The sequence below is a fragment of the Onychostoma macrolepis genome, chromosome 07 (genome assembly GCF_012432095.1).
Source record: "Onychostoma macrolepis isolate SWU-2019 chromosome 07, ASM1243209v1, whole genome shotgun sequence".
Lineage (NCBI taxonomy): Eukaryota > Metazoa > Chordata > Actinopteri > Cypriniformes > Cyprinidae > Onychostoma > Onychostoma macrolepis.
In genome coordinates this window covers 2926520-2998608 of record NC_081161.1, presented here as the reverse complement: position 1 = coordinate 2998608, position 72089 = coordinate 2926520, and the positions used below count along the sequence as shown (strand labels likewise).

The window sequence follows — 72089 nt, the reverse complement described above, 5'->3', positions numbered from 1 at the left end:
TGATGATGGATTGACCCTCTCTAGAGAGAGGAAGTGTCACGATGGCAATAATTAGGCTCTCAGCACTTAACCCAGACGTGTGTGTGTGTGTGTGTGTGTGTGTGAGAGACGCTTCATCACTCATGCTGCTCAGAGCGGACAGACGTATTAACCAGAGACACAAAGCCCAACTCAGAGGAGGAGTGTGTGAGAGACATACAGAGAAATCACAAGACTCATCAAGACACACACACACGTTTACTGAGTCACCCGCCTGTCACAGGACGGATTACACTCTGAGAGACACAAAACCATCAAAGAATTACAATAACTACAGAAAACATTCTGTAGTCAAAAAAACATTTTAAAACTTATTTTAGGACTGCCAGTTAGTGTAAATATATAAATAATAACTACAGTTTATTATTGAATTATTTTAATTATTTAATCACACTTTTGTTTTGTTTTTTGTTAAACCAATCAGTCATTATGAATGGGTCATAGTGAGATAGACTTTTTATTTGTTAATTATAATTATGTCACATAATTTCAACCTTTGTCATAATTTAGACTTTATCTCATAATTATGAAATATTATCTCATAATTTTGACTTTTAATTTTGACCTTTGTCATAATTTAGACTATCTCATAATTATAACTTAGCATCTCATAAAGTTTAACTTTTGACCATTTTTCTCATAATTATGACAGTATCTCATATTTTTGACTTGTCAATTTAGGTTTTTTTTCATGTATTACCTATGACTATAGCTGAGAGTAAAGTTGTATTATATAAACTTAAATTACTAAGCATGTGTATGTAGTTATCTACAGTGGGGCAAAAAAGTATTTAGTCAGCCACCAATTGTGCAAGTTCTCCCACTTAAAAAGATGAGAGAGGCCTGTAATTTTCATCACAGGTATACCTCAACTATGAGAGACAAAATGAGAAAAAAAAAAAAATCCAGAAAATCACATTGTAGGATTTTTAAAGAATTAATTGGTAAATTCCTCTGTAAAATAAGTATTTGGTCACCTACAAACAAGCACGATTTCTGGCTCTCACAGACCTGTAACTTCTTTAAAAGGCTCCTCTGTCCTCCACTCGTTACCTGTATTAATGGCATCTGTTTGAACTCGTTAACAGTATAAAAGACACCTGTCCACAACCTCAAACAGTCCAACTCCAAACTCCACCATGGCCAAGACCAAAGAGCTGTCAAAGGACACCAGAAACAAAATTGTAGACCTGCACCAGGCTGGGAAGACTGAATCTGCAATAGGTAAGCAGCTTGGTGTGAAGAAATCAACTGTGAGAGCAATTATTAGAAAATGGAAGACATAAAAGACCACTGATAATCTCCCTCGATCTGGGGCTCCACGCATGATCTCACCCCGTGGGGTCAAAATGATCACAAGAACTGTGAGCAAAAATCCCAGAACCACACGGGGGGACCTAGTGAATGACCTGCAGAGAGCTGGGACCGAAGTAACAAAGGCTACCATCAGTAACACACTGCGCCGCCAGGGACTCAAATCCTGCAGTGCCAGATGTGTCCCCCTGCTTAAACCAGTACATGTCCGGGCCCGTCTGAAGTTTGCTAGAGAATATTTGGATGATCCAGAAGAGGATTGGGAGAATGTCATATGGTCAGATGAAACCAAAATAGAACTTTTTGGTAAAAACTCAAAGAATGCTGAGTTGCATCCAAAGAACACCATACCTACTGTGAAGCATGGGGGTGGAAACATCATGCTTTGGGGCTGTTTTTCTGCAAAGGGACCAGGACGACTGATCCGTGTAAACGAAAGAATGAATGGGGCCATGTATCGTGAGATTTTGAGTGAAAACCTCCTTCCATCAGCAAGGGCATTGAAGATGAAATGTGGCTGGGTCTTTCAGCATGACAATGACCCCAAACACACCGCCTGGCAACGAAGGAGTGGCTTCAGAAGAAGCATTTCAAGGTCCTGGAGTGGCCTAGCCAGTCTCCAGATCTCAACCCCATCGAAAATCTTTGGAGGGAGTTGAAAGTCCGTGTTGCCCAGCGACAGCCCCAAAACATTACTGCTCTAGAGGAGATCTGCATGGAGGAATGGGCCAAAATACCAGCAACAGTGTGTGAAGACTTACAGAAAACATTTGACCTCTGTCATTGCCAACAAAGGGTATATAATAAAGTATTGAGATGAAATTTTGTTATTGACCAAATGCTTATTTTCCACCATAATTTGCAAATAAATTCTTTAAAAATGCTACAATTTGATTTTCTGGATTTTCTTTCTCATTTTGTCTCTCATAGTTGAGGTATACCTATGATGAAAATTACAGGCCTCTCTCATCTTTTTAAGTGGGAGAACTTGCACAATTGGTGGCTGACTAAATACTTGTTTGCCCCACTGTATATATACTATATAACTGTGTATATATAGAAAGCACTAAGTATGTTTATATAATATAGTAGTAAATACATAGTGCTACTACTGCTACCCTAATACTTTATGGTTTTAGTCTTAGTCATCTTGAGACGTCTTCTGCTAAATTATAGTGTTTAGCTTATAAAACTTGGCAAATGGGTTAACTGCACAAATTTTAATAATTAGACATTACACATTTTTAGTCATGTTAATGTGTTAGTTCTGACAGCCATAATTTGTTTATGAATCATTTTTACCTCTTCAAAGGGATGTTGTTGCCATGGAGGTTTAGCTCACTTTTGGAGAGATTTTTTCAGAGGTCAGGACCTTCTGTGCAAACACCGTGGAGGTCAAAGGTCAATCTGTGTAATAATTTCCTCTGCATTTAAAGCTCAACCTCAGAGAACCTCCCTGTCTGTCTTGCTTTCTGTGTCGTATCACTGAAGGTGCTTATCTCAGTGTTCAGCGTATGATTTTCAGAGGTGTATAATTAGCCGACAGCATGATAAACGTGCCTATGCTGATACTCACGATCAAAATTCTGTAGAATAAATGAGCTCATATTGGACACAGTCTTCATTGGAGAATCTAACACATTATACAATGACTTTTTTTTTTTTTTTTTTGTAGGTCGTCTGAATGACTCATGTTAGGATCACATCCAGTATGGTTTATTTGTGTTAAATGGGCAGATATATAACAACAACAAAAATAGGCTATAACAAGTCTTGTTTTTGCAAAGTCAAAAAACGAGAACTGAGCTGAAAGCATTAACATTCTTATCGATAACTAAAAGCATAATTAAATTAGCTAAAATATGTCATAAACAAACACAAGGGGCGGGATATGTAGAGCTTTGTGACAATCCAATTTTGTGGAAATGGGTGTGCACAGATTCTGTGTGCGCCTGCCGAGAGATTATGCACAATAATAGAAACACTGCTCACAGCAGGCAATTTCAATCCAGCAGTAATTGTCCCAAAAGTGAAGAAGATGGAGGAGAATTTGTTACAAAAGAGGTGCTTTAAAGGGGATGAATTTTCAAGACACAACATCTTAGAGAGATAGAACTGTCAGAATGTTAAAGCACGCTTGCATGTTAACAACCTTTCAGAGAAGTTCTGTCTGTAAATGCATCCCTATTTATCACCACTGCTGCGAATATTAAACACTCTATGGAATGGTTTGATGGGCAGAGTTTTCTTTCCTGCTTTAAGGGAAGTTTGAGCAGAACATAAAGGTTTTGTCCCTTTTTAAATAACCACTAGCCTTTTGTTTACATCGCAGATGTGAAACATGATTTGCTTCATGCTATCGCTAGTCAGATGTACAGTAGGTGATTAGGGGGAGGAAGATTCTCATTTGTATGGAAGACTTTTTCTGCCACACAAAAAAAAAAAAATGTTTTGATAAATCATTATTATGATATAAAAAGTCATAATTATGTGATTGAGATACTCATAATTATGTGATTATGAGACTGACAGAACATGGAAATTGTGAGATAAAAACAGTCATTACATAAAGACGAAATTGACGAGTCAAAATTATGAGATAAGACATAATTAAGAGATAAACTTAATATTATGAGAAAAGGTTGAAATTATGAGAAGTTATAATTATGCAATAAAAGAGTTATATGATTATGACAGAACATATAAATTGTGAGATAAAAGGTCAGTTATTACGTAAAAATCAAAACTGACAGTGTCCAAATTATGAGATACTGTCATTATTATGAGATAGTCTAAAGTATGAGAATTCATATTTATGAGATACGTCATTATGTGATAAAAACCTTTATGAGATTATGACAGAAAATAGAAATTGTGAGATGAAATACTTTTATCTCATCATGACTTAGTATCTCATCATTGCATCCTGGTCTCATGGCATAAACGTACCTGGGAGCACTTTTTAGCATATGTGTGATGCTAACGTTCAAAAGCATCAGTTTTCAAATCTCCCAGGATATTAATATTGTTTAGAAGTCATAACATGGTATTCTTCAAGTAATTGTGTTCATTTCTTTTGGAAACTGCAGTGACATGTACTTATTGGTACGGATTTTGCGTCTCACTAAAAAGTGCCCCCAGGTACGTTTATGCCATGAGACCAGGTAGCATCATTGTGATTCATGTCATAATTATGATTTAATACAGCATTATTTTTCTTTCTTATTTAGTGGAAATGGGCTTCCATATATTCTAGAAAGCATTTGATTGGGGGAAAAATTATATGCTCTAGGTGCAAAATGAGTCATCAATATTTTTGGCCTTTGTAAAAGAGATAATGTGTTTCCAAAATGCACTGCATCACTCACTCACATAGACCGTCAGAGTCTCTGATGAGATTAGAATGCTAACATTGGTTGAATGCTCATGCTTTTTTTTCTGTGGCTGCTGATGAGACGTCTGTATGATAACGATGCTAACATTGTTGCTGCATTTGTTTGATCTTCTCTGTGTGTTCTTCTCTCCATCTGTGCGGCTGTATCAGGTGCCATGGCCAATCACCTCATCCCAAACACTCTGCTGCGTGCTCACGCCTCTAACAACCCCTATAACACCTTACTGGGCGAATCAGCCGTCTATAACAACCCCACCCTCAGCATGTACAACGCTCAAGGTGTGCTGCATTCTTCCGTTGCTTTGACTTCCAGTGCACTAACTGTGTGTGTGTGTGTGTGTGTGTGTGCGTGAGTTGGGGAAAAGGGCTCCGCTATGTTGCTTCAAGCTGAACGTGTCTGCGGTCATCTTTGTCTTTTGTCTGGTACAGTCTGGTCCAAACAAACACGTAATTCCCAATGAAAAATGAGTTCATAGATCTGAAATAATTATAATAACTGATGGCTACATTTAGCGGCATGACAGAAATGCGACTCAATCTTTATATGCATTAGTGCCTAATTGCAGAGTAAAATCAAATCACCCGCTCCTCTGAAGACACGTCACACTAATGTGTCTGGTGCAGATGAGTTTGGACAGTCACACTAGACTTGGTGCAACTCAAAGCAATTAACTTGCCTCTTGCATGCGAAACACTCAGTAAGATTTCATTACAGTACATCTGCAGACCAAAAATCTGCTGCAATGACCTCGAGACCCTGTACAAGCATGGGATAAGGACATTTTCATCTAGCCAGAAATGCGACTGCAAACTTTATAAATGCATCAGTGCCGAATCATAACACAAAATAGTCTACTCTTCTGAATATAATGCCAGTCTAATGCGACAGCGATGCTACACGGTTTTTGTGGCATGTTGCAGCATTCATGCAGTTGATTGTTCCTTCAGGCCAGACATCTACCATGCACTCATGCTGCAATGCTTGCAAAAGGCCTGGCATTTAAGGAGGTGCAAGGGAAAACCATTTTTTCCTCTAGACCGAAATGCGACTACAAATTTATGCATGCATTAGTGCTGAATCACAAGACAAAATTGTCCACTCTGGACTGAAGACATATCAGTCATATGCCTCATGCATAAGGATTTGGACAGCGGCTCTAGACATTTATGTGGCGTCACAACACTGATGCACCTGAAAAGAATGAATGCGCCTCCTGTATGCGAAACACTCAGTAAGACTTCACATGTTTTGAGTGTTCCTTGAGACTAGAAATCCACCATGCACTCATGCTTTAGAAGATCTGACATTTCAGGACGAGCAAGGGATAACTATTTTTTCATCTATACAGAAATGCAACTGCAAACTTTATACATGCATTAGTGCTAAATGATAAGATGAAATATTCCACTCTTCTGAAGATATGTCGGTCTAATGTGTCTCATGCAGAAGGGTTTGGACTGCGATGCAAGACAGTTTTTGTGGTATGTTGCAGCACTGATGCAGCTGAAAACAATGAATGCATTCCCTGTATGCAAACACTTTGGCCAGAAATCCACCATGCACTCATGCCGCAGTGCTTGCAGTAGTCCTGGCATTTCAGGACAAGCAAGTGATAACAATTTTTTCATCTAGAGAGAAATGTGACTGCAATTTTGTGCTTGCATTAGTGCTTAATAACAAGACAAAACTGTCCACACTGGACTGAAGACATACCGGTCTAATGTGCCTCGTGCATTAGGGTTTGGACAGTGACGCTACACAGTTTTAGTGGCATGTCAAAGCATTGTTGCAGCTGAAAACAATAAATGCATTCCTTTCATGCAAATATTCAGTAAGACTTCACACATCTTGAGTGCTCCTTCAGACCAGAAATCTACTATGCCCTCATGCTGCAATTTTGGCCATGGCATTTCAGTACCAGCATGTGATGATAAATGTGACTGCAAACTTCATACATGCATTAATGCCTGGCATTTCAGGAGGAGCATGGTATGACACTGTTTTTTAACTAAACAGAAATGCGACTGTAACTTGAATCACAATACCAAATCATCTGGTCTTTAGGCGCTAGGTATTTCTGTGGTGTGTCACGACACTGACGCAACTAAAAACAATAAATGGGCTCCTTGCATGCAAAACACGCATTAAGGCTTCACACAAGTGTTTAGACTTGAAATCTACCATGCGCTCATGCTGCAATGCTTGCAGGAGCCATGGCATTTTAGGATGAGCATGGTATAACATAAATGCGACTGCAGACTTTATACATGCATTATAGCCTGGCATTTCAGGATGAGCATGGTATAATGACACTTACATGCACTATACATGCACTCGTTATACGTCCACTCTTATGAAGACATGCCACTCTCATGTGTCTCAGGCAGAAGGGTTTGGACAGATGCTAGAAGTTTTTTTGTGGGTGTCACAGCACTGATGCACCTCAACAGAGCACACTTTTTCAGAGCTGCATGGAAAAAAGGTCTGTTTTTTTCAAAGCAATACTTCATACGCCTATCGGAATTCTTTTAGAACATGAATCTACCACGCTCTCACGCTGAGATGCCCGCAGGAGGCCTGGCTTCTCCTATTAGCAGTAACGCATCTCTGCTTGCAGCTGTCTCACTCCGTCTCGCCCTGTCTGTCTGTTGCACTGGTGATCTGCTTTCTCCCCGTCACCACCTGTTACCGCCACCTCCACTAACGCATAGATCAGAAAGAATTCAGAAGGATCTAGAGACAGAGAGACAGATGCGTTTCTGGACAACGTCAGTAGGGAGGGGCGAGCGCTGGATAACAACCTCTTCATCTACGTTGACAAGATTGTAGCGACCTTGAAATCTAATATCAATAAAAGCCCAGAAATTACGAATAGATCCCAGGCCACTTTTAATGTTCCTCTTTAGCCCGATCAATAACTCTCTTACCGAATACAAGTCTAACCGTGGAACCGCGTTCAGAGCAGAGCACGTCACTAATGGAGACAGAAGCCATTTCTGCACCCTCCAGACATTCAGGGGGCTTTAAAGCACAATTTTATGGCATTTACATGTGCATCCTGGGATTTGCAAGGGGAAATGGGGGTGTGTGTCTGTATTTGAGAGGTGAAACGAGGAGGTTGAGCGTAACCGTTTACCTGCGCTTCATTAATCTGTGTGCATGTTCTATTTGAGCAGTCACTGTGAATGCTTACCTGTACCTTTTTCTCTTTCCTTTTCCATGCTGTCCTTTAAGAGCCCTACAGAGAGACAAGTATGGGAGTCAAACTAAACATTGCTTACCAAATGTAATTTCCCTTAACGTTATTACTCTTTCCTTAAAACTATAGTAAACGCCATTCTGCTAAGAGATGTTTTAGTCAATATTCTAATCAGAGAGCACTCTCAACCTCATTAAAATGAAAACCTAATTTCAAAGTGATGCTTTTGTTAAAATAGAAGCTGAGTGGACAATTCGGTGTTTTGCCACCCTGGTCTTTTTCCCCTAATTAAAATTTGCATATTTGTCTAAGCCACTGATAAGTAAAACCAATGCTATTTATTTGTTTATGCCCAAATGATGCAGCTAAAAATTGGTAAATAAGAAAGTGCTCCCACAAATTGTTATATGAGTGTGGGAGTGTGTTAATAGCCCACGCTTGCACACTTCTTTTCATGAAGAAGTTAACATCAAGACGCTGATAATATGCAAAATTTAATTAACTTAGAGAAATCTATAGGCGGAGAAGCTGCTCTCTCTGTACCTAATGATATATTAGTGTTATATAAAGGCCAGCATGATTTGGTTTGTCGAAAGCTTTTACGTGCATTAGCTGTCATGTATTGTTGTGTGTTTGTGTTCGTGCATTGTGTTTATGTTGTGGTTGCTGGCTTTGCAGAGTGATTTGTGTGTTATTTGATATGTGAGATGAGAACAATCGAGGTTGCAAATTTATAGCCAAAAGATGATTTTGACAGGTAAGTCCATTATCGCAGGCTTAGCTGGCACGTTTCAGTGAATTCTGGAATGAGTTTTAAACCTCACATCAGCCTTGAACCCCTGATGAATCCGATCCAATACCCAAAATAGCACTGGTTTGGAAGCTCAATGAGTGTCCACCTCAGGGACGAACGGTTTCAAGGTTTTTCGTTTTTGTTTCAGCGATCCGTTTTGCATGTCGGTCTTACAGATGCGCCAGGCGCAAGTGATTTTAATTACTCTTCTCTCTGACTCTCCGTCTTGCAGAGGGAATCCTGAACAATGCTCGGGATACAAGTGCCATGGATACTCTACCACTGAATGGTAACCACGGCAACAGCTACAGCTTGGCCAGCGCCGATTACATGAGCGACTGCGTGCAAATCATCGACCGCACGTACAACGTACACAAAGAGACCACGCTGGAGAAACGGATCCTGAAAGAGCTCACATCCAACTACCTGCCCACCTACCTGAACAACCATGACCGCACGGCCGAGCACGGACGCAACCTCATGAACAAGCTGGTTAACGAAGTCAGCAACGGAGGCGGGGTGAAGGACTCGCCCATGCTGCCCGTCAATCTCGCGTTGGGCCTGGACGACTCTGCGTCTTTCCCGCACGAGGACAGTCTGGGGCTGGAGCTGATCAGGGAGGAGTCCAACGCACCCTTGCTTCCGCCGCCACGCCACATCCAGCCTCTTCCCTCCACCTTCAGCTCGGCCTCTTCATCGCGACGGCGCCTTCCGCAAGAAAACAGCGAGAGTTTCTTCCCTCTGCTTACAGAGGAGCAAACGGAAGAGACTCCATCCCCGCAGAGAGACTCGCTCTACACCAGCATGCCCACGCTGCCCGACCCCGAGCGCTCCGACACGCATTCACTGCCCCGCGGCGGTGACACGCACACGCTCCCCAGAAGCGGAGAGCCGGACGACGTCTATTATAAGAGCATGCCCAACTTGGGCTCGCGCAACCATCTGCACCAGCTGCATAGCTACTACCAGCTGGGCCGCGGCAGCAGCGACGGTTTTATCGTCCCGCCCAAAGATGAGCTTTTGCCCGAAGAAACGCCGCAGGAAACCGCACACATGGTCACCAGCCTATAGAGGGCGCCAAACCCCGCCGTATTCACACCCCTAAACCCATGACATCTTGACCTCCGCTGGCTCTTCTACGTTTCCGTACCGTTCCGTCGTCCGCAGTTGTTCACTTTTGCTTTTCCGTGTCCGCAGAGAAATTAACTGCAGCAACAAACCTTGGGAGGCGATTTTGTATTCCGTTCAGGAGAGGATTATGGGTACTCTTGCTTGTTGAGGAATGAAACTTGACATTCTTTGGATTTTATTAGTCGTGCACTTCTACTTCAAGGGAAAACGGACCCAAAAATGGATTTGCTGTATAACCTTGTGGGGAGTGTGAGATTTCGAGGGTTTTTTACTCTCTGCGACCCCGAAGGAATACAAATAACTGCCAAAAAAACATTGTTAGTAGCTCAGTGCGTCTAGTCAACACCAATCAAGTCTGTGACTCGAAAACTATTTTAATACCTTCTGTATCCATATTTGCTTTTTAAATATTTTTTCTTCTTCTCACGTGGTGAAAAGCAGCACGTTTTGCTGCAACGGAGAACAATGCGAAGAAGGGCGTCTTCACCACGCACTCTCCAGTGTCATTTCTGTTCTTTGCTGTATTAATAACAAATATCGAGAAGCGGGGGAAGAACTAATACCGGAGAATTATACAATATTTCTATGTAAATGTACAGACACTAGTGTTACACAGGATAGTGCATATTCTGTTCCTACGCCCTCCGCTTCTGTAACCATGGTGATTTCAGATCATTTCCTTTCTCTCCCGATGGTCTCGTCCTTAACGACAGGTTTTGATCCCTCTCTCTTTTTTTAATTATATCTATTACATTCACGTCTTCATTTCAGTGTGAATAATGGCAAGTAGAACAAAAATGACAGGATAGACAAAAAGGAATTCCTATTTTTCCTCATTCTCTTTGATTTATAGACACCCAGTTTGTAGATGAATGAAGAAAGGAAGCCCAACATTGAAAATATGTTGTCCTTTTGGAGTAGAGATATGAGAAGTATCACGGTATATGATCAACGGAGGTCGTTTTCATTCAGGCAGAGCGACAGAGGTGCACTTGTGTGATTTAGCTGGAGAGATTCAGCATACCTTCTTTTTGCTTATTTTTTTTATTTGAATTTTTTTGCTTTTTTCTGGCGGAGAATGAATGGCTATTTATTTCACTGAGCGGGAAAAAGTACACACTATTCTGCAAAAATGTCTGGGGGTAAAATGAATGTGGCACATATTAGATTTTTTATCATTACAAATATGATTTTATTTATTCTTTTATCCCTTTTTTCTCCTGTGGTTGAATGACCTCTCACTAATATTTGTTGTAACAGTGAAACTTGTTTGCCAACAAATAAATGACTGACAGACAGAGTGAAGCCGAGAGTTGCTGGCTGTGTGCGTTTTCTGCAACACGACACATTTTGTTAATTAGGGGCTCTCTTGACGAGAAACCTTATTAAACTATGTTACATATATGGTAAAAAAAAAGATATAAGTAATAAAGAGTAATATAATAAAGATTTGATTGTGGTTTTGATCAACCTTCAGGTGGATTGTAGTATAATGTGTGATACTCGGTGTGCTGGTAATGACATTTTTCACTTTACAGAGAAAATCAACAATCAAATTAACATTCAATTTAGAATAAAATTGAAGATTGATTGCTTCAGAATTCAATTCTCCAATATTACTTAATTTGGTAATGAGCTCTAATGAAGCCACTTTCAGATCACGATTTGCATTTGCATGTATTCAAGTGCAACTGAGAATATTACAAGCAAAAGCAATTAATTCAATGGAGTTGTACAAGCATACTAAATTTTTATAAATGCTGATCTAAAATATCAGGACAGCTGGTTAGTCAAATGTCCCCAGAAGTGTTGTGTCATGTAAAAATAGTCAAATTAATGACTTCTATGGTCTCTTGTCACTCTACCATTCAGTCATAACCGAACACACTGTATGTAAAAACTCACTTAAATGCTTGGTGTGACTGCATAACAGCAGTATTATTGGGGACACACAACAAATACAAATAGAACTAGAAACATTAAATTAAAACACATGATTTTCTGAGGTTACACACTTTTTTTTATAGAGTTGAAGTTACAAAGTCTGTGTATGGGACAAGCCCAAAATACAGAAAATCTTGCATTTTTTAACATATACACTATACAAAAATGAGGAAAGAAATGGTAAGTGAAACAACAATGACAAAGAATGATTTGCGTAATATCACAATGTATAACAAAGATGTGTGTGTATGGGGTCTATAAACTGTACGTCTGTACGCCAGTAATGGCTGCTAAATAAGATTTATTGTCCTTCATGATGACAGTTTTTACATTTCAATCAGGTCTGTCAGATAAACAAAAAGCAGTGCTCTTTAAGGAAATTAAAAGATGCTGGGAACCAGGATGACAAGTTGCCATGGATACAGAATTCTTCTTCAGCGTTATACAGAACAATGATGAACATATTTTGAAATTACTTTGAGTTATAAATGAATCCTTGAAATGCTTGAGGTACAATGAAAGATTAAAACATCTTTCAGGGACATTCGATTGGTGCTTGTGGCTCTTCTATCTTCATGTTTGATGGGTTAGTTGACAAGAAGCACAGCCACTGCATAAAACAGTCTGTTAGACACTTTTAAAGGAATAATTCATCCAAAATGAATTGTTATCAGTTATTTACCCTCATTTATACAAAAAATAAATAAGTAATAAAAAAAGTTACCTTTTTGAAACCCAAAAGGAAAATGTTGCTTGAAAAATGTTTATTTCATCAGGATGTTTTTGAATTATTTGAAAACATTTCTTTAACCCTCATAGTGCATTTCAAATCTATGCACTATTTTCATCTTCCAGGTTTGTTTTGACAAGAAGAATCATTATTTTTATTTTTATTTTTTTAATAGTCATAACTAAATCGTATCTGATCGGTCTGAACTTCTGTAAAAAATGTGAAATGTTAAAAAAAGAATAAAGTTTTGAATGTTACCATGTTATTACTAAATTTAGCCTTTTTGATTCATTACAAAATGGAGAAATTATCTGAAATTTAAAATTACATATGAACCACACACATACACACAAAAACTATGATGCAAGAAATTATATTTAAACTTATTTGAATATATTATTATATAATATTTCTAAGAATATACCAGTATTAAACCCACTGGAATTAATTGACATCATTTAAATTGACTTTATTGCTCAAAAACAGTCCAAACTTAGAAGACCCACATATTTATTTCTAACAAAACTATATCGAAACAACATAATTATTACTCTGAAAAGTTTTCAAAAAATACTTCTAAATAACCAGAAAAAATAAATGTGTATATTGAAGAGCTTAACTCATTTGCAAAGTTTTGTTCCCTTCCTAGAAACTATTTAAAGGTTATTTAATTTTTTTTTAATTTATTTAATTTATTTTTTTAATTTTAAATATTGCATTTCTTCAGGATCAAAATGGACCCAAATGCATTATTAGGGTTAAAACAGTTTGTTGATATAATGAAGAATTGAGCTCTGGCTGATTGTGTGTGTGTGTGTGTGTGTGTTCGTTCTACAGTCATGTCAGTTTGATTGGCGCTTGTGAAGTGTTTGAGTTAATGAAATGTTGCACTTTAACACACACACACACACTTTCAATCAATCTCTCACACACACTCCACGTTATTAATGAGTGATTACAGCAGCTCATAATAGGCAGAATGCCAACATGCTTACACAGCAGCTCAGATCACACACACACACACACACACACACACACACACACAGACGCTGCACAATCAATGTAAATCAGTTGTAGTCTGGATGAGTTCATATTTAATGGTGTGTCTCTGAGCAGAACATCAGAACTAAATGTTTCCTCAGCTCTTTGGATTTTAATATTCCACACATTGATTTTTATTAAAACGAACATCTTTTTATTTCTTGTATGAAGGTCACATTAAAACAATCTTAGTGTCTTTATATAGATGTGAGTGTTTTATCTAGATCCAGACTTTCATTTCGAACACTCCTGAACTTGTGTTGAAAATCCAGGTATGACTTTTTTGTTACTAATTGTTTTCCACGCAATTCGCCAAAAAAATTAAGATAAAACATAAAAACAAAGATTCATGGAAAAACAGAAAACCTCTGTTATAGCTTGTCAAGGACTAAACGATATAAAATATGAGAAATTATGTACACCTTTTGTGGTAAAAAAGAAAATAGTTGCTCCCTTTGTGTTAATTTGACCAACACATTTTATGTTCAAACTAAATTTCGCACGGATACAAAAAACAAAACAAAAAAATACATTTACTTGATGTTTGTTTCACTACTTGGTGACTCTTTGCTCACTGGAGTCCAATTAACTAAAACCAAGTATAAATAGCATCTAAAGTTTTTTTTTTTTTTTTTTTTTTTGTAAAAAGCCTCTGCCTTTTTGCTGTCTGGTTCTTAAACCCTTTTGAGGGTAAAATGTGTTTCTCACACTTATTCTTTTCAGTGCTGCAACAAAGCAGTAATTGAGGTCCAAAAAAACTAACCACCAAAACCTTCCTTTCACAAACATTTTGACTGTGAAACTTGAATAGACAATTCTCATTCTGATTCAGAAGATCTGTCTAATTTCTAGTAAACTTAGAATTTTAAAGCATTAGTTCACCAAAAAATGAAAATGAGCTAAAAATGTCCTCACCCTCAGGCCGTCTAAGATTAGGATGAGTTTGTTTCACTTGCTCAGCAAAGGATCCACTGCAGTGAATGGGTGCCGTCAAAACAGCTGAGAAAAACATCACAATAATCCACAAGTAATCCACACCACTCCAGTCCATCAGTTAACATCTTGAGAAGAGAAAAGCTGCGTGTTTGTAAGAAACAAATCCATCGAGACGTTTTTAACTAACTCCATTATCCATAATAACATTTTCTCCAGTGAAGAACAAAGACCAGACGACTTTTTCAATGGAGGAAGTGTTATTATAGATCATGGACTCTAGTTAAAAAAATGTCTAGTTAAAAAATGTAGTTAAAAATGTCTTAATGATGAAATTGTTTCTTACAATTTACAATTTCTGACGGCACCCATTCACTGCAGAGCATCCATTGCTGAGCAAACGATGTAATGCTACATTTCTCCAAATCTGTCCAAACTCGTCTACATCTTTGATGGGAGTAAATGTTTGAGTGCAGCAGCTGCGGTCATCTGTCCGTCTCTCTCTGTCACAGTCAGCTGTATCGGTGTGTGTGGTCAGGGCCTGTCATCAGTGCGTGTGCTGCTAATGACGGCTCTGCTCTGACAGGCCCAGCCGCTCTGGACTCACTCGTTAGGACCCTGACGGACCTCCGCCGGCAGCCATCCAGAGAAACTAACGCCAGCAGAATAGCAATAGCAGAGAGTCAGTAAATGAGGCAGAGGTGTCAGTCTCAGTGAGTGAGAGATCACATGACCACAGAATCACTCCGCCCACTGTAACATAACCCTGCCATCCGTTTCAATCTGCACGTGTGTTATTTTAATATTATTTTAATATTATTATAGTATTTATTCATATTTAGGATGAGCTTTTTTTTTTTTTTTTTTTGCTTTCATTTTATTTTATTTCAAGCTTTAGTTATTTTTCTATGTGTCATTCTAATGTCATTTTTATTAGTTTATTTCTATTTAGATATTTATTATATATTGTATTAGCTTTTAGTTTTAGTTTAGGTTTAATGCTGTGTGCTTTTGTCCTTTTCATAATTTTTTTTTTTTTTTAAATTTTAGATTAGTTTTATATGTAGTAATAGCTTTTTTATTACTATTACTGAATTAGCTTTTGTTTTTATATTTTCAGTTTTCATTTTAATTTTAGTTTAAAATTTTAGTAATTTTGTTATTTTCATTACTTTTTTATATTTATATTCAACATTTATTTATACCTTGAATTTGCTTTTGATTCTATACTTTCAGAAATGTTGTTAATTTTATGTTTGTAACTTTATTGCTTTTATATTTAAATGTATTTCCTTAATATTTTGAATTAGCTTTTTTATATTTTCAGTTTTTATTTTAATTTAGTATATGTTTTAGCACTTTTGCTATGTGCTTTTTACATTTACTTTTTTTAATATAAGTTTTTGTTTGTTATATTTCTATTTAGCTTTTATTAATATCCTGAAATATATATTATTTTTACATTATCAGTTTTAATTTTAATTTTTTGTAATTTTTCTATGTGCTTTTGGCATTGTTTAAAGAATAAAATCAAAATGAAAACTCAAAATGTTTGAAAATGTTTTTTTTAATTTTTTATTTTTTTTATTTCATTTAGTTTTTCACCTAAGTTTTTTTTTTTTTTGTTGTTGTTGTTGTTTTTTTTCAATGACCTAAAATTTTTATAATGATCTTGCTGTTATGTTTTAGTAAACAATAACAACAAGGCTTGAAATCACAAAAGCGATTCATTCCCTGCTAGCTGGAATATTAAACTGGCAGCGCTGCTGTTACTGTAGCAGCTGTTTGACTGTCAACAAAAGAAAGTCTCCTTACATCCAAAATAAATAATAAACGATGCTATGCCATGCTGGTGTTTGTTCTGAAGGTGTTAGAAGATCATTTACCATGTTTACGCACCTGAGTCTGTAAATGTTTGCCTAAAAGGTTTTATCAAATAACGTAGAACTTTGTGTTTTATTTGTTCAAATTCATGCATCATAAACATGCATCTTCATCTCACTTTTAAGTAGTAAGTCAAAAATCCTATTAAAAATTAGATTTAAAAAAATATATATTTTTAAAGAAGTCTCTCTGGCTCACCAAGGCTGCATTTATTCAATCAAATACAGTAAAATCAGTAAAATTGTGAAATATTATTACAATTGAAATAACTGTTTTCTATGTGAATATCTGTTCAAATGTAATTTATTTCTGTGATCAAAGCTGAATTTTCACATGATCTTCAGAAATCATTCTAATATGCTGATATTCTGCTCAAGAAACATTTCTGCTTATTATCAATGTTGATATTAATGTTGAATTGTCGTGCTGCCCAATATTTTTGTAGAAACCATGATACATTTTATTTTTCAGGATTCAGAGATGAATAGAAAGAACAGCATTTATTTGAAATATAATTGTTTTGTGACATTATACATGTATTTACTGTCACTTTTAATCAATTTAATGCATCCTTGCTAAATAAAAGTATTAATTTCTTAAAATAAAACAATACTGTCATTAAATTCACATTTATGACTATGGTTTTATTGCACATATGGATTATTTTTCAGGCATCTCATGTTTTTAGCCTCCTCTTAGTTACTTGTTATTGTGTTTTGATTTGCATCCTTACAGTTACATGTGGCGTATGTCATGATACTCATTCATGTGCACACAACATCATGTCCAGTTCTGCTTTATGGCTGCATTACATCTCAATGCAATAACAATGCATAGTCAAGTCAAGTGCATTGCATTGTGATTCATGCACTCTTGGAAAATACAGTGAATAATCTGTGAATCTGTACATATAAACACCTGCAGTACTAGTAAGAGCAGTATATTAGTATGTCAGACATACATCGTACATTCCAGCGATCAGCACAGAACCACAGCTGTTCATCTGCGATGCTGTTCGCCTGATAGTTGCCATGGAAATGGAGCGGTCAGGTGACAGCGGTGTGTGTGTGTGTCGGGTCATTTCACCACATGTTCCTTTTCTCCACTCGCTCCATCTCAACATCCAGACGCCAATCACAGCAGATAATCTTTGAATTAGAGGGCAGAGAGGCGTCTGTGTTAGATAACTGGCCTTTCTACTGGCCGATGGCATTTTAATTAAATATATGAAGACGGCCTGAACTGCAGCTGAAGACCAAACACAGATAACATCATCTAATCATCACAGGAGCTCCTCAGAGCTGAAGGACAGACCCTCGTCTCTGCGGGAAGCGCCTCGCTCTGCTGTAGCACTTATCGCACTCACAGACGCACACATTTATGTTTTACGCTTAAAATAATTGAAATCTTTCAAAGAACATTGAACCCAAATGCTATGCTGTTTAAAAAGGTGAATTTCAGGCATTATCTTAGTGTCACTAAGATACACTCTTAAAAATAAAGGCGCTTAACAGGTTCTTCACGGCGATGCCATAGAAGGAACCATTCAGTCAAAGGTTCTTTAAAGAGCCATCTCTTTCTTTTTATAACCTGAAGAGCATTTCTTTCGCCACAAAGAAGAACCTTTTGTGAAACAGAAATGTTAGGATGGTTCTTTATGGAACCATTTAGACAAAAAGGTTCTTCTACGGCATCGTGAAGCACCTTTAATTTTAAGAGTGAACCAATTTAGTTTTCAGTTTTATATTTTCAGTCACTGTTTATTTTTATATTTTCTGTTTTGATTTTAATATTAGTTAAACTTATGATAGTTTTGTTGTGTGTTTTGTCATTTTTAGCACTTTTTGTTTATACATGCATACATATTTGTGTGTGTGTGTTTCAGTTTTAGTTATTTCAGTACATGAAGTTAAACTGAATGAAAATAGGAAATTTTGCTAAAATCCAATGTTGCTGAGATTTTTTTTTTTAATGGCTGAGATGAATGAGTGAATATTTCACCTCAAAATCAAAAGAAAGCATCAAAAATTATTATTATTATTTTTGTTGTTGTGACTACGTTCAAGTACAATTAACACCCCAATTCTAAAAATAAATAATTGTTGTAAAGTGATTTTTTTTTTTTTTTTTTATCATAAAATGTGTATAAATAATTGTAGCGGCCTATTGTTGTATTGCCTTTAAATTATTCTTATTTAAACAAAGTAATTGCTTTACTTGTTACTGTATTGTATAGACAATCTAGTGTATATACATTATTCGACCTGGTCTCATAAAAATATGTAGGCCTACCTCTGCGCACTTTTTGTGCGACACTGTTTTAAGTACCTTGCTGCACGTTTCGCCGCAGTTTCAAATAGAAATGTCCACTGAGTGGCGCTAAAACACAGGTTCAATATGTGAACCCTGGCACGTTTTTATTACGTAGATATTGGTACGTATTGCTGTTTTTTTATTACGTTGCTTCAGATACGTATTGCGGCGGTTCAGAGTCGCTAAAAGTTAATGCTCTATCGTGTTGGAAATATGCTCTACACCAAATCCAGCCCTAAACCTACCCGATAGTGTTAACAAATGCAAAACTGATATAAAAACTTATTAGCTGATGCAACTGTGCCATTTGAACTTCCTTTACGCAGATTTTAACTGCTTTGTCGAACCGTAGTTACACGGGATTCGAACCGAGCTTCTCGTCTTCTAAGTCCGTCTCTACTCCGTGAGCTACCAAACAAACTTATCATCTATGAAAACCCATAGATATGAAGCTGGATGTGTGCGATGCTAACGTTCAAAAGCATCAGTTTTCAAATCTCCCAGCATATTAATATTGTTTTGAAGTCATAGCATGATATTCTTCAAGTAATTGTAAATTACTCTGTAAATTTGTGTGAAAGTGTTGATTTATTTTGGAAACTACAGTGATATGTACTTATTGGTACGTATTTCATTTCACACTAAAAAGTGCACCCAGGTACGTAAATGCCATGAGTCCAGGTAAACATTATAGTAGTAGCCCATTTATTGTAATGTTTTTTTTTTTTATTATATCTTTTACTGTATTTCAGTATTGACAGTCTAACACTGACTATGAGTTGACAGTGACCACGTTATCACATTATTTAACACACTCACACTCTGTTTTAGATATTTCTTGTGTTGTTTCATAGATTGTAAAAAACTGTAAAACAATAAATTAAATAAAATGCGAGTCGCTGTTGCTCTGGTGCCTTTGATACATCATCATTTCACCCCAAAATTAAAATGCTGTCATCATTTATTCACCTTCATGCCGTTCAGAAGCAGTATGCTGTTGTATTTTTCATCTCAACACTAGAATTTTTCAATGTCTATTTAAATATAAACTTCAGAAATCTAGTGTCACATGGACTAGTGTTAAGGTGCATTTGGTCTTTTGTTGTATTGCCTTTATGTACAGTATATTTAAGTATAATTTTTACTGTGTTACAGAGAGTATAATAAGAATGGCTGTGAATAAAAAATAAACTATGAATAAAATGAGGTTTGTAAGTGAGGGCTGGTGTGTGAAGGCTTGTGCTGTTGTCTGTTGCTGTGCAGATCCTTCTGAAGAGTCTCAAGGTTAGAAACGAGCAGACGCATTTATTTTTAGCAGGATCCCTGATCATGTCAGTCTGATCAGGTCGAGCAGCTCATTTCAGCGCTGAAGGCTTTATGAATCTCTCAATGTAAAGCTGCTTTACAAAGAGACGCTGACTGAAAGCTGGATGTCTGCAGTAGTTGCTCATGAAATGAGCTCTGATCTTCATCAAAATCACCAAAACAAACAAACACGATCACGCACACTATTTTAAGGTTTAATTCTCACTATTAACAAACAATTGACTATGACTTTTGTTGAAAAACTATGCGCAAGTGCACCGAGGGCAAAAGCTTAAATGTTGATTTTAAGCTATTTAATAGAAGCTAACTGATAAAGAAAATCTGTTTATAACATTATTTTTAACAGCATCCTCATTTTACAGCGTTTTTACAAAAGTTCCTACAACTTTTAACAGTACTGTGGCTTTGCAGGTAGGTTTCTTGCGATGTTGTTCTCCACAGTTCTTCTGGATTGAGTCTGTCTCAGTTTTTCTGTTTCTTCATGTCACTCCAGACAGACTGATGATGATGATGATCAGATCAGAGCTCTGTGTGGAGCACAACAATCTCACTGGATTATTATAATTAATGGCAAAATGAAAGTTTGGAAATGTAAACTGATATTTCCTACTGACCATTTTTTATAGCTGGTGAAAATACTAGTGGCCTATACAGTGCAGCAAAATACATCATAAGGGCAAAAACTTTCTCAATTAATGGCCATATATAATAATCATATGTGACCCTGGAGCACAAAACCAGTCTTAAGTCGCTGGGGTATATTTGTAGCAATAGCCAACCATACATTGTATGGGCCAAAATTATAGATTTTTCTTTCATGCCCAAAATTATTAGGATATTAAGTAAAGATCATGTTCCATTGGCGCTATTTTGTAAATATATTAAAACTTAATTTTTGATTAGTAATATGCATCGCTAAGAACTTCATTTGGACAACTTTAAAGGCGATTTTCTCAATATTTATTTTTAATTTTTTGCACCCTCAGATTCCAGATTTTCAAATAGTTGTATCTCAGCCAAATATTGTCCGATAATAATAAACCATACATCAATGGAAAGATGATGTATAAATCTCAGTTTTAAAAAATTGGTTTTGTGGTACAGGATCACACATATTCTAACATCAAATAAAGGTGCTTACATAAAGTGCAACAGCAGCAACAACAACAACAACAACAACAGCAAAACAGCCTGAATTAAAAAACAAAAACAATGTCTGACATTACACCTAAAAGGAAAACTACAATGTAAAAAAAAAAAAAAAACAGCAAAACTAAATAAATAAATAAATGTTATTTTATTATTATTATTATTATTATTATTATTAATTAGTATTGTTGTTGTTAATAATAATAATAATAAAATACTGTTCAATAAAATTTCAAAATGTCCCTACTGTTACTGTGACGCTGCCAATTAAGCTAAATATGATCATTGAAAGCTGAAAGGATGTTGAACATCAGCTTTAAATGCTCATAACAGACTCATTTCTGGTTGTCTGACAGTCATGACCCTTAATTTCAGCTTCAAATTTTATTTTCATTTAGAAGTGTTAGAAATGCACTAATAAGAGAGCTCATGTCTTCAGGCGAACAAAACACGAGGGATTTAATCAGCATGAACATTACAGCAATGAGAGTCATGTTACAGAGTTAAAAACACCACTGTTTGTTGCGAGTTTAATTTTGTTGAATGTGTTTTACATGCGTGTGCCTGTCAGTAGAAACACACCATACAGTATTATTATCATACAGTAAAACTGAGATGAAAACTAAAGGAATAATTAAAGCAAAATGAAAATGTGCTGTAAAATGTGCTCATCCTCAAGCTATCCAAGATTAGGGTGAGTTTGTTTCTTCATCAGATTTGGAGAAATGTAGCATTGCATCACTTGCTCAGCAATGGATGCTCTGCAGTGAATGGGTGCCGTCAGAATGAGAGTCCAAACAGCTGATAAAAACATCACCATAATACACACCACTCCGGTCCATCAATTGAAAAAGTTTATCCCCTGTTGTCTCTCACATCAACTGTTTTGGCTTGTAAACACTGCTTGATCTGTGCAGATTTCTCTCCTGATTCAGACCAGAACACTTTTTCACTGGAGGAAGCGTTATTGTGGATTATGGATACTTTAACTGGAAGCAACAGGTTGAAGTTAAAAATGTCATTATGCTGGATTTGTTTTCTTACAAACAGCTTTTCACTTCACAAGATGTTAACTGATGGACTGGAGTGGTGTGGATTGCTTGTGGATTATTGTGATGTTTTTATCAGCTGTTTGGACTCTCATTCTGACGGCACCCATTCACTACAGAGCATCCATTGCTGAGACACTGATGCAATGCTACATTTCTCCAAATCTGTTCCCATGAAGAAACAAACTCATCTACAAACTCAACTCATCTCTATCTTGGATGGACTGAGGGTGAGCACGTTTTCAGAAAATGTTTGTTTTTGGGTGAGCTATTCCTTTAAAAACTGAAAATAAAAGGGTGCAAAATGAAATAAAACGTCTTTGTTTCTGTGTTGTTGTCATGACAGTCAGTGTTCCTCATGTTTTCCTTCAGCTTACCATAATAGTCAATAAACAGCTGTTTGCTGTGCTCATAAACTGCTTCTAATGGATGTGATGCCTGCATGTTACTGTATAAACTCTAAAACATTCTGCATAAAAGATCAAGTAAACATGCAAAATTGAATTCACAATTTATTTATAAAATTTGCTCTAAATAAACAGCACGATAAGCAAAACAAACAGCAAAGTGAGCAAGAATTGGCTAGTATGAGGGACAGTGTCTTATAAAGCAGCATAACTTTGGGAACAGTCTGTCTAGTGCCCTAGGTAGAGATCCTGAGGCCACAACATTACACAGCACTCCTGTGGGCCGCTTGGCAAACTCCAGCTCATCATTTATTTACTGAGGGAAACCTACAGAAGTTTCCACAGAGAAAGGCTGATAAATAAGTCATAGCTCTCATTCACTAATAATAACTATGTACAAATTCATGCGTGCAGAAGAAGTTATCGTGCTACATGTTCATGCTTCACAGCAGATATGTAAAGCACATTAATTTGTTCTTCCCTCATTTTAGTGCATAAAACACGCCCAGTTCATCTCCATATAACCGGCATTTTGCACAATCTCGTTTGAGAGCCCACGCAGCAAAATCTTCACGTAAAGTGTGCTATTCTCAAAATGCCACCTTCTTTATAATGTAAGAGCAGCGCGCCATTCTGCACATTCACAGAAAAATAGCAAAATAAGGTGCAAAGTCTAGACTCCATGTATGCAACAGCACATATAGTCCATTTTTAGAACTCTGAAACGGTTGTTGTAGCGCCACTTAGTTATTCAGTTTCTAATATGAATATGACTTTTGCATGATTCAAAGGCTATCGCAGGGTTCCTCAAATCTTTCCCTGGAGGGCCAATCTGCTGCAGAGTTTAGCTCCAACCCTGATCAAACTCACCTATGATCTAATGATCAAGATCCAATGATCTTGAAGACTCTGATTAGCATGCTCAGGTGTGTTTGATTAGGGTTAGAGCTAAACTCTGCAGGACTGGGCCAGATTTGAGGATGCCTGGGCTATCGGATCCAGTCTGTGATTTTTTCATACAAACTGACATTGTCACAAAGTTACACTGTAGCAATAAATCCAAAAAAAAAATCCAGTTTTCACAGTTACATTGAGAGAGAGAGAGAGAGAGAGAGATGATCATTCTAATAATCGTTCATAATCGTTCTAAATCATTTTCTATGTTGTTTTAATGCTTTGGCAATACAAAATGTATGTTTTTGTCATGCCAATAAAGCTTTCTGAACTGAATTGAATTGAATTGAGAGAGGGTCTCAGGGAAACAGATACCAGTTCAGTTACGGAGGAGAAGTCCTCGAGCACAGCACCAGCTACACTTACCTGGGCTTCGAGATCTCTGCATCAGGGGGCTTCGGTCTGACTGTGAAGGCCTTGAATGAGAGGCCCGGAGGGCATTTTATGCCATCAAATCACGGTTTGGCCAATTAAAATTACCAATTAAAACATGGATTAAATTATATAACGCAGTCATTAAACAAATTCTACTGTACGGGAGTGAAATTTGGGGACCAACAATACATTTTAAAAATTGGGATAAAACTTCAATAGAAAAACTACAACTAGATATCAAAAACATTTTAGGGGCCCATAGAGGTACATCCAGTGCAGAGCTGAATTAGGCTTATACCCACTGAAGATTGAGATCCAGAAGAGATGTGTTCAGTTCTGGCATCACCTCCATCGATCTGATCCTGATTCAGTCCGATATAAAGCCCTCCTCGCCAATGAAACCTCAGCAGAATCTCATCCTCTGAACACGCTCGCTCTTCAGCTCGTCCATAAAACCCAGCTCCTCACCGACTACAGCTAAAACCCCAAAACCATTATTAAAGAAACTGACAAAAATCTGAAAGACACTCATGATGAATCTCTAAAAATACACTTTGACCTTCATAATAAACTCCAATGCTACTCAGCCCTAAACAGAACCACTAAATTTGCCAATTATTTATTGATCAAACCATTCAAAGAAAGACAAATCCTCTCCAAATACAGATTAAGTAACCATGATTTAGAAATAGAGAGAGGAAGACACAGACAGACATGGACAGAGCGAGAGCAGAGGATCTGTAGACACTGTGATCTACAGCAAATAGAGAACGAGAAACACTTTCTGCTGATGTGTCCTAAATATCATAATGTGAGGGAAACATTTCTCCCCAGATTTGAAGCATTGATTCCATCATTTACTGAACTTAGTGATACTGAGAAAATGCCCTTCTTACTTGGAGAAGATGATAACAGCTGCACTCGCTGCTAAATATGTATTAACCATTCACAATGTTAGATGTTAAACATGATTAACTGACTTACTTTATCTTTTCATTTATTTAGATGGATTTTATTTATTATTATTTATGTTGTTGTTGTTATATATATGTTAATGCTTTGGCAACATTGTGTTACATAGTCATGCTAATAAAACTGAATTGAATTGATTTGAATTGAGAGAGAGAGAGAGAGAGAAACCAACAAATACATTGTTGGGGGTAAAACATACAATATTATAAAAGCAATGTATTCAAACAATCAGTGCGCAATTAAAATTGGAAATAAACGAACATAATTCTTCACTCAAGGGCGGGGTGTGAGGCAGGGCTGCCCACTATCAACAACCCTCTTCAATATTTACATTAATGAATTGGCAAAAGTCCTGGAACAATCAGCAGCGCCTGGCCTCACACTACATGACTCCAACATAAAGTTCTTGCTGTTTGCAGATGATCTGGTTCTGCTGTCTCCAACAGAAGAGGGTCTACAGCAGAACCTAGACATCCTGCACAAGTTCTGTCAGACCTGGGCCCTGACTATTAATCCTAACAAAACTAAAGTACTAACATTCCAGAAAAGACCCAGACTTCAGAGAAAGAGACACAATTTCACCCTTGGTACTACCAAAATTGAATATGCCACAAACTACACATACCTCGGGCTGAAGATAAGTGCAACTGGTAAGCTAAATTTGGCTGTGAATGAACTGAAAGAGAAAGCAAGAAGGGCCTTTTATGCCATCAAAAAATCTATCCAAATTGAAATACCAATTAGAATCTGGCTCAAAATATTCCAATCAGTCATAGAACCTATTGCATTATATGGCAGTGAAGTGTGGGGTCCTCTTCTAAATCACGAATTTGAAAAATGGGACAAAAATCCGATTGAAGCCCTGCATGCTGAGTTCTGTAAGAGCATCCTCAGAGTACAGAGGAACACACCGAACAACGCATGCAGGGCAGAATTAGGCCAATACCCTCTACTAATGCACATTGAGAAACGAGCCATCAAATTTTGGAAACACCTAAAAATGACACCCCAACTCCCTTAAAAACCATGAAGTGAACCCTGAAAAAAGTCCCCTGATTCAGATGGTCCTGAAGCTGCAAGAACAGACTAACATGACTAACAACATCCAGCATCAGGACACGGAAATATGCATCCACAAAATTCGGCCCAACCAAATTAATAAAACACAAAAAGAAAATTATCTAACCTATTGGAAAGAAACAACAGAAAAACAAAGTAAACTTGAATGCTATTTGGCCTTAAACAGAGATTACACAACTGCAGAATATCTGAGTACAGTGAAAGACTGTAAATTAAGAAGACCAATGATGAGGTACAGACTGAGCAACCATACTCTCACTATAGAGACGGGCAGATATCCACAGCACTGGCTGCCCAGAGAGAGCCGCATCTGCCCACACTGTACCCACAGAGCAACACTTCCTCAGCAGCTGCCCTAACTGTCAAGACATTAGAAAGAAATTTTATCCCAAATTTGAAATATTTTACCCTGACTTCAAAATGTTAAACAAGAAAACACAACTTTGTATCCTACTAGCAGCAAGATACATTGACACCTGTCACAAAAAGAGGGAGGAGTCAACAAATCAGTGATGCGTCCACAAACAAACACACACACACGCACAACATTGAATTTTAAATTGTTCATGGAATTCTAAAATGTTGATTTGTTCTACTTTTTAAATGTATCTACATGCATGTTTTTGTTGCATACATATCTGTTCAAGATTCAATGTAAACACGCTTTGGCAATACATTGTAACAATTGTCATGCCAATAAAGCACATACTGAATTGAATTGAATTGAGAGAGAGAGAGAGAGAGAGAGAGAGAGAGTGAGAGTGAGTGAGAGAGAGAGAGAGAGAGAGAGAGATTAATTTTATATTTTTATTAATGCCTTTGGCTAGTTTCGTTTCTTTTTCTTTTCTTTTTTTCCCCCTCAAAATACATGAACTGAATTAATTTTGAGTTTGCAGATAAGGGCATGAATTAACCTATTGCATGTTCCAGCTACAACTGTTGATTCACAATGTTGCCACAATGGCACAATTAATCTCAACAAAACTCAACTCAACTCAACAAATTAGAATATTTCATAAGACCAATAAAAAAAACATTTTTAGTGAATTGTTGGCCTTCTGGAAAGTATGTGCATTTACTGTATATGTACTCAATACTTGGTAGGGGCTCCTTTTGCTTTAGTTACTGCCTCAATTTGTGGGACTGCTGAGGTGGTATGGAAGCCCAGGTTTCTTTGACAGTGGCCTTCAGGTCATCTGCATTGTTGGGTCTGGTGTCTCTCATCTTCCTCTTGACAATACCCCACAGATTCTCTATGGGGTTCAGGTCAGGCGAGTTTGCTGGCCAATCAATCACAGTAACACTATGGTCACTGAACCAGCTTTTGGTACCTTTGGCAGTGTGGGCAGGTACCAAGTCCTGTTGGAAAATGAAATCAGCATCTCCATAAAGCTTGTCAACAGAAGGAAGCATGAAGTGCTCTAAAATTTCCTGGTAGATGGCTGCGTTGACTGTGGACTTCAGAAAACACAGTGGACCAACACCAGCAGATGACATGGCAGCCCAAATCATCACTGACTGTGGAAACTTCACACTGGACTTCAAGCAACATGGATTCTGTGCCTCTCCACTCTTTCTTCAGACTCTGGGACCTTGATTTCCAAATGAAATGCAAAATTTACTTTCATCTGAAAAGAGGACTTTGGACCACTGAGCAACAGTCCAGTTATTTTTCTCCACAGCCCAGGTAAGACGCTTCTGACGTTGTCTCTGGTTCAGAAGTGGCTTGGTAGCCCTTTTCCTGAAGACATCTGAGCATGGTGACTCTTGATGCACTGACTCCAGCTTCAGTCCACTCCTTGTGAAGCTCTCACAAGTGTTTGAATCAGCTTTGCTTGACTGCATTCTCAAGCTTGCAGTCATCCATGTTGCTTGTGCAACTTTTCCTACCCAAATTCTTCCTTCCAGTCAACTTTGCATTTAATATGCTTTGATACAGCACTCTGTAAACAGCCACACCTTTCAGTAATGACCTTCTGTGACTTACCCTCTTTGGAGGGCGTCAATGTTCGTCTTCTAGATCATTGCCAAGTCAGCAGTCTTCTCCATTATTGTGGTTTCAAAGAACAAGAGATACCCGGAATTTATACTGTAGGGATGGTCATTAATTGAAACTCAAATGTAAATATTCTAATATTTTGAGATACTGATTTTTGACTTTCATGAGCTGTAAGCTCTAATCATCAAAAATAAAACAAAAAAAACTTTTGAAATGTTTTACTTTACATGCAACGAATCTAAAATATATGAAAGTTTCACTTTTTGAAATAGTTTACAAGAAAAAATAAACTTTTTCACGACATTCTAATTTATTGAGATGCACCTGTATTTTCATATCACTATATAATATTTTTATTCATGTTTTGGATTATTATTATTTTTTTAATTCCCAAAATTAATGAGCTGAATGAATTTTAAGTTTTCATTCTTCATTCATAGATGTTGAAATAGCCTTTGAATTAATTTGGGAAAATAAGGACATAAACAAACTACTACTTGTCTGGCCATATAAAATACATAAAAAAAAAAAATTACAAACTGTTTATCAACTATTGATCCACAAAGGTGCCACATCATAATAACTAAATGACAATGTCACAAAATTATGTTGTGATGACAAATGGCAAGAATTTGACTTTTACGGTTGTCACAGCATAACTAGTTATGTTCCCATGATGAAAGATAGGTCCTGGGATTATGTTGCAGTTACGTAACAGTCGCCTATTACGGTTAGCAGGGATACTTCTAATTTGTTTTTCATACATTCAAGGAAATATTTTAAAATGCTATGGATCTGAATGTTTCCTCATGGTTTGCTGAGGAGAGGCGCTGTTTCTAAACCATCAGACAATAAACAGCTCCTGAGCAATCGTCTACATCTTGGCGTTTTGCATTGACAACAGTGCCTTCAGAACGTGTACAAATCCAGTGATTTTTGATCTTCATCTTTAATAATAGATTGAGGTTTGCACTCGCTTCTGATTATTACAGTGTTAAATTAAACAGCATGAATATTTTATGTGAGATCAAGAGATCTTCAAATCCTCCCATTTTAAATGGTCGGACATGTTTGTTTTTGTACATCTGAGGTTTCTCAGTTTCATATTAATGTTCATCTCGTCTATTGGAGCTCAGAAATTTTCTCTTGATGAAACAGCGACGTTTGACTGTCACGACTCAAAGACTCCAGCAGGATTTCAATCTTCCCAAGAGACCACAGAAAGTTTGCATGCATATTTAGCAGCAGGTTTTATTGCAACTTCTTTCAAAAAAATTCTGAAAATGTCTCAAGTCTTCAGTTTTGCTCTTTCAGAGCATCGCAGATAAAAACAGATTTAAGTCTTTTTTTCAAAGATCTATTCATACCTGTGAAAGGCTTCTCTGCGGGTCTAAAAATGCCTTGAGAAAAAAGTTTCAGAGCGACAGCAGCTCTTAAATGTCTGTCTTGACTGTATATGAGTGTTTTGATGGTGCAGACACACACACACACACACACACACTACAGTACATGAACTGTCTAAAAATAAAGACCCTCACACACATAAGATAGCTCTCTCTTCTTCACTAAATGCACACACGCACACACACACCTCAGATCATGGAATCCTGCCCTGTGAGACTCTAAACTGGATAAATGTGTGAATCTCACAAAGAGAAATTGTCCAGGTTCATTTCCACCCCGCAAAATGAAAGAACAAGTAAGTTATATTTTATTATATGTTTTACCTTTTAGATTATTATTTGTGTATATTGTTTTCATGACATTTCCCTACAAATCCTTGTTGCCAGAATTCAAAAAATCCAAAATTCAATTTCTTAGTACTTCCGATTTACTTAGAAGTTTGTTTGTTAGTTTATTTGTTGTGTTTTGGAATTCTCAATATTCTAAGGTACATTGATTGATATAATGAAAACTGTAATTAACAGCTTTCCTGTAGCTCACATAGTAGAGCATGGCGCTAGCAACGCCAAGATCATGGGTTCGATTCCCAGGGAAAGCAAGAGCTGATAAAATGTAAAAACTGTAACTTGAATGCAATGTAAGTCGCTTTGGATAAAAGCGTCTGCTAAATGCATAAATGTAAATGTAAACAACTGAGGTGTGGTTGGGGTAATATGTTTAAGTGTCATTACAGTTTTTTTTTTGTTTGTTTTTTCAACTACTTGCACACAGAATCTTTACTTGTCACACAATTTTTGACAAAATGAACCTGACACTCAAACACCAGAACCACACACCAACTCTGCAAAACCATACACTAATTCTTGGCCTTTGACTCAGTTTTCAATTTCATAAAACATTTTTTTTTTTCAAAACACAATTCTCTATGTAACACACACACACACACACACATACAAAAAAACTGTAAAATAATGTAAAAATGAAAATAAATAAATAAATCATTATGGTTTAAAAGTAAAAAGTAAAAGTTAAAAAAAAGTTAAATAATACTAATAATAATAATAATAATAAAAGAAACAGCATATGTGGTTTCAAGAACTTAAAAAATATGGTAGCAGCATTTTATGTTATTATTTATTTCACTTACAATACATTTACAGTAACAATGTGTATTTGTAATTGACATAATGTTACGCCATATAATTGATATAACAGCAAATTACTAAATTCACTTTTGTACCTTTATTTACTGACAATCACCATAAAAATCCATGTGGTAAAGCTTTTTCACAAGCCTATGTTTATTTTTTTATGATTTAATGCCATATCAGCAGCAATGGCTATATTAATGCCGAAATCAACAGTTTTATTATTACTCCACCAAACCTATAAATTAATATATAAAAGGTGCACAGTGTTATACCTATAAATACAAAACACTGTCATATGAACAAATATGATACTAAATTAATGCATAAAAAAAAAAAAAAAAAACATTAATTTAACAACATAAAATGCAACATAAACCTCAGTGTAGATAGTTGACAAGAAGAGAGAGAGAGAGAAAGAAAACTAAGAAACTATTATTTAAAAGAAAGACCATCAAAGGTGAAGTATCCAATTTAGATTTGTCACTGTAAATTATTGCTGACTTATTTTAACTCACAAAAACTTTACATTTAACAATATTTTACTGTAAAATTACATCAAATGTCCTGTCAGACAGTTTTTCAACATATAAGGAAACCTACGGTAAACCAATTAACTGTAGCATTTTACAGTATTTTACTGTTGGTACTCTAGGCTTTGTTTTCTCTATAAAAAACTGTAACTTCTAACTTCTTTTTTTTTTTTTTCTTGAAATATGAGCTGGACGAGTTCTTGACAGGTTCACCCGACACCCCATTGGTTTTCTTTGGCCTGCGTGAGTCTGGGGGGCGATTTATTTTCTCTGCGAATGAGCCAGGAGGCAGTTATGGCTGAACAGTAATATCGATATGCGGTCAGCACTGCCAACACAAGCAGACTGATAAATATGACAACATGTTAAAACGGACAAACTCCATTTAAATGAACACACACAGTCAATACTGAGATGAATAAAAAGCCAGACACACAAAATAACACCACACCTTCGTCAATAAGACCCTCAGGACGACGTGCTCAGCCGGCAATGCTGTTCTGGATCTGTGAAAGGTTTTAAAGCTACTAAAACATGCTGCAAATACTCTTATGAAATATTAATAAGCTTTTTGTGCATATTTGTATCTGTGATATTTTTATTAAATGCAGTAGATAGGCTATTTGAGAATGTGCTGTGATATTGACTCCATCAGGCGTGGCTCGTCTATATGAGCCCCACCAAAATATTCATCCAAAACATAGACCTCTATGTAAACTCAATCAAATAATAAATTGTAAATGTGTTCAGCATTCTGCAAAAAAATATTTTTCGGATTTTCTATACTATTTTAAGTCGTAAAGTAAGCAGTATATATTAAAATCCCACGCATGGCTTTAGCAGGCATGTATACATGATACTAAGTGGGGCAGACGGTGCCTGAGACCACCTGAGCTCAACAGCGCCCCACAATTTTGCAACGTAAATCTTACAGTATATAGTATTACAGTTGTTTCGTTATTCTGCTACACATGTACACACTGTTTCGATTAAGTTATGTAACGTTCAACACATGGAAAAGCGATCTCGGCTCGACCTTTGCTTTGGTGAAATATGTGCCTATAAGTTTGTTTGATTATTTGTTAGCGATTTACAAAAGCATTGTGTGAAAGCACTATTTCTTCCTTAAAATGTATTTAGAGACCAATATAAAGTGATATTTTGCACGCAGCACACACTCTCGAATAGCAACCTTGTTGAAAAAAAATGTTTGTAATGTTTGTAATGGTATTGTAGTGGAAACCTTTAGAGTTTCTGTGATGGTTTCTATTGTTTTTTTGTTTTGTTTTTTTTTCAGCTGGAAAGTCTAAGTAAGTAAGTAAGTAAGGCTAGACGTTGTAATTTCCTTTCTTGCTTACTTTGCTTAATTTTGTAACACTTAAATAATGGCATAAGTGCTGTAAAAATGCTGTAAAGAGAGAAACATTTTTGTGTGTGTGTTTGTTTCTCTGGCAATGACAGCATAACCTTAAAGGGGTCATATGATGCTATTTTAAAAATCATTATTTTGTGTTTTTGGTGTAACAGAATATGTTGACATGCTATAATGTCAAATACTATACATTATTGTAGGTCCTCTATGCCCCGCCTCTCTCAAACGCGTCGTTTTCAACAAAGCCCCTCCTTCTGACAAGCGCTGTCTGCTCTGATTGGCCAGCTGACCCAGTGCATTGTGATTGGCCAAACACCACAAGCACGCGTCGGAAATGTAACGCCCCTTACCATAATCGCAAGCTTCAGCTTTCAAAGTAAATATTAAGACGGTTAATAATGTCGTTAGTTTTACCATCAGTTCAATCCCAAGACGGGAACAGAGTTGAGCGACAGACACAGTGATGATGCTTGTATGTATTTGCAGTACACAAGGTGCGTTAAGACAGCTGACGTGCTGTGATTTCTGATGGGCTGTTCACTCTGCTGTGATGTGACCCTGTTCCCCTCACAGTCAATAGCAAATACTTAAACTAATAACAAAACATACTTACAGTCTCTGATTCAGAAGCGCCAGATTGTAAGAGCAAAGTCGGAATTTACCCTTTTTTTTATTTTTTTTAGAAATAGCCTTTGTTCACAGCCAGCCTTGTACTCTCCTAGGTTCACAAAATTGTCGTCCATAAAATGCCTTGCACAAATTCGAACATTTGGGTTGTGCTGTTCTGTTGTAAACAAATCTTAACAATGATTCCTAATTGCATCTACTTTCGGAAGGCCAAATAAAGTGCTTTTGCTTTCACATAGAAACACACAGTGCGGTTCAGTGCAGAATTGAAATCAACACTACTGCGGTTACTGAAACCGAAACTTCTTTTTTTGCATGAACATTTGGGCAGCATTACACAAATATTTCCACATCGTGATGTAGACATGTGGGGGCGTGTTTGAATGAGGCGTTTTAGCCCGGTGTGGATCAGGCTTCTCTTTTATATAGAATAAATCCTTTCCCCTGTGTCATTTGAATGCTAGGTCTATTCATTTTTATTCTAATTGTTACATATTAGCTCACAAGTTGCATCTAGACTAAAATAAATTAAACTAAACTAAACTAAAATTTGTTAAATAATTTTGGAATCTTTTAGTGTGAGAAGGTTCCATTTTTGCTGGAACACACACACACACACACACACATAATCTGTAAGCACTGTCAGATACACACACATTCATTACAATTACTGCCAAATTGAACTGTCAAGCCACTTTCTGTGAAATAAGTGCTTTTTAATAAAGCTGATTGTATGTCTATTACAGCCATGTACAAATGTCAGCCGTTTGGCCAATTAGTGTTGGACTCGGACAGTTCAGATGAGTTTTACAGTGTCAGTTCTTCACGACAGCGGCTCTGAAACACAGTGTAAAATTAGACAGCAAAATGTGTGTGTTTGTTTTGTAGAGTTGGAGTTTTGATTTAGTTCGTTTGTGATATGAGTGCCAATGGTCAATCAGTGGAGGATCCTGCAGTTTCTGTATGTTCTCAGCGTCAAGCTGTATCTGTTCTCCATTTGATCACAAAATAAAATCTATACAAATGTCCCGATATACAGTACATGCCAATACTTTATACAACTAACAAAGGGGGTTAGGCATTAACACAACAAAAAACTAAACAAATATGAAAAAAAAAAACACAAACAAATATGACCCAACAGCTTCATCCCAGTGTTTCGGTAAATGAATAAATAAATTAATTAATGAACAAACCACCATTTTACAGAGTGTACTGTATCTGTAGTAAGTTGGATAGTTATGGCAAGACAGTGGAGTTTGAGTTCCTTTCCCAAGCAGAATTCCTACAGAACATGCGCACAAAGCAATTATTTACCATACCCCAGGTGAAAAACAAGTACACTTCCATAATGTACTTAAAGTGCTCTATTTTCGCGCACTAATTTTGTACTTAATATACTAAAAATGATCCTTTAGTACTTCTTAGGATAAACTTAAGATCATCTAAGTGTACTCAACTGTGCAATTTTGAGACACCATGAATATGAACTAAAATGCACTTTTAACATACTCTCTTTGTATTTAATAAATATATTTAGCCACCACTTGTGAATGAAAGATGGGTTAAAGTGTACTACAAGTGGTGACTAAATAATTTTTTTAAATACAAAGATAGTATGTTAAAAGCGCATTTTAGTTCATATTCATGGTGTCTCAAAATAGCACAGTTGGGTACACATAGAAGATCGAAGACCGAAAATAGAGCACTTTAAGTACAATATGGAAGTGCACTTGTTTTTCACCTGGGTCAGGCAAAAACATAAGAGGTGAGAACCAGAAAGGCATAAGTGACATTTCACCGACTTTACAGGAGGGCCAAAACAAGAATTTACCATAGGTTGATCTGACTTTGTGCACTGATTTCAATCGTTTAGAATAAAAGTTTGTACACTCATGGATGACAGTATACTTTTTTAGTTATTTTTCTCGAACCTTGACTAGTAGATAATTAATAGTAGTTCTTCAGGAGGTATGACAGAATACATTAGTTATTGATTAGCTAACTGTTACTTAACACAATCATAAAATTGTATTACATACTGATTAGTTAACACATCTTCCTTAGTAGTTAACAGTAGGGAGTTAAGTGTTAATGAATAATTACCTGTTAGTTCTTCAATAATTCCTTATTAGTTATGCAGCAAGTAAGAAACAGTATTCTAAAGTGTTACCGAATTTATTACTTATTAACGGATAATTCTGGTCCTTGATTCTGATTGGTTGAGCCAAGTTCGAAGCTGTTGTAAATTACACTATAAGCATACACCTTTGTTTACATTTGTGTGTTGCTCGGCAACCACTTTTGTTGGAACCACAACCATTTCTGAGGAACTACATTGTTTGGCGGAAGAATAATGTTTTTATCAATATCATTACACTTTATTTGCGCTGTTTATTTTGTGAAATCTTGCTACATATATGGCATAACCGTTTTATAAAAGCAAAAGCCCCGTGAAGCCGTGTTTTACAGTGAATTTATAACAGCTTCGCGCCGTGCCTAACAACGCCCCTTAGCTGTTATAAATTCACTGTAAATCACGGCTTCTTGGGGCTTATTGCTTTATTTTAGTTCAGTTCAGTTGTTCACCCAACATTTCAAACTGCCCATCGCAGGACGGTATTTTAGTAATCTCACTGTTGAAAAATACGTATAAAATCTGACAATGACTTGAATACACACTACTTCACATGAAGTCAAATTCTGAATTAAAATTCCTTTTGATATTTTTGCAGGGCATGAAGTCAAAAATGTGAGGGTGGTGTAACTGTCCTGAGATATTAATGAAGAACAGCCATTAAAAAGACATTAAAAAGACTCATGAACTTCTTGGGGAAAAATGTATGAAATAGATTCTCAGAAGTACGCAGTAGTATTATTTCTTGAAAATGAGCATTGATGTGTTTTTCTTCCTTTCTTTTGTTTTAATAGTTTTAATATATGAAAAAATGTTTAACCACGGGTTCAAGGTTTGGCTGGTTTGCATGGTCCATTTTGCTCCTGCCAGTATAATATTTTACCATCACTGATTGTCACGTGTCGGCCCGTCTGAGTTCCTGTCTGTCCTTACATGGTTTAGTTCCTGTTCTTGTTTGTTAATTATCGTTCATTGTCCCCACCTGATTTGGATTATGTTGTTTGCTCTTTTGTTCCCTTCCATTTCTAAGTCCTCAGTTTTCCCCTTGTCATGGTCTCGTCTTAACGTCAAACAAATGGAAAAGTGTGTTTAAGTTTATTTCGTTCTCCAAGTCTTTTATTTTATGTTTGCTAAAACCACAAACCCGTGACACTGATTTATTAATAGAGTTTTTGTTCATATTTTTATATCACAAGTAACACAAAAATAACACAAATTCCCAGTTGTGTGTGACTGCAGTGTTTTGTTTATATGAAATAATTTAGCCCTGGCAAAATTTTATATTTATTTTAATTTATTACTTATCATTTTAGTTCAGTTCAGTTATCCACCCAACATTTTCATATGCCCACCACATTTGTTCATATTTTGAGTTATATTGGATTATGTATTCTGTTTTCATTAACAAAATTTATTTTAATTTAGTTAAAATTTAGTCATTTTTGTTCTGTGTTTCTATTTTTATTTTTATTTTTTAATACTGTGTATCTCTATAGTTTTTAGGTTTAATTTATTTATTTACAAAAAGGATAAATATATTGTATACTTTTTTATGGACATCCAAAAGCTTACAGAATATTTTTAACATGCTAAATATTTTCTTCAAACAGGTGATTATTATAGTATATTAGATATAGTATAGTTTCACCGCTGACAAGATGTAATTGGCAGTTGCTTGGCTGGAGCATGCAGACCTGGACACCACCATCTTTGCCTATGCATTTTTTTTTAACCCCAATCACCTGACGTGACCACGTGGCTTCATGTCATATGATTAATCACTGCTGCGGGTAAATGATGTCATAACAGAGCTTAATTGGCTGACCCCTCACTAGCATCTACCATTAATTGTAATGCCAAAGATTTCAGATAGTCTTTTAAGTTTGCTGTTAAAGTCTGCTTTTCTAAGTCAGTGTGTGCCACACTAGTTGAGAAACAAACTAGTTAAATAAATCACAGTGGAAGCAAACTGATATTAGTTATAATAAAGGTTTAATTAGGGATGTAGAATATGGAGAAACAGTGTGATATGTAATAAACTTGCTGGAGAATGTGATGCAGTAAACCTAAGATTAATGTGCTAAATCAATTTCAATTATTTTCAAGAAGATTTAAAACCAGAAATAATGACATATCCGATATGCACATATCTTGTTCTTCCTGGGTTCAGAAAGCATCTGCTGAACAACAGATCTTATTCTGAAGTAACTCCACACCACTCCAGGTAAAATATGAGTACATAATCTATAATAACACTTCCTCTAGTGAAAAGTCTTCTGGTCTGGATCAGGAGAAAAATCTGTACAGATCAAGCACCGTTTACAAGACAAAAAGGTCCAAAGCAGCTCTAAACAAATATGTGGCTGGATTTTGATGTGAGAAACAACTGGAGATGGACTTTTCCACTGGAGAAAGTGTTATTATGGATTATGGACTCATATTTTAGCCAGAAGCGACTGTTTAAGGTTAAAATGTCTTTATGATGGATTTGTTTCTTAAAAACATACGACTTTTGTCTTCTCAAGACAATAACTGATGGACTGGAGTGGTGTGGATTACTTGTCGATTATTGTGATGTTTTTATCAGCTGTTTGGACTCTCATTCTGACGGCACCCATTCACTGCAGAGCATCCACTGGTGAACAAGTGATGCAATGCTACATTTCTCCAAATTATTCCTTTAAACTATTCCTTTAAACGGTAGAAGGTTCTGCAAGAAGAGTTTGGTTCCAAAACGCTATAAATCCATTTTGATTAATTTGAGTAAAAATGCGTGAGACAAAAAGAAAGCGGCAAGATGGAACCCACTATTTTCTATTTCAAACCTTCACATACCATCTTTAGGTTATAATAACATTAAAAATTCAAATCCAGATTTTGATTTTCAAATATTTATTATAAAAAGAGATTTTTTTCCCCCCCAAAATGCAATAAATCCATGACACTTTTTTTTATTTATTTTTTTTATTAATGCAATCCATTGAATCAATATAAAAGTTATTTTTCATATTGAAACTTAAAAGGATAAAATAAAATTTCATCATGAACAAGAACATGAACAACAATATCACATTAGACCACAGAAATTCCAAAATGACATTTCCCTTACATTCAACTTCCAGTGCATTCATCTTTGCCATGTTACATTCATTTAGTTGACTAGTGCTATACAATGTATTAACAAAAACATTAATGGCATTAATAAAAACACTTACACCTACAAGCTACGCGATATCGCGTTCATAATCGAATGCGATTCATCTGCGATAATGAACGCGATATTGCAGCTTCTCAGTGATCTACGGTAGAGACCTGCACTCGGGACCCGCGGGACCCAACGCACCCAACGCAACATGGTGCGGCGCGGGACAACTCTTGATGGGCGAGTGCGGGTGCGGGCGGGAGAATAAAATTATTCGCGGGACTCCCGCAAAATAGAAATTACCTAAACATAAAATGTCAAACATATAAATTGTTATTTATCTGTTGCACAAAAGCAAAAGGAACTAATATTAACATTAAAATGATTAACATGCGCAAGCTAGGCAGAGTTTCTATAACACGTGTTTAAAGGGTTGCACAGTGTAGCCAATCACAGACTCAGCTGTTGATTTCTGGAATGCAATGCCAGTCAGAGGTGACTCACCACAGTGCTGAAATTGCGTGCTCATGAATCGTCTCATTTTAATACAAGAAGTGTAGACATTGTGAAAGATTCATTGTGCATATGTTCATTGTGTCATAACAGAGCTTTATGAGATCGAGATGAACTGAGTGAGATGTCAGCTTTTAGTGATAATAAAGGAAGCTGCTCGCATTTTGCCATGCCTAACCATGCTGGTAGCAGCCCATGCTTTGCTTTTCTGTTAAAAATAACAGTGGTTTATGTTGAGGCTTAGCCTAAATAACAAATATTTTATCGGGAACGTGTATGCTGGGATGTTGTGGAGTTTAGTAGATGTTACAGAACCATTTCATGTAAATTTCTTCGATGTACAGGGAAAAAAAATCCATATAGATTACTTTTATGCGGGCGGGAGCGGGACAAAACATGAATGTCGCGGGCGGGAGCGGGACCAGATACGATATATTGCGGGAGGTCTCTAATCTACGGTTCTGTGTATTAAATATCGCTCCACCTGAAAGCACATGATGGAGATCACGGAACCGGTTTTACTGACGAGATGCGCATGACAATCACATGCGATTTATCGTGCAGACCTTTTTGTTTGTTTGTTGATCATAAAGTAGATGAGGAAAACTCGGATGCCGGGTGCATTCAAAGCGCCGCCGTTACTGTCTACAGTGCGTGGAATGGCGCGCTGTGATTGGTTGAGCGGATATATCGCGTTCTGCAGAGAAGGGAGACTGGCGTCGCGGTTTGGAAAAAAAATGGAGAAAACATGACAGAATAACACGACAGATATCGCATTTTGCGTAAAATTAAAAATTGACTTTTCAATACTGACCAGATGCAATACTAATTTTGGTGTTAACTAATTTTTTATATATATATTTTTTAAATGCCGTTTATCGCGTTTTGGACCAAACTCTTCAATTGAAGGTTTCGTATGGATGGATGGTGCATTGAACACCCGCTTTTGTCAAAACACAAGCTCTTTGTTTACACACAGACAGAACAGTGTGTGAGTTTGTCTTCATTTCATCACGGCAGCCTAATGGACGTTGCAGCAGATCGACATGAGATGCAGTGTGCAATAACTCAAGTTATTACACAGTGAATCTTCACACTGATGTTCTGAGTTGGTCTGTAGGTGTTCCAGATCAATAAGAGTCGTTTTCCTCCGTTCTGCATCTAACTTCATTTGCTGATCTCTGCGGAGCCGCATTTAATGTCTGTATTTAGCGCATGCGGTCGGCTGCGTTATATAACCTCACACAGGTCACTCCAGAGCCTGAGATGGAATTTTCTCTGTAATAAAACTCATTTAGGAGGCAGTCTGGAGTTTGTTTTATGTAACTCCATTGAAAAGGAAGTTAACCGTGGACTCGGCCGGCGTCCCGTTGTGTATCGATGGCCTTGTTTTTCGGCCGTTAAATTCGAGTCGTTGCTTCTCGGCAGGTGAGCAGCCGCGTCGCTCTAAATGGAAGGTGAGATCACCTCCATCTATTATTCATGAATTTCCTCTGCAGGTGTCACAGGTGAGACGTCCTCTCAGTTTCCAATCACCGGAGAACAAATGAAGCCGCCTACCAGCCTCATAATTAACTGAGTCATGAGCGTGACAACAGGTTAAAGACTCTCATAACTACTGAGCGCGGAATCCAGCGTGACTCGCTCACATCTGACTGTATGAGAGGAAATCTAGATGGGTTCTAAAATTACACTGACTGCAAAATATATTTGATTTAATCAGTATTTTTCTTCTTTTTGTTTTCCAATAAAGATTCTTGACATTGACAGAAAAAAAAAAAAAAAAGAAAGTCTGCTTGAAGCAAAAATCACATAATGTGTTGAATGTGAGAACCACGTCGAATTAGGTCACTGGCATATTGTTTTAAACAAGTATTTTATTAGATTAGCTCCTAAGAAAGAATGAAAAAAAAAAAAAAAACATTTGTAAGAATGGAGAATATTGTCACTGTATCAGGGTTATTAGAGTAAAAAAAAAATCAACAACAACAAAAAAAACTTTTGTTTAATAAATAAAATATACTTTTAAAAATAACAACATTCATTTTGATTGCCAAAGACATCTATATTTTATTTAGTTTCACTTGATGTACTAAAATATGACTAAACTAAAATACTAATACTAAAATTGAAATAAAAATGACAAAAACTATAAAATTGCTAAAACCTAAAATATAAAGATAAAAAAACACTGTAATTTAAATATTATTATGTCATGCCCCGGATGATGAAAAACTGCAATTAACTTATTGTACTCCAACGTCTTATGTGCATATAACATATGTAAGAGTTTTTGCTGTGTGAAACTTCAGATTTGTGTGATTTTTACACAGACCTTACTTTTTGTCCGAATAAATGTAGATATACTGAAAAATCATTACAATCTCTGAACATAGGCCTACAAATCAGTCTTGAAGAACCTTTTAAAAATATTGTATACATTTAGCAGATGCTTTTATCCGAAGCGAGTGACATAATTAAGGAATACGGCATAAGTGATTTATCTTCGGGAGGCATAACATGACAGTTTCAGGACTGTTTGGACAAAAACAGATTGAGAATTAATACTTTGTGTTAAAAAGATTCAGTTAAGCCTTGTTTTCCACAGTTCCATGTGTTTCGGCTGTAAAACACGGTATGGATGTGTGTTTGTGTTCGTCTTCAGCACAGAATGATGTAAGGCTGAAATCATAACCTTATTTTACTGCATAAGAACATGCTTGCTTTGTAAATCATGTATGTCTCGCCTGGTGTGACGACCATGACAGCTGGTGTTTTGCAGAATCAGGCTGAGTCAGTCAAGAATCTCCAGGCTGTTGGGCTCCTGTGAGTTCATGACTACCGATAATGCACTGCATGGCTGTCAGGTGAGGGTGCATTTGGGACGTGCCGTGGCTCTGGGAGTAAAGACTGTTCACAGATCTGAGGAGGAGAACAAAGGTCAAACCCAGGAGAACAGAACCTCATGAGCTCATGCATAGGTTTGATCTGCAATTACAGGACATTTTTGGTGGTGGTTTTTGCTCTAAAAGAGGGTAAACAAGTTATTAAAAAGCATTCAAATCACCTTTTCACCCTGTACACTTACACTATATATATATATCACTTACACTATATATATATATATATATATATATATATAGGGTAGACTGAGTACATTTGAGACATGTGTACAGCTGACACACCTTAAATAACTTGTGTACACAAGAACCCGTGATTTTTGCTCCACACGTGTATTAGTGCTCTCTTTGATCGTGGGAAATTTGAAATGTGTACGTCTTTCCACTCCGAATATATTGGCAAAAGTTTTTTTTCCAAGGTGAGATTTTCATTTCATCATGTCCCTTCCACAATGAATATCTTAGTATTCTTTCATGATTGTTAAATTTAACATATATCATTGCAAACGTTACTCTGTGCTCTAAAAATAGACATATTTTATGACATTGTACCATGCGAGGTCTTTTCATAATCTAGAGAAACATCCGCGCATGTCAGTGGGGTACGGTTGAGATATAGTATATCAGCTTTACCCGGATTGGTCTCCTATTGCTTCACATACTGTTTAGTTGTACAGTGTTATGATAATAGGATAAAAGTCACATTTACACATATGCTATGCAAATTCTGTTAAAAAATGACATGAATGTTAAAAGGATTACATAGCATTTTAAGAAATATACAAGGTGGTAAAGTGGGTACAGTTGAGACACCCTTAATAGTTTGCTATGTACTGTATACAGTAACAGTCCAATCATAGAAAATAAAATGCATACAGAGGCTGTGTATGTTTGTGTACTAGTATTACCTACATTATGGGGACCAAACGTCCCCACTAGTATATACCAGTAAATTCACCTTAGGGGAATATTGTTTTAGGTCCCCATGATGAAACAAGCTTATAAATCATACAGAATGATTGAAAATGTAAAAATGCAGAAAGATCCGAGTGATGCGTAGGTTTAGGGGTAGGGTTAAATAATATATGGATATGTATATTGTTATTTTTACTGTTATGTTTACATTTATACTGTTTGCCATATATTTTTTGCAGTGTTAAATATTTGTTGTTGTTTTGTTTAACTGAATCTGAATTAAATAAAGCAAATAAATGAATTTATTTTTAAACTGTAATTATTTAAAACTGTAATTTTGTAATTTATTACATTTGCTATAAATGGTTAGCCAGCTTTAGAGCATTAAGAATGGGTGTCTCAACTATATCATGCTACTGTTTCGGGGCCTAGGGTTGGCCACCCCACTCATAACTGTTGTTTCTGTCTGTTTTTTCTTGACAAAAGCGCATTTATTCAGTCGCAGAACGCATTTACGATCACATCAATCCGGAGACGTTTCAGACGCGCACTCTACTTCACTTCAGCGGCAGGCTGCGCGCTGTAGCCTGTATCAATTCTTATCAAAGCGCAAAATAAACTATGTGCATGCAATGTGGTCAGTTAAGGCATGACGTTACCAAAAAGGCGATTAAAGCTGCCTTAAAACTGTGCGTGCATGTAATATGTTATATATGAGTTACATTAAGAACATGTCTCTGAAATGGTTTTCAAAACTGTCCTGGAGCACTGTCTCCTTCATATAACACACTCGATTCAACTCGTCAGTTCATTAGTAGAGACTTTAAGACCTGAAATGGGTCAGAAAAGGTGATGAGAGTTGAGAGAAAATAAGATGTGTGTCAGATCAGACCAGCTGCTGTGATGTCTGTTCATGAAGAAAAAAAAGAGGAAATCAATAACTTTTATTTAGCTGTAAGTATTTATCTGTATTTAGTTAAGAATTTAGTGTTTGATAACCTTATTCAATTTCTGTATATTTCTGCTGAGGGGCACAGGTAGCCTACACTGTACAAAAATTTACTGTAAAATTTACAGTAACTTACTGGCAATTTTGGTTGCCAGTAAGACTGTAAAATGTACAAGAGTACTGTAAATCAATAAACACTGTAAAAAAATACAGCACTGCTGTATATGTGCTGTAAATTTATGGTGTTTTTTTTTACAGCAATTCCTGTAAAATTACAGTAGCAATGTTTACGAATGTGACTGAAATTACTAGAGCAACTGTTAACTTGTACTGCTATACATTTGTTGTGAAATCCAGTTCACTAAATTAATAGTTGAGATTTTTCACTGCTGTGATAATGTAAACCTACTTTTCCCTGTAATTTTCAGTAGTCTGTCAATTTAATGTGTAATGTGAAGAATAAACCTTTCAAAATAACAGGTTTTCATAAATGTAACAATTTATTGTACAATAATGTTAATTTAACATATGCACCATTTTCCAAAACATATTTGGAGAAACAAAAATGGAGATTGCAAATTAGACCAAAGGCTTTAGCCTTAGGGAAAAAAAACAAACCAAAAAAAATCCCCATTTCTACAGTGTGACTTACCTTCATTCATAAACTCAAAGTTTAAATAAATACAAAAGAAAGGGTCTGAACTGTGCCTACCTTTAAATTGCCAAATCCATGAAGGGGCAAGACACATTAACATTGTGTACATTAACTTGAAAATCAACGATGCACTTGACAATCAGTTCAGAGTCTCTCACTTCAGTTTCATTGGAACACTTTTTTTTTTTTTTTTTTAAATGGCAAGCCATTCAAAGTTCATTAACTTCCGTAGCAGTGTGCATACATGTGGGTTCATTCCTTTCATTTTCTTGTCTCTCTTTCCAGCAACTTTTGATCCAGTTTCCGGGTTAATGCCCACAATTCCTCTGTGAAAAAAACAAAAAAAAAAAAAAAAAACACACAACACACATCAATTATTTTTTTTAGAAAACAGCATATACTCAAAGAATAAAATAAATTTAAGTGTTATTTTAAAAATCACATTTTCCTTAACATTTCATTTATTGAAGAGTTTGGGCCAAAGAAAATATTTCCAATGGTTTTACGGACCAAGTTAATTGTATTTTGAAAATAAATTTTGATTTTGATGGCTGCAACATGCTCCACAAAGGTGAGAAATATATTTTTTAATAAAATTATAATTATTATTTATTTTATTTACATTATATTTACTTTTTATTTCTGTTATTTTCATAATTTTTTCCTAATAATTACACATACATATATCACAGTGGTGTGAAAAAGTCTTTGCTCCCTTCCTGATTTTTTGCTGGAGTCCCACACAGGACCATGTGGGTTTGGATTTTGTTTTCCTTCATTATAAAAAACTTCATTTAAAATCTGCATGTTGTGTTTACTTGTTATCTTTGATTACTATTTAAATTTGTTTGATGATCTGAAACATTAAAGTGTGACAAACATGCAAAAAAATAAAAAAATCAGGAAGGGGGCAAACACTTTCACACCACTCGTATATACAGGTGCTGGTCATATAATTAGAATATCATCAAAAAGTTGATTTATTTCACTAATTCCATTCAAAAAGTGAAACTTATATATTATATTCATTCATTACACACAGACTGATATATTTCAAATGTTTATTTCTTTTAATTTTGATGATTATAACTGACAACTAAGGAAAATCCCAAATTCAGTATCTCAGAAAATTAGAATATTGTGAAAAGGTTCAATATTGAAGACACCTGGTGCCACACTCTAATCAGCTAATTAACTCAAAACACCTGCAAAGGCCTTTAAGTGGTCTCTCAGTCTAGTTCTGTAGGCTACACAACCATGGGGAAGACTGCTGACTTGACAGTTGTCCAAAAGACGACCATTGACACGTTGCACAAGGAGGGCAAGACACAAAAGGTCATTGCAAAAGAGGCTGGCTGTTCACAGAGCTCTGTGTCCAAGCACATTAATAGAGAGGCGAAGGGAAGGAAAAGATGTGGTAGAAAAAAGTGTTACAAAGTTACAAGCAATAGGGATAACCGCACCCTGGAGAGGATTGTGAAACAAAACCCATTCAAAAATGTGGGGGAGATTCACAAAGAGTGGACTGCAGCTGGAGTCAGTGTCAGTCAGTCAACGCAGCCATATACCAGGAAGTTTTAGAGCACTTCATGCTTCCTGCTGCTGACCAACTTTATGGAGATGCAGATTTCATTTTCCAACAGGACTTGGCACCTGCACACAGTGCCAAAGCAACCAGTATCTGGTTTAAGGACCATGGCATCCCTGTTCTTAATTGGCCAGCAAACTCGCCTGACCTGAACCCCATAGAGAATCTATGGGGTATTGTGAAGAGGAAGATGAGAGACACCAGACCCAACAATGCAGAAGAGCTGAAGGCCACTATCAGAGCAACCCATGCCACGCCGCATTGCTGCAGTAATTCAGGCAAAAGGAGCCCCAACTAAGTATTGAGTGCTGTACATGCTCATACTTTTCATGTTCATACTTTTCAGTTGGCCAAGATTTCTAAAAATCCTTTCTTTGTATTGGTCTTAAGTAATATTCTAATTTTCTGAGATACTGAATTTGGGATTTTCCTTAGTTGTCAGTTATAATCATCAAAAGAAATAAACATTTGAAATATATCAGTCTGTGTGTAATGAATGAATATAATAATACAAGTTTCACTTTTTAAATGGAATTAGTGAAATAAATAAACTTTTTGATGATATTCTAATTATATGACCAGCACCTGTGTACCTGTATGTATATAAATATATGGTTCTGCATTGTTTGTAGTTTTAAATTCGTTTGCATATTTTGTAATAGATTTTTTAAATAAAGTATTTTTGCTGGACTTTGGTTGTATGTACTCAATTCAGTGTGCAGTTAGCAATTTTTTTGTTTGAAAACTTTTCAAAAAAAAAAAACATCTAATCCTGATAAGCTATCCAAACCTGTAAACCTAAAAAAGTAAAAGGAAATTTGAATGTCTACAATAAATATTCAGTAGGAGTTTAAGCTCTGACATACCTCTGAATAAATTCGAGGGTGCATGCAGCTTCATCCTGATAAGCAAGGTTTAAGTTGTAATAGGTCGCAAACAATGCTGCCAGGCCTTCAACAAATGCCTCCGAACATGGGCCAAGGACAACTTCCCTTTCGACTGACAACATCCACTTGCTTGGGGTTATGGATTCACCTGTAAAAGAAATACGGAAGGACATAGATTAATTAGTGTTGTAAAAGCATGGTTCATGGGTAGTTCATGTTAACTAATAAAGACACTGATACTATAATACTATAAACTAAAAGATAATGAAGACTATGGTTACCAATAAGGAGAGAGAGAGAGAGAGAGAGAGAGTGGTTCAGAGACAATAACAAATGGAAGGAATATAGGAGTGAGAATAGAACTGTGAAATAGAATACAGGAACAGATGTGGCAAAAATAGAAATAGAAAGCAAAGAACAGTGTGTATAATAGAGACAGAAAGTAAGGCACGCTACCTTGGATGATCAGTGCGGGTGAATCCGGTAATCCATCTCTTTCCATGTCAGCTGCAGTTGCTGCTACCTAAAAAATAAATTAAAATATTTTGCATTACCAGTTAAACTTTTAAGGCATTAAAAATCAAAACGATATTACTGACATCAGCTTCAATTAGAAGGTATTCTGTTCCCTCTTTGGGATAGGCCATAGCAGGCTCTATTGATTGGTTTACAGAGCACATTTTATGAGTCCATGATACATGTGATGCGAATGTAGATCTCACCTTAAATGTCCTGTTGCAACCAAATGGGCACCGTATCTCCAGACCTGACTGAATGTGGCTCTTCAAATGAGACAAAAACTGTGTTAGGGTCCCACATTGAACTTCACAAAAGTCTATATGGCATTTAAATGTTTTATCACACATCTGTGCCTGAAACTCTTTAGCAGACGTGCAATGTTCTTTGTGATGTCTGTATATGTGGGACTTCAATGAAGAACACTTTGTGAAAACATGTGGGCAGTCAGGCATCTAAATTGTGAATTAGGCACATTTCTATGCAATTTCACATGCTGCACAAAATGTAGGATTGTGCTGCTCTCATTATTACAGAATTGACAGGTAAACATGTTCAACTGCAATAATAAAAATAATTGCCAATAACGTTACATACACAGCAGTAAAGCATGTGCACAGCAATGTCCAATGTACTTTGTAATGAACAACTACTACTAATATGACTACATGCACCCTTACAAGTGATATTAACATAAAACAAAAACTTAAAAAAAGAAAATTACAGCATCTTCATCGAACAAACACGTGCTAATTAGTTAATAGCTTGGCAGTCGAGTGAATCACTAACGTTACTGAGTTGCATAAAACCTACATAATTTAATTTTATTATTGTAAGTGCAATGTTTTAAAGTTTACGTGACGTCTACCAACAATTCACACTAATTTTATACCAAACAGCTATCGAAAATGCAATATGGCAGACAGGTCACACTTTCAAGGTGAAAAAAAGTAGTTACCCAGCTAATCCTAACTTTGTACTAAAAAAGCAAATAGCATACAATTTAACAGATATGTATCCCTTTTGAAACGTCACAAATTAAAAATGAGTTACACAATGAAATGTCTTAATGACTGGTAAAATAATTATTGGATGTACCAGGATTTCACGTTTTAACTGAAGCATAAATTAGTAGATACACTCACCTCACCTCGCCTCACTCTCACTCTTTTAAGGTCCTCTTCTCTGGTAATCACAGTGTTGCCAATTTCTTTATCGTAGCGTGCAGGAGTTGAGCGCGAAATAGGAATAGGAAAAAAGACCGCCAGAAGTCGCGAGAAGTCCTAAGATGCCCGCTGCTGATAACGAAATAACATCACACGCACTGTGCTACGCCAATGTAGTTGTCTAATCATGTGTGTTTTTTAAAGCAAACAGTTTTAAACTAATAGATGTGTACATTATATAATCATATGTCCGAGTCAACATGGTGTAAATATTTTGTTAAAAAGGCTGTATTTATTACAGTTGACTGAGTTCCAAAACTGGATTTCAAAACTTTAAAAAAAAAAAAATAAATCAGATATGATATCCTGTAGCATTTACTGCATAATCATGTTCCCAGAATCTATAGGAAAATGCACAAACATTCTTCCTTTAAAAACATGCACAGTATATTATGGTAGATACTACTTTAAAATTTACAGCAATTATTTATATGTTCCCACAATTCATAGCAAAATACAGTAATGCTGTAAATTTCAAAATACAGTAGTCTATTGTAAATATTTACTGTAAAAATTACAGCAATTTTTTACAGTGTAGCTAAATATAACATTTATTATAATGGATTTATGTGAAGAATGTTTTAAGTTCGCTTACATTTGAAGTTATTTTTTTTTTAAGTTTAATAAAAGTTTTTATCATTGCAGTCGCCGGGTGTTTCTGTTCCGCAGTCCAAAACATGTCAAATAAAGTGTGCACATCCATAATAATACGTGCCTAATTTTCTACAAGTTGATATGATTCTTTGGGGTCTTAATGAAAAGTCTATAACATGCTTTGGTTAAAATTTCTTAATGGTAGTGTAAAAAAACACCCTTTTACCTTGCCAAAAACAGCTCTGATCACAGCAACCTGTTCTGTTGCATGTTGCTTTAAATGCTAATGAGCTCGGCTGACTCCGCCCCTCTCTTCCAAGCCATTCTTATAAGACTGTTTACTTTAGCCGCATTTAGCTGTGAAACTTGCTAACTAGCACATTATTAAGAAAGGCGATTTGCAAAGATTCTTAAAAAAACCCTTATACTCGCTTCTTCTGGAGGTGAAGTTGGATCACGAATGATTTGCGCTAACATAGATACATTTAGGCAGAACGAGGGCACATTCCCTTCAGAAACAAGTGTAATCTGCGTCTTCAGCGGCTCAGATGTCGGAAGTAAATGACGACTGCTATATTAATTATTACATCCAAAAACAGAACACCTCAATCGCTTAGAGCCATTCTTGTCTACATCTGCTCCAGCGTCGAAACAATGGCGGTCAGACTGTTACAGCTCACTCAGGGCGGGTCTAAGGTAAGACGGTCGTGTCAATCAACTATTGTGGGAGGGGCCTGGGTCTGTGTGACGTCACATAGCCAAGAAGCTGAGAATGGCCTGATTTGGAAAAGGGGATATTATTTTTAGGGATTAAATAAAAACCACTGGGTGGATTTTTATTATTATCTGGTGGATGTGTACTGCCAACACACATTTATGTTCAAACAACATGTAAAAGTGAATTTTGCATCCGATGACCCCTTTAATTAAAGCTATTCAACCAAGTCTCATGCCGTTCAAAACAGCTTGAGGAAGCAGACAGGATGCAGAATTGTAATTGTTAATTAATCTAAAATATATGAAAAGATTTCAGTTTATCTGAAGGGTTAAGACAGCACAAGAAGAATAGTGAACATTCAAAAATATATCTATTTTTAAAACCAATAAAAGCATACCATGCTAGAGCAAATTCATGCATTTCATAAATTGTCAATGTTGAAGTCAACATCTATTGTCTTAAAACTGTAAAAATAAATAAACAAACACACTTTGTGCAGCCAGAGAGACAGGCAGTCCAGACAATAGATGCTGGTTTGATCATCGTGTGTAAATGAAAAAATGTTCAGAAAACTACAACATCTCACAGCTGCCTCCTACTTGTTATTCACAGAGATTTGTCATCCAGAGAAAGTATGGAGAGAACAGGTTCATGAACACCCTCGGTAGTACCTCTGGGCAATGCACAGCTTCAGCCAGTGTTCGAATTGTGTCGAAGCTCTTGGGGGTCCCCCTAACCACAACCCCCACACCGCCCTCCAAAAAATAAATGTCTTGTCCTTGTTATCGTTGAGAAAACCTAATTTAAAAGCTTATTTTATGATGATCAGTGAATTATGTGTACCAAACAATCACTAAGCAAAAAATAATTAAATATCTAGCCTAGGGGTGTGCGATATAGACAAAATATGATATCTCGATATTTTCTGGGATTTTATCGATAACGATAATCAGACATTAATAATAATAATAATAAAAATAATTATTATTATTTGAATCAGATGATATTTTCCTGAGTGTGTCGCGCTGCAGGACTGCCGTGGACAGCTGACTCCTATAGTTTTTGATATTCTTCATATTCTGTGAGAGAAATTTATATTTTCCAACAAGTTTCAAGTGATTTTTACCTTTTATGGGCATTTCAAAGCATTTTTTTTTCTAGAAGTGTGCATTATTTTGCGTCAAATTCTTATATTTAATCAATAAAGTCAATTAGAATAACAAGACATTTGGGGCTGTTACCAAACAAATAAAAATCATTATCAACAAAATTCATCATTCACATTAGTGTGCAGAGGAAACACAGAAGCTGCATCTGAAGAGGCGTTTAGATGTATTTATTTACACACACACACTGTAGGACATGAATGCATTTAACCTGCAGTTTACAAATGCATAAATAATGTTTTGATATTTTAATCCTAAAACGTTGAATACTAATATTTGAAATTATTATTATTATTTTTAAAAATGAAAAGGTACTTTAAATGTGAAATTAAAACCTCCAGTAGGTGTCAGTAAGTCAATAAGTAGTGAGTCATAGCGATTGAACCGAATCATTTAAATGGTTGATTCATTCAGGAAAGAAACACCGTCATGTTGCTCAGAGACGGGAAACAGTGCTGTGGCTGTGTTTGGAACCAGTTTTGTCGGTGAAATAGAGCAAAAATAGGGAATATGGTGTCTAAAACGTAAGTCTATTAAAGGGGTGGTTTACTGCTTTTTTTGTTAGCTTGATTGTGTTTATGGGGTGCAATATAACATGTCTTCGTGTTTCGTTTGTTAAAAAACGCCTTATTTTTCATATATTTCACCTTTATTGTAAGCCGCTTTCTCCTCTGTCATTTGAACGACCGGTTGACTTCCTGATTCTATGAAACCACTCCCTCAAAAACGGGCAATGGGCTCAGATTGGTTAGTTGGGCCGGTGTGTTGTGATTGGCTAAACTGCGTACTGCACATTGTCCGAAAACTTCACGCCCATTACCTTCACGGGTGACAGCTGCACGTGCTCCAGTCAAATGTAAATAATGGTGTCAATATTGCCGTATCAGTTTGAGCCAGAATCAGACCCAGAAAGCGGTAATGAAGAGAGTCAAGCAGAACTTCCATAGCACGGCTCTTACAAACGTTTCTGAATGGAAGTTTGCTGTTGTGATTACATATCATTTTTTGAAGTTTGTACACGTTTGTCTTATACACACAAAATAGCATCGAACTAACTATAACCAAACAGCGTTGGCTTGTGTTTACGTTCTTGATCAAAACGAAAAATTACGTCATAAAGTATACATGGAAAATACATTTACAAAATTAGTACATAATTACAAATTCGGGTCCAAAATGTTTGTACGCGTTTGTCATAGATACACGAAATAGCATTTAACTAACTGGCTACTAAAGCCAGCGTTGGCATTGTTTACGTCCTTGATAAAACTAAAACATTACGTCTGAAATTATACATGCAAATACATTTAAAATTATGAAATCTTACTTACAGGTTGTGGCCCAACAACTGCTGCCTCTGGTTTTAAAGTTGGAACTGCTCCATGTTTTAGTAATAGTTTCTGTGTGAATCCGGCATTGAACTCGTGTAGATTCTGGAAGCTGTCTTCCGTAAAATGCACAGCACAGAGAGCTAAATTAGGATTGTAATTGTCAGGAACATAATCAAACATAAATTTTAACCATTGTTGACGAACTACAGCATCCGTAGGAAGCCCGAACACAGAAGACCTGACAGCTGGGTGAAAATAACACCGTTTCGACGGCATGGCTACAACTCTCCACTATAACTCTTCCTCTTCGACAAAGCCGCAGAACATGGCCTTTCCCCCTCTTTGGCATGTTCCGGAGGGAGGGGTTGATGCAAATTTATGGGTTTGTTACGTATGCAACCCGGGAAGTATCTCGTTGTAGTCCCATATGAGTCGTTTTTGTAGGCATTAAACTTCCTGATTTTTAAAAGACGATATCTCCGCTTATGTTGAACTTTCAGCGCAGCAACTTTGCAGATACTGTTCATGCACCAACAGCAACGTTACACACTATTTAAAATGAAAAAAGTGAAATCGCAGTAAACCACCCCTTTAATATTAACTTCTTGTTCATTGAACTGTTGTATAGGCTATAATCAGTATCACATTTGTGATTTTTGTGAAAAATATCGTGTGATATTGATTAACTATATGAAATGATATAGCCTAAATATATACATTTTCTGCCCCCATATCTTGAATTTTGGCAGCATTCTAAATGCATTTTATTAGACTGAATCATGCACAAAGCTTTGAAAGCCCTCCAGAATCCTTCAGAGCCAGTGAAGTCCTGCAATGATAGCGGCGTCTTCAAGAGCGAAACCTCGATACGCCCTCCTGTCCTCCTGAACCTCTGCACTTATTCAATCCACACATCCGTCTGAAAACCAGCAGATGAAGCCTCTGGATCACCAACATCTGCTGTGAACAGAGGCCAATATCCAGATGTTTTCCAGAAAACGTTGGCAGGACTGATTGAAACTAGCAGGTAAATGAGAGAGCAGCACCTATAAATGTCCCAAAACTTGAAAACATCCTCTGAATGTGTGCGTCCTTCAAACACTGAGGCCTGAAATACAATCCTGCACATTCAGCATATTCATGCAAACAATAATTATACAGAATAATTAGCAGTGTGCTTGCTAAGGCAAGCACTGCCATTACTGGTGCTCATATTTATTGATTTGAACTCTAACCCAAAGAAAATCTAATGTGAGAACATTGCTACTTCAGCAGTAATAAAACTGGGTGAATATCTATGTTTTTTTTTTGTTTTTGTTTTTTGTGATCTATGCATCCTTAATAATAATAATAATAATAAGCAGTTTGTATTATTATTATTACTACTATTATTATTAAGTTTTAGTAATACTAGCATTGGTATAATAATAATAATAATACTAGTCATTGTTATTACTACTATTATTATTAATAATAATATTTATTATTATTTTTAAGTTACAGCATGCCTAAAATAATAAATAATACAAAAGTAAATATACATATTGGAAAAATAAAAATATTTATATTACTTGAAATAAAATAATTGTCAAATAACATAAAATATAAACAGTTATTACTTAATTTTCCATATAATAAAATAAATGTTAACTGAAATAAATTAAAATATAAAAATAACATTTTTATTTCAGCTAGTTATAATGTTTCACATTTTAATTTAGTTAAGCTTCATGTACTAAAATAACTAAAACAAATAAAATAAGAAGAACTACAGTATATAGACATTTAAGAACAAAATGTAACAAAAGACAAAAATGGATAACAAAATTACTAAAATTAACATGAAAGCCGGAAATGTAAAAATAACATCTAACTGAAAATATTAAGACTATAAAACTATATCTCAGTTATACTAAAATAACACAGATTTAGTTTAATCTGATATATTAATATAAATAAAACTAATATTGAAATAAAAATATCAAAAATATAAAGACATTAAAAAACTAATGAAAAATTAAAAAAAAATAAATAAATAAATAAAACATCATAATTTCAAAGATAAAATAAAATGCTTGTACTCTCTTCAGAAAGAAAATCTAGTATTATAGAATCAATTCCAAACTTTTGTATTAGCATCTAAAGGCCAGAGCTGTTATATATTTGCAGAACGGCAGCAGACTCATTTATCCGGCAGAAATAGTTTTGCCCAGAGTTTCAGTAATGATGTGAGCGCCGGCGGACTCCGAGGACTGCAGCTCTGTTCAGCTTCACTGGCTTTGCTGGAGAAACACCTGACCTCTCCATAACCTCAGCTAATATCTGACTGTGTGTTTGTGCGTAACTCATTTGTAATCGATTTATGTTCTCCTGTTGCTTTTGCCTTCAGTTCTGAAAGCTTTCTCTCTCTCTCTTTAATCCCTCTGGGTTTTTCTCCTGCGTTTTTCGTTTAAGTCTCATCTCTCTGTCCTCAGTCCTGTATCTGCTGCTCTCTAATACTGTATGACTGCTCACTCGGCCTCTCTAACACACCGGACTCACGTAAACACACTTTACAGCTTATTCTGTGCTTCATACGGTCATACATGTGAAGGCCAGGTTTACCTGGAAAAGATAAAACAATACTGGATTGGTGTAAAAAAATAATAATAATAATTGCACAGTCTAGCCCTGTTTGTACAGTCATGGTTTCTCATGGGCAAATCTGTAAAAATACATCTGTACGTCTCCTCAGGGATAAAACTCATGTGTTCGATGAAGGTAAATTCACGGTGGTGTGAGTTTGATTCTACAAACCCAAAAATGTGCTTCTCATGTGGTCACATGTTCAGTCACACTGCTTAGACAATGAATAAATTACTATTTAATTAAATAACAGGAAAGTTGGCACACAGAATGATGGATACCATTTTAAAAATTTTGAAATGACCAGAAATAAGTTAATGCATCCTCTTACATATTTGACTCAACTACTTGGTTTATATTTTTAATGGATGAAATTGTATATGATAATTCAATTAAATTCAAGTTTATTTGCATAGTGCTTTTCACGATACAAATAGTTGCAAAGCAGCTTTACAGAAAATTAAAGTTTCTACATTATATTTAAGATTAGCTTATATAATACATATATAATGCATGTTTTAAAACTGTATTGAATCTATTACTGTCATAATAACGGCCCGTTTCAAATGTTCACATACATTTTCTTCTCTTTCTTCTTTTTGTTCTTAATAGCCTCCACTCGTGTGATGGGGTGATGATGAAATATTGTTCTTGTAAATACTTTGATAATTTCAGTAATACATATGTCCCTTTTAAAATGCATGTAAGATCCCACGCGTACAGCACATGGCAGTGGTCAAAGAGGATTTACAAAATGACTTTTGGATTTTTCCACTTTTGTAATCACAGAGATATGGATTCAGACAGCAATTAAATTACCACATGACCTTGGTGTTTGTAAAAAAACAAAAAACAAACAAACAAAAAAAAAAACAGTAGGCAACTCAGTCAGGAATTTTATTTATTTATGTTTGTATGTATGCATTTATTTATTTATTTCATGGATGGCAGGAGAAAAACACAGACATTCTGGATGGCAACAAAATGACTGACTAACCCCTGTAAATATTGAAAATAAGAAACAATTACTGTCTGAATAGGGCTTAAGATTGTAAAGAAGAAAAAAATCAAATAAAGAGATGTGTGAAATGTGCATAAAAAAAAGGTAAATAAATATTAAAACAATCAACACAGAAACATGAATATCTATTTTTTGTATTTATATAATAATAATAATAATAATAATACATAATAATTTAGTTTTATACTATTATTATAGAATAAAATATGTAAAATTAATTTTATTATACATGTTGTTTATTATTATTATTATTTTATTTTATTTATTTTATTTCACTTTAATATATCCTCAGATCCTCATATATTTGGATAAATCTCAACTATAGGGCTTCATTTGTTTGTAATGTGTTCTGTATAACTACTGTAAATAATCCCCATCACACACACACACACACACACACACACAAATGGCCAGCATTTATCAAGCTGTTGTGCGGTTCAGTTAAACTGCTGTATAAATATAGGGGTTTAATGAGAGGGCAGGAGTCAGGTGTGTTTATGACACTCTGCTGCTGCTGAAGAAGATATTAATACACTGAGAATCTGGGGAAGCCAGCTTTTAATCATACCTATCCATCTCACATCATTAGAATGTGTGTTAGCACACATATTCATCCAACTTTACATTAATGTCCATACACGATCCTACAGCAATCTGACTCCTAACACAGAATCGCATCGATTATCCCAGAACATTTTGGGAAGACTTAATTTAAGTAAATTTTATTTCATTTTATTTTACAAACTTTTAATTCACATTTATTCCTATGCAGAACAGATTGTTTCAAAGCAGGTTCACACTAATAAACATTCAACTAATAAATATTCAACTCAACTGAATAACGTGTTGATGAATCAGTGTTGAATCAGGGCTGAAATGAATCAGTGTTGATTCATTTCAGTTCATTAACACTGTCAATCTTGCAAAATTCATCAATTATGAAACAGATTTGATTCACCTGTAAATCAGCTCTACAGAAAACAATCGTCATAATTATTCAGGTCCATGTAGTTCAATATTGATTCAGTTTAGTTCAGTAACGGTGCCAATTCTGTCAATTTTGAAACTAATTTAATCCAGTTGAATGCCTGTGTATGTACAGAAGAGCTTAAAGGAGGAAAGCTATAGCTGACCTTAACATCTGATGTTGAATGTATTGCAGCGAATCAGACATTGCATCCTGAAATGGGATTCCTGCAGATAGGAATTCAAGCCCTGCATCAGACATGAGATGGGTTTTAGTGGCTCATCTTTCTTTGCAATTGCAAAATACAGAGAGTAGAGCCCATTGTGCTGTTGAGAGATAATGCCATGCTTTCTGGAGGAGAGCTGTTATTTCCTGAGCTGAAGCTCTCGACAGTAGTGGGTCAGACGCTCTGGAAAGACCAGAGATGAAACTCAAGGCACTAGAGCCTTAGAATCATGGACAACAACCACTGGTTTTGGTTTGGGTCATCCAGTTTACCAGCTGAGATGGTGTTTTCGGTTTTTTATGGGGAAACACATGTTCGGTGTTCGTCTGCTGCAAAGGAATGGATCTGTAGAATTCTTGTTAAAGCTGTATATTATTTCTAAACGGACCACAGAAAACTTGTAAAATTGGCATTTGTTACTGTGATTGCTTTGACTCCTGTGATCGACTGGCTTTCATTTCCATACTCATGCAGATATAAGATCCAGATAGATATCAAATCTGACTGAAAACCAAACATTAATCCATATCCAAAGAAATATATGCTGCGATTCCTGGATGCTTGCTTTAAACGACGGTAGGCGGTGTCCAACATAACCAGTATAATACAGCAATACAAATTCAATTAAACTATAAAATGAATAAGACTAATCCATTTGCATATTGCATTGCAATCTTCTTAGTTACCCTTCTCAATCAATCAATAATGAAAATGAAATTCCTTATACTAAACGTAAATTTGGCCAGTGTTGTAGTACTCAAGTCCAAGGCCATATTTTCCAGACCAGCTCATTCAAGTCCAAATGCTCCTGAAAACATGGTCTTGTCAGGTTCGAGTACTACAACACTGAAATTTAGTTATATAATTTAGCCCATTCTACTCTGAAACTTAGGTAGTGAAACTGTTTTTGCCTTTTGATTAAAAAAATAATAATAATAAAAAATGTTTAACTGAACTTCATTCAGAGTTGACTATAATTATAAGCAACATTTTGTCATAATTTAGTTCATCCTATTTAGAATTAAATTTTGTTAGTTAAACAGTTTTTGCATTTTGAGAAATAAATACTAACTACATTTTATTCAGAATATAATGCACTAAATTATAATTATGAAAAAAATATTGTCAAAATGTAAGGAATATTTTTGTCAAAAGACAAAAACTGCTGAACTAAAATAAATAAACAAACAATAACACAGACAGTACTTCCTGTGAATTTAAGTGAGCTGAGGTCATATTCTGATTTTAAATTATTATTTGGCCACATCTGAAATAAGTCATGAAGTAAATACACTAGAAAACCCCGCTCATTCATTCAGGACATGCATTTATTGCATGGAGAGAAGCAAAATGTAATGGAAGTGCATACACTTCACATGCACATTGAAAGATAATGTTTGCCCTATGAAACTTAAAGCTGTTAAACTGAATGTACAAAGCAAACAGTTTGCTTAAATATCAGCAACACATGATAAATAGTCTACAGATGTTAAATGACATTCTTCATTTTTACATTTTAAAATCTCAATATTATTCAGTGATGTCAATTCAGTTTGCATGATTTTGATACCATCGTACGAACTTGTGTTTAAGCAGCACTTAGTCAGCAGTATGTAAAACCACCTCATTATCAGAGAGCCAATGTGTTCCTCCACATCCGAACCTGACAGTATGACGCGGAAACGGCCGACACTAATAACAAAGAAGTACAGAAAGAACGCTTCTCTACCTGTCTGAGGGTAATGAATGAGCACTGAGGTATGTGTGTGTGTGTGTGTGTGTGTGTGAGCATTAAAAAAAATGAATTGTGCAGCAATCACCTTGTTGCAGCTTCAGCTCACTGACCGTCCTGACAGATTTCTCAGCACACACACACACACACACACACACACTGAGTTCAGTCTCAGGATTATATTTGGAAAGCCATAAATCAAACGGGAGACATACCCTGTCCCTTCGATATTCAATTCGGTTTTCGGTTATTGTTATGCCTGTGTATCTCATCCGTGTATAAGCATTCATAAAGACTGCTGATTCGATGACACGGAGCGTGTTGCTGTCAAACAATACACTCCCATCATTCTTCATTAGGCCGGGTGTCGTGGTGTGGGTTCAGGCGCTGTGCTGAACTGAACCCTATTAGAGGCACATCTGAGAGAGCGTTCAATCAACCTCACGTCCGCTAGATTACAGTGCACTGTATGAGGGCATGTCTGTCTTTCACAGGCCAATAATGGTCTTTTTATGGCTCTAAATGGTGTAGAGTTAAAAAGTGGGGTGTAAAAAAAGGTGTTGGAGTGATTTTATACAGTGTGGGCATGAATCAGGGTCAAAAAGTGCTGCTTTGGGTCAGTTATTGTTCAGGAAATCCATGGCTACTACATACTTTTTAAAAGAGTACTTAATATGGAAATAATATACTTTAAAAGAATATGCTTGAGTGTGGATATTTTCAGACACTTAATTGCATGCTAATTGCAATTAAATGAAAATGTTTTATGTTTTTATATTTATATTTAATGCAGTTAGCTGAACTTAAAAGTGCATTTATACCCACTTAAGTATTGGACTTAAGTACATTTTTAAATTTCATAACTTATATTGTCTTTGAAATACAGTTAGCTTACTTAAATATATAGGCAACACTTTACAATAAGGCTGTATTAGTTAACGTTAGTTAATTATTAGTTAATTTTTAGTCCATTTTATCTAATGCATTAACCACAACGTTAACTAGTTAATCTGTTAATGTAAAGAGATGCATTAGTAAATGTATAAATTAACATTAACAAAACATTAAGTAACCCTGAACAGTGGAGTTGTTCATTGTTAGTTCATGTTAACTAATGCATTAACTAACATTAACTAATACAACCTTATTGTAAATATATATGTATTAAATGTTTGCAATAATGCTGCAATTTAGTAAATTTAAAATATATTAACTTTAAGTTTAATATCGGAAAATGACTTTGAAATTATAATCAAGCACTTCACATGTGTTTTATCAGGATAAGTGTACTTACTTAAAATATGATAAAGGAAACAGAAAATTGAAATAATGATTTCAAGTACAAATAAATGTACTTTAAATTAAAATGTTTAATTTGACAACATTACAAAGGACACTTTTTAAAAGTGTACTTAAGTGTGTTCAGAAACAGTCATGAAAGTGCATTTTATTTTCTTAATGTATTATATTCAAGCACAAATTAAAAAATAAGATTTGAAGTACACTACAAGTTGTAGATAATTAAAACTAAAATTTAAACTAAAAACAAAAATTTCAATACTTGAAATAAGTGTTAAATGAATTAAAGTATTTATAACATTTTCATTTAATCTAACTTACTAAATAACTAAATTTAAATAACTAAAACTAAAATATGAAAATTAATAAAAACAATATATACATTTTAGAACAACACAGACAGACAGACAGACAGACAGACAGACACACACACACACACACACACACACATATGTCAGTCCTGTCTTCCTGTGTCTTTCTCCTCCTATCGTGCCCATATTTGGTTTGTTCCTGTTCCTGTCCTCGTTTAGGTTATTAGTTAATTTGCTCCAGGTGTGTCTTGTTTTCCCTTGATTTCCTTGTCCTTATAAGCCCCAGTCCATTCAGTTTGTTTTTGTCGGGTCTACTTGTTGGATGTCGTGTGTTTCCTGTGTTCCTATAATGGATTTTCCCCTGTGACTCCAGAATTAAAGACTGTTCAATGTTCCTCCACCTCTCTCTCTCTCTCTCTCTCTCTCTCTCTCTCTCTCTCTCAGCGAATTGTGACAATATAGTAACACAAGAAAATTAATGAAACTTTAACTAAAGTTAACATAAAAGCCGGATATCTATTTCAGAATATGAATAGATCTGTATGTGAAGCATGTGTGTTATGTTGCTGTTACTGTAAATGGTGAAATTTCATCTCCCCGCTCGCATTGATCAGAAACTCACAGTCGATATTATAACATGCGACGTGCTCCCACCGCTGTTATATTTGTCTCATATGATTAATCTCTGGGCATAAACTCACTCTGGCGCTGTGCGCCTGGAGATTCGGTCGGGGTTGGTCAAATCTCTCCGAGGCATTGATGGTGTTTTGTAGCATAAATGAATGGTGTGTGTGGGCCTGTAGTCATATTACTGCAGCAATGGCAAGTAATGAACTGGCCGCTGTGAGAATAATATCAGCATTTCTCCTGTTTTCGCTCTCCTTCCTCCATATCATGTTATTTTTACTCCACATTGATATTTTGGATACTTATCCCCGAGGAAAGACACAAACAGACAGACAAAGAGATGATTTCAATGAATGCAAGATGGACACGAACAAGCTGCATGTAGTCACCCAGAATAGCAATGCGGTCAGAGCGTGTGTGTGTGTGTGTGTGTGTGGCCTTTAGTCTGGTGTCATACTGATGTAAGCAAACCATTCTGTCATTGGAAGATCAGAGAAACCTCTTTGATGGACAGCAATGGGACTGAAAGGGGCTGGACCTACAACAAAGAAAGACACAAGAGCTTCATAAATGATGTATTCTCTGTCCAAATACATCTCCTCCATCTCCTTTCACATGTTCTCAGAATGATGATATGAATTGTGTTTAAAATCAGTCTCTTTAAATCTCAAGTGCCATTTTTTTCTTTTACTCCATCTCATGTCAGTCCAAACCTGTACAAAATGTCATTTGTTCATGCATTCAGTTCAAAACTCAATTTATCATCGGGTGAATTTCACAAATTACGATTACAGGGCAGATTATGGATTGATAAAGACGTATTTTTGTGCATTTTCTTGCACAATACTATGTTATGAGCTGTACCATAGTGCATGATTTGAAAATGCATTTTTGATGTTTGCAACACATAACTAGCTCGATATGTTTGGCTTTTCTGATGTAGTAAACTTGCTCGGTACCGCACCCGGTAAACGTGTTTTTATCTCACCTTCACTTTTCCTAACACTATCGGTTCAGTTTAGGGTAGAATTTTGTGTAGGTGGTGCATTATTCTTTTAAAATTCATGAAATACACTACAGTCTCCAGGCTTACAGCATCCTAGATAGTAATATTTTAAATGATTCAGAAAAGCTGAATCACTGTTTGGCCAAATTAAATTTCGGTATAGAGATAACGGTTAAGATCCTGACTTTTTGGTTAGTACTACAGTTACTCACTATGCCGTGAGACTTGGAAATGGTGACGAATGAACAAGCAGATAAAGTACCAACTTCTAAAAGTTTATTTAGTTCAGCTTTGAGGTGTACACTACTATATTCAAGACCTGAAACCAGGGCTGCAGGATCAATCGTATTTTAATCATAATCACGATTTATGCTTCTCTCAATTAAGTAAGCATAATTATCTGTGACATTTGCGTTATCTCTCATTGGTAAAAAAAAAAAAAAAAAGGTCCTGGAGCTTTCATGCAAGCGATTGCCAGATCTCAAGAGTAAAAATCCCCCTATCAGAGCTTTTTCTGTTCAATGGATACACAGCCAAATGTTTTAAAATCTTGGTGACTGCTAATAATCCGAATCTCACTTTTTTTTCTTGTAATACTGAGAATCTATCTCTGCATTTTAATGTTTTTCCCCAGAATTTTGAGTTTACATCTTGCAATTGTTTTATTTATTTTTTTGTCATGTAATAAAATAAAATAAAATAAATTAAAATAAACAAAATAATTGTGACTTTGTTGCACAGGACTTTTTTTCATCGCAATTGTGAGTTTATATCTCACAATTCTGACTATCCTTTTCATAATTAGGAGATATTAACTAGAAATCCTGACTTTTTCCCCTCTGAATTGCATGTTTATATCTCACAATTCTAAATTTATATCTCATGGTTTTGAGAAAAAAAAAAGAAATTGTGAAGTACAAATTAATTTTTTTAAGGAAAAAGTCAATTGTGAGATAAATGTGTTTATTTATATGATGCATATTATCAAGAAACTACACGAGTTAAAGCAAACCATATGCGTTGACAGTTTCTTAACTGACGAAATCAAAATAAGGAATTTTTGAAAACTGTGATTTATAATAATTTGTGAGCAAAATAATCATGATTTTCAGTTTAACCATTATCATTGGAGGCCTACCTGGAAATGAAAATTCTGACAAAAAAATCTAAATGCCACATAACTCTTGATTTTATGGACTCTTCGAGTATCTTGACTACCAACACAAAGGCTATCTATTTTCCTCTTCGCCCGTCAGCAAGGTTAGTCTGGTTTCTCCGCGTCCTTGCCGTTGGAGCTCTTTGCCTTTTCAATCATAACAGCGCTCGCACATGTGCCATTAGCTTCATAATAAATTATAATAATATGATAACATGTAAAGGCTTGTAATATACTGAGTAAGATACATGTGTAATTATGGATTATCTTCTGGATCTTAATGAAGATATGTTGGACATCAGTTGTAATTAGATGTGACAAACTCAAGTCATTTTAATTAAATACTCAGATAGCGCTCTCTCCGTATCTCTCTTGCAGACATGATCCATGGACAAAGATTAAACTCAGTCTGACACTAAATTGGATTTGAAATAGAGAGCTGCCATTTATCATTTAGTTCTGAATTTAGTTTAGGCAATATTGAGAACAGCATGCGATCACGCTACAAAACAGCGTGAATGTCACTATAATGGGCTTGACTTGACCTTCCAGTGTGACAAAAGAACCAAAAGTAATATCAGCTCTTATTATCTTGCCATTTGTAAATCATACTTTAAAATTAAAATGTATCCTGTCAGTACATTCAATTTATTTATTTGATTTTTTTTTTTTACACTATGGGTGCATGCTCACAACCTTGTAAAACAAATGCATGTTAATATATATATATATATATATATATATATATATATATATATATATATATATATATATATATATATATATATGCATTTGTTTATTTATATATATATATATATATATATATATATATAAATAAATAAATAAATAAATATATATATATATATATATATATATATATATATATATATATAATTGTTTTTTTGTTGTTGTTGTTTTTTTACTTTAAAGGAATGCACTTAAATGCAGACTTAATGTTTTTGAGTACTTAAAGTTAACTGCAATTTAATGAAAATGAATTATAGTTTAAATTTATATTAAACACAATTAGCTTAACTTTAGAGTGTTTTTGACCCACTTAAGTAGGACTTAAGTAGCATATTTATACTGTATGTAATTTCATAATTACTTCTTTTGTCTTTAAAATATGGTTAATGTACTGCCAAATGTACTGACAAGCATTTATGATAAACTAAAATGTACTTTAATGTAATTTCTGCTGAAATTTGCATATCCTGTATTTAAGTATATTTGTAATTACACTTTTATAATGAAGTTGTAATTCAGCACATTTAAAATCTATTAACTTTAAATTTAATATCGAATAACACATACATTTAAAATCATAATCAAGTACTTTACATGTGCTTTAGTATGTTAGTCAACACATCAAAATAAGTGCACTTCTTTAAAACATGACAAAATAATTTGAATTTGACATTATTACCAAGGTCACTTTTTAAAAGTGCACTTAAGTGTACTCATTAAATTGTCTCTCTTAAGTCACATAAGTGGCCTTTATGTCATTAATATTATATTAATTGCAAGCATCTGAGGTACATAATAAGTGCACTTCCTTTTCACAAGGCCATATTCTGGTGTGAAACACACAAACACAGACACTGAGTGATAAAACACTGAAGCATCCCAGTGCTGATGAACTGATAATGTGCAGGAAGCTGTTCGCTTGTCTTCCAATCTGAATATAATGATAGTCTGGTAAACAGCTTCCAGAAACTCTCACATCTGATGTCTGCATTAGATGTGAGTGGCAAATATGGCAAAATACATTGTTCTAAACAGTAATAAATGAAGCTGTCTGCATAAATTGTTGGCCAAAATGCCTTGAGTTGAGCATGATAATTTTATTTTCTGCAAGTTCTGATCAATATATGACAATCTTGATGTGTCTGGCCTCTGTACACTATAAAAAGTGTATTTGCTACTTAAAAAAATGTACTGTATATTTCTACCTGACTGTGCCCTTAAATTTAGTTTCTTGGTGTAACGTAAATACAAGAACAAATGTTGCATTCAATTGAATGATTTGCAAACATTCATCCTGCTTGAGTTCAGTTTGGCCAGAAAACTTGTACACACAAATTCACTCAAGAATGAGCTCTAATATTAGTGCTGCGTGAAATATTGATTTGAGTTCAAATTATTTATGTGAGAAGAAAATCAAAAACTCAGTCCTAATGTGTATTTTGTCATAATAACCTGTACATATTATCATCTGCAAGCATCTGCAGCCGAAAACAGGCCAAGAAATCCAGCTTTAGGCGCCATTGCATTCGAGAAGCCTGACCCAATGCAACTTAAATTAAATCAAGGACTCTGAGATACTAAAACGAGAGGTTTCATTCAGATAACATTCATGCAATCATGGAAATAACCAGCTCAGCATGTGTGTGTGTGCAATGAGTAGTGTGCAGTGCACTATACTTGTATTCCAGATTCTATTAATCAAATCTTATCTGTCTGGCATGTTCCCTCGAGACACACACACACACACACACACACACACAGCCTGGCCGTAACGAGACTGCATTATCTTGTTCTGCAATGGATTGCCGTGGTGAATGTTCTGTCAGCGCTCATGTTCATACTGACACCTTGAAGAGCTCCTCACACACACTGATTAAACATCTCAGTCTGACAAAATTAGCTGCCACTCTATTATTCCATCATTTTTTCTCCATCTCTCTTCCTTGTTTTCTTCTCTTTTTTTTCACTTGTTCTATCATTAGGTATTTCTGTCTTTTGTTCATTGATTTGTTCTTTCTTTCTGGTGGACCTGCTGGATGCCGTTCCAGGTTCACGACCCTGCAGGTAAATCACAGTGTGATGACTCTGAATGTGCCAGTGCTCTGCGTGAGCGTTTTAGCGTCTCCTCGCACCTGAGCGACGCTTCAATGTCACACCTGCTGTTACTGAGAATTAATTAAATATTTAAGAAATCTTCCACTCCCTATGTCAAGAAGTCGAGTGACTCAAAGTTAATTGTTATCTTCATGCTTGATGTTTGTTTTGTTTCACTCGCTGTGAAATCACGTTCATGGTTTGACATTCATGCGACGTGCAAAATAGGCCCATAGCTACACATTAGCCCTAGAAACTGGTAAAATGATAATTTGATGTTATAAAAATGTTAATTTGATCTTTGCTGATCTTTCAGCATAAACATCACCATAGTTTAGTGGGCGAATATCACAAAGAAATAAACGGGTCATTCTTCACCCCACAATCAATAGTAGAAATCAATCCAAGCTCATTGGGAAAACGTGACGTGGCGTCATTTCTGCAAAATATTACAATGCTTTTTGCATGTCCAGGTGGTGGCGCTAAAAGCTTTTAGTTTTATTAAAAACATATGGACATGAATTTGGTATTTTTTGTAGGTTGTCATCCATATTGTGACAGTTTTGGAAATGAAATGTCCAGGTTGTGGAAAAAAAGAGTAATGCTAGTTAATGCACATTTGAAAATTTAATTACATTTATAAATGTATAAAATGATACATTTAAATAACTACATACTGTATATTGATATTTACTGTAGTTCAAGTATAATTTAAAAATTCAAAAGATTTTCAGCTTTTTATGAACTTTTTATGTAAGTTAAAGTTTATGTAAGTTTATGTAGTAATAACGTGATAACTTTAAAAACATTTAAATATTTGAACTTTCTCATGCTGATAAAAAAATATGGTTTTAGTTGAAAATTATTAAAGTTTTAGAAGCTTAAGTTTAATTAGGTCAAAACTGACCCGAATGTAAAAGTTATATGCCGATTTTGATTGCACTGAATACAGCCAATTTTCTCTTTAAAAACAGTAATTCACTACATTACAAGTTGCCAAAAAGCTACTTTCTACATCGAATCTATTACATCACAAAATGATTAACATCAGCATTTGACTGAATATTATATTATTTTGCACAAATATTGTGTAACATTATTTGTATATCTCTAGAAACAAAAACTTAAATGACTCAGGAATTAGTGAACTGTTTCTTGGATCAGTATTATTTTAGTATCATTGATATGGTTTTTATGTTGCTTTTTGCAAGTTTTGCAACACTTTCAAAGTGAAATATACAGTAAGCGGCGCTTAAAGTGCATCCAATTTTATCCAAAACAGACAAATGTGAATCAGGTAATGTTTTATGTTGGGTGTTGCACGGATCTCAGCAGTTTGGAAATTAAATGTCCAGTGAGCCGTGCAAAAAGTTAATGCTGTATCGTGTTTAAAAATAAAATAGCAACTATACTAAATGTAACCGACAGTGTTAACAAAAGCAAACGTGAGATAAAATCACATTTCCAACCGTACCATTTTAGCTTGAATCTACAAGTCTTTGAGCTGTTACAGTATATTAGTGCTTGGCATCTCAAATGGAGTGCTGTACCGGGTGCGCTACTGAGCAAGTTTATTATGTCAGAAAAGCCATATATTTGATGATTTTTACGTGATAAAAACTTAAAAATGCTTAGTTTACAAATCATGCACATATGGTGAAAGTGTTTTGAGGTCATATAACATAATATTATGCAAGGAAATGTGAGAAAACATGTCTTATATAATAATCTGCTCCTGTAATCATAATTTGTGTAAAAAGAATAAAATATGTTGGTGTTTTACTGCCTTCAGGAGTTTAGCAAAAATGCAAGTAGAGGCATGTTTTTCCAACAACCCTATGATTGTGTAATAGGCAGTCCACTGAACGGCAAGTTTAAGAACCCATGTGCAGTTTATTTACAAGCGTGATCCAAAATGCAGACATAATCCAAGACTTGACTTGACTTGAATAGAGTTGACTTGGCATGAACAAACTAGACTCACCGACAGCAGGTTACAACATCAATACACGACTGGGAACAATGGCAACAAGATGGCTACTTATAGCAAACAATGCAGGTCATGTGACAAGAACCAACCAATGAGAGACAGGACACATGACAAAGACTACCAATGAACAAGAGAACCAATGGCATGTATACATGAGGGCAAGGGAAGCATGACATTATAACTCCAAAATAAAAGACACGAAAACATGAAACAAAACCCAAAACCCCACATTACAGAATGGTAGAAAATATATGAAACATTCCATGAAAAAACATTAATTTTTGAAACATTAATTTGGTTTGCATTCTGACGTAGGCTCTATTTTGATTCTAAGGTGAGATACCAGAGCATTATCATGCATTTATCATGTATATTTATAGTTTGTAAGCACAGTCAGATATGTAAACATCTTAACCTGTATGTGGTCCAAAATCCAGGCTTAAAATCCCGTTCTCGTTTGCGACCACGGCCACCTCTCATTTTGCTATTGAGATCGTATTCATGTTTATGCATGAGTTTAGATGCTCATTCAGAGGGGGTTACGAATATGTGAATCTGTCTGTAAGCCGAGTCGTGTGTGTGTGTGTGGGATGAGCTCCGAACGCGAGAGGACACCGCAGAAGAACAACAGCGTGGCTAAAATGACTTTGACATTGGCCCAGTGCTCAACCAATGGAGGGTGACAGATCCAATACCAGCAGGGTGCGTGTGTGTGTGTGTGTGTGTGTGTTTGGTAAAGTGGCAGGACTAAATGTTTTGTCAGGCCTCTGGCTCTGCAGTCACTGATCAGTATGAGCGGTTCATTTAGGAGTAGCGAACGTCCCATCACAACTGTCAAATAAGCCTTCCCGTTCCTCCCTCAAGAAGCACAGGGTATGAGATCTCTGTTCTTTTGGTAAACATTGGATTTTGAGTGATCGATAATACTTTCAAGGATGTTGAATGTTATACTTGCAGTGTGGGAGAAACTACTTGAAAAGTTACTTCCCAGCTATTAAAATATGTTCTAAGAACAGTATGCTAATGTTCTAAGTAATGAAAATGTTATTTCTAAATGTTGATCATTGTTTTAATAATCTTTTGTTATACTTCAGAGAAATACACTTATTTTGATGTGTTGACTAACACTAAAGCGCATGTAAAGTATTTGATTATCATTAGAACCGTAGTGTGTTATCTGATATTACATTTAATGCAGCAGTTCATCCAAAAATGAACATTTCCTGATTATTTACTTCATCGCTATAGAAGACCCTTATTTATAGGCTGGGGTCGTGTGGATTACTTTGAAGCCATATGAATTTTAGACCATTGAAAATGGTCTACGGTGAGCACCATTCACTTGCATATTCACTTGAATATTTTCCAAAACCTTAATTTGTCTTCAGCTGAAGAAATAAAGACCTATACATCTCGGATTGCCTGGGGGTCAATAAATAATCTGGATATTTAAATTTTTGGGTGAAGTATTGCTTTAATGTATTTTAAATGCACTAAATTACAACATCATTGCAAATGTGTAATTACAGATATGTTTACTCAAAAGTTTAGCTAATAGCATTTAATATAAACTAATTTAAGCTATAATACATTTTCATTTAACTGCAATTAGCATGCAATTAAATGCCTTAAAACATTACATTCAGTTCTTAATGAAGCATATTTTTTTCAAAGTGTATTATTTCTGTAATAAGTGCTCTTTGACAAGTCCACTAAAGTGTACTTCTTTTTTTTTCCTCAAAAAAGGACTGCTTATTTGGAACTGAAACAGTTTTAATACACATCTCACATATTTACAAAAGCTGGAATTTAATATGAATGCATCCCAACCACTATTAGTAATTTATATTGTGCACCCCAAATCACAGAACCAACAGTACACCCTTAGAAAAAGGTCCAAAAGCTGTCCTTGGGATGATACCCTTAAAAAATATATACTTTGGTACATTATTTACCCCAAATGGTGCATATTACTATCTAAAATATACGTTTTACTACCCACATACAGTATTAGTACCTTTTGAAAGAGTACTGCCCCAGTAACAGCTTTTGTCATTTTTTTTCTGACAGTTTAGTATGCAATAGATGCTAATGGTGGAAAGAGTTTTAGGTGGGTTTTTGAAGTCACTAATGGAAAGTCCAGCCTACAAATGAGCTACCATGTTTCAAAAACACATTTACCATTTAAAACAGTTTGGGTTTTAAATAAAGTGCCCAAAACCTCTCTAAAACCAGCAAACCAGACCAGGCCAAGAGACCAGCCAACCACTTTAGGCTGCTTTTCATCAGGATGAACCAGAAAGTTTTTGCAAGTTTTACAACTAAACATTGACCATAAATATAATACTCGTGCTCAGACGGTTTTATCCTAATCCAGGCTTGCCCATAATGCAGCTGTCAACATTACTGTGATTTTAGCATAATAACAGCATTCTTTCAGGGTTTGTCTTGACAGACACTTAGACATTGTTGCAGCAGTGAAGTGGAGACATTAATATCACGTTAATTTGACAGCGTCTGTCTGTGGGTGTGGCTCGCCAACATGAAACTGTCCTCAGACACTCGGCGTAATTGTAGATTGTCACTCGGCCTGAAATGTTTCAAAGCTGATTTGTTTCTCTCTTGTGCAGCGCTGAAATCAGGCTGAAAACGGTCAGATTGCTGCAGAAGAGGATCCTGATTGAGGTGACCTTGGCTGGAGGGTCTTTCGCGCCACAGTTAAATCAAGAAATGTGTGCTAGAGGGACGTTCAGCAGCATCTGATTGGGTGGTTCACCTCTGCCAGATTAAGGCTGCTTTCACACTTGGTTCGATTGCTCGATCCGAACTCCAGTTCGATTTCTCTTCCTTTTCTGCCCTCTCAGGTCTCGCTCCACATCGTTATACGAGTCAGAACCGCAATAGATCGGTGTGAGTAGAACCAGACAAAATTTTACTCTGAAATCAATGTAGAATAAGGTTTTTCTAGCATAGTACATATTATTGTTTACAAAAATCCCAATGCATTTTGAGATGATAGAGTAAATTGATGTTTGAGGTCACCATTATGCTGATTAATGTCTGAGATCTTGTGTTTTATTTAATTTTCATTCATTCACCCTTACTGTGGTGAATGAATGAAAAGTGTTATGAAACCTAATACCTAAAGTATTTTTGTCTTTGTCAATGTGATTTCAACTTAATTTTTATTCCCGGCATTGTTATTTCAGTGTAACTGATGGACTATTATAGTTTTTGTTATAATTTTATTTTTAGATTTCCTGCTTTCATTTTAAAGTTTCAGTAATATTATTATTATTAATAATAAATATGTCTGTGGGTTCCTGTGGCTCAGTGGTAGAGCATTGCTTTAGCAGCGCAAAAGGTTGTGGGTTCAATTCCCAGGGAACACACATACTGATAAATGTATATCCTGAATGCACTGTAAGTTGCTTTGGATAAAAGCGTCTGCTAAATGTAAAACTATATGTATTTTATTGCGTTTATTTAGTTTTAGTTATTTTAGTACTTCCACTTAAACTAAATGAAAATGAAAGTGTTGTTTTTTGGAAAGTAACTGAAATAAAATACGTATCAGTTTTTGTATTTTATTTTATTTCAAGTCATAAAAAATGGCCTTAGTTTTAGTTTTTGTTAAATTTTTAAACCAGATGTTATTTTTATATTTTCTGATTTAATTTTAATTTAAAGTTTTAGTAATTTATTGTGTGCTATTGTTTTTATATGTCTATGTAGTTTTATTTAGTTTTAGTTTAAATGAAAATGAGAACTGTTGCCTTGGCAACTAGCTAAAATAAGATTAGTTAGTTAGTTCAGTTAATGTTTATTTTGTTTCAATTAATGACCATAAACTTTTCATGGTATTTAGTTTTAGTTAAGAATAATAATCTTGTTTCCCGGTGAATAACTACATTACCCACAATCCTGAAAATAGATCCAC

The 72089-nt window shown here is 35.5% G+C and overlaps 1 protein-coding gene and 1 long non-coding RNA gene across 2 annotated transcripts in view; one reads left to right on the top strand and one right to left on the bottom strand.

Moving 5' to 3' along the window:
- LOC131544472 (adhesion G protein-coupled receptor L3-like) overlaps positions 1 to 11320 on the top strand; it is a 309135-nt gene extending 297815 nt beyond the window's left edge. The window contains 2 exon segments of the mRNA XM_058782694.1: positions 4898 to 5026; positions 8973 to 11320. Of these exon segments, the coding sequence (XP_058638677.1) occupies positions 4898 to 5026; positions 8973 to 9811 (968 nt within the window). The 3' untranslated portion in view covers positions 9812 to 11320.
- Positions 11321 to 44183: 32863 nt separating this feature from the next.
- LOC131544475 (uncharacterized) lies at positions 44184 to 48643 on the bottom strand. Its single transcript, XR_009272142.1, has 5 exons — positions 48459 to 48643; positions 47520 to 47579; positions 47254 to 47320; positions 46777 to 46945; positions 44184 to 44648 (listed from the first exon to the last, which is right to left on the bottom strand). It is a non-coding gene; the product is annotated as an uncharacterized LOC131544475 (long non-coding RNA).
- Positions 48644 to 72089: the final 23446 nt, after the last annotated feature.